Below are 69,688 nucleotides of genomic sequence, written 5' to 3' on the forward strand. Positions count from 1 at the left end.
CTGAATAAGCTGTTACACTTATATTCGTTCTATGATTTGTAATTAGATAGGTTCTTAAGTTACGAAAAATATCAATTGATTTTAACAACATTTGAATAATTAATATTTTGCACGCATGATGCAAATGTGTTGAAAGTAATTGAGTGAAAATTTTCTCAAATATTATCATTGCAGTCTAATTTTGCTATTATAAATGCGAAAGATATCCGTTGATCATAAGGTTAATAGCCAATAAAATCATGTTTCTTATGGAACATTTTTTTTCATTTATATATATATATATATATAAAGATTTATTTGAATAAAAATTATAAATAAAAGTTTATTTAAGTATAATAAAAAATGAATTTTTTTTAAAAGTTTGTAATCATTCAAGGGAATTTACTATTTTAGCAAGATAATTCTATAGACTATTTGGTATGATTGGACTTGAAGATCATTTTTCTTTTCTTTTTTTAAGATATATATATATATATATATATAAATCATAAACTAATATCCTATTTCTTCTTTTAAACATCTAAATGATCTAAAAGTTTTTCAATCTCATATAAATTTTCTACATTTTTCATTAAATAAAATTATCAATAATATCAAAATTAAAATTTTAAATTGATGCAATTTATGTAAGAAAAATAGTAATATAAAAACCTTAATAATAAAACTAAGGGTTTAATAATTCAAGGAATTTTTTAAATGTTCGCGTCACGCGATATAAAATGATAAATGATATTTAAACTAAATCAATCATTAGTTATAACAAAAAGTTTATTTTATTTTAAATAAGAATATAAGAACTTAATTAAGTATAACAAAAATATTAAAATTTTTTAAATATTATGAAAAAAAAAAAGTGAATGAATTTAATTTGAATTTTTTTTAAAAAGTCTGGTTGCCACTGATGAACAAATGTCCAACTATTAGCGTTTCCACTAATTAAAAGAAAAAAAAATCTAACTAAATAGTGATATTGAAATCATTTATTTTTTCGTTTTGATTATTATGTGGCCTCTACTGTCTTTGGTTCACCTTCTCTGTCTACGCTATTATTATCACTAAATTTTTGGCCATTAAATGATTTAACTTGCCCCTCATCTCTCCGTCACGCATCATTGACCATTCTCTCTAATTTATATGTCATCCTGAAACACACATGCATGAACCATGAAACCCACTTGGGAAAATATTCATGAATCCTCATGTCATTTTCATCTCATGTTAAATACCCATCAAACTACGCACCCCTTATCTCTATGCTCTTGTCAACATGTTAAACACATCATAATTTTCCAAAAAATAAATTTTATGAATATTAATATTCATGTTCTGCACACAATCTGAACTCTTCATATTTTCGCAGTGATCGATAAACATGCCAAAAAAAAAAAAAGTGGTAATAATTGAAGGAGGAGTGCCGTACCAACTCATTGTGAGTTAATAAAACCAATTTGAATGGACCATTTTTCAGCGTGATAAAGCATAGAAACCAACTGCCAAATTTAGCAAATGACGGTGGAATAATTAAACTTTGCAACAATTGTCACATTACTGTTTTACAATAATTAAAAAAAATTAATAAATAAGTGGTAGGAGTATAATTTCGAAAATAATATTACATGCAATAATGTGAAAAAACCAATAATAGAAAAGTTGGCAGTGTGAATCTAGTCAGTATTGATGGTGACAAAAGATAGACGGCAACAGGGTAACGTGCGTGGGATGCGCCTCCTCCAACCACCACCCTACACCTCTCTCCTTCAACTTATCAGATCAGATCAGAGCAGATCATCATCGTTTTCAACTTTGATTCATAAACCTACCTCTGATAGATAAGATGCTTTCACCCTTTTTATTTGCTTATTTATTTATTTCATTAATTTCTTATTACTTAATAATAATAATAATAATAATAATAAAGTCGACGTTTAAAATACGGCGGAAAGAAGAGAAAGACCTTTTTCGTACTTTTATTTAGTTGGGTGTTGCTTCCCAGTGTCCTTTTTACCACTTTAGGCTCTGCTCCTATCCTCGCACCTTTCTTTCTCGTGTCTTATAAATTAATCTTTTCCTGTTCTCTCTTTTATAAACAACAAATAAATTTATTCTTCTTTTATTGTATTGTACGATGCTTTTAGAGATTGTTTTTAAATAATTAATTCTAATACTAGTTTAGAAAAAAATGTTATAAATTAAAAGAAAAACGAAAAAAAAAGATATTTGATAGTATCAATATATATTTTTTAAATCATTTTTTGGGAGAATATAATATTTATTTTTAATTTTTTAAGAAAAAGAATAAAAGGGAAAAGAAACTGTTGAAACCGTGCGTTTGGTTGTGTGCAGGACGACGAAAGAAAAGCAAAAAAGAAAGAAAGGAGTGAGTGAGTGGGACTACTGCCAAACAGCGGCATCACAAACAACAGCGACATTTGCGCGCGTCCTACGTGCCAGCGTTTGCCTCACACCTGTCCCTTTCACTCCCCACCTCGTTGACTCCACTCCTTCTCGCGCGTCACCCCACGCTCCCATCTACCCTTTTCTTGGTTTCTGCTCTCCCTATATCTGTCGGGGTAGATGCCCCCATGTGGGTCCCACCCCTCCCTCCCTCCCTCCCTCCCTTTCGCCTTCGTTTCTTTGAACTCAAATTGCTAACATGCGCCCCCATCATCGGCCCCGTAGTTCACTTCGACAGGACAAAGTAAATAATCAATTATTTAAAAAGAAAAATAAAAATAAATAAATGCAGACTTATTGCACATTTCCATTTCCTCGCTTTTCCCCCTCGTTTCTCTTAAAATAAATTTAATAAGGTAAATATTTTTCACTCAAAAAGTTGAAATTGTATCTTCATTGTCTTGGAAAAAAAAAAAAAGAAGAAAACCCAAAGGTTAAAAAAATAAAGAGAAAGAATTCATCTAACTAATTACAAAATTTGAGTTTTCAACATTTCAGTTTTTTTTTTTGGGTGTGTATTTAAATTATTTTTGGGTAGTTAAGACATGTTAACATGAACACTAGCATTTTTGGTGGATTTACAGATCGGGCAAATGTGAAGGCTAGAGCCACAAGCAGTACACAAACACAGATGCCTGCATGGTAACAGCAACACACACGGTTCTTCCTTCCTACAATTCTTGCACAATCTGCTGCTTGTACCACTTTCCTCATTATTGTTATTATTATTATTATTACCATTATTATTATTATTATTATGATCATTCTTCACCAATTTCCTCTCCCCTCCTTCCACTGCTAACGTGCGCCTCTCCACTTCCCAACTGCTGCCGCAACTAGATTGCGCATCATCAACCTCCTCTGCCGCTGCCTCCTCTTTTCCTACGCCGCGGGTGCGCTCGTCCTTAAGCTGCGCCGCAAGGACTTGTTCTAGGTTGGTCCGTAGGGCGTTGGCCGTGGCCTCGTTGGTTTGAGCCAAGTCTCTCCAAATTTGGTTCTCTATGCAGAGTGACTTCACCCTCTCTTCAAGTGCCCAATTTAATTTCCCAATCTTCTCAATTTCTTCCTCTTTGGCTCTTAGTTTCTTCATTATTCCTCCTTCTATTGCCTCCATTATTTTCCTTGCTTGCCTCTTCCTCCTTTCCTCTATTTCCATCCTCACTTTCTCCATCTAAACCAAAAAAAACCCCAAAAATCCATCAATATTAATTTTTCAGGAAAAGATAATAAATTAAGAAAAAAAAAACCAAGTATAAATCAATGCAAATGAACTTGTCCCTTAGTGCCACTTTCTTTCTTACAAAATGCAGGTTTAAGAAGAAAAAAGTTCTCTCACAAAAAAATAGTTAAAACTTAAACTTTCAATTGAGATGGGATATTTGCAAAGATGGATTAAACTTTAAGTATAATGAATTTTAAGCAAAAGGGATTAAAATTTATTAAATTACAGCGATTAAAACTTGAAATCCCTTGAATTTCAGCTTAAATGGATCATAAATGAGATGAAACCCGATTACGTGTTCCAAATCCAATGAGTTTTCACGTTTCAAAAACAAGAAAAAAGAAAAGATTATATTAATAATAAGAGAGACTTACATGTTGGGAGATGAGGTGATCAATATCCAACTCTTGCTGCTCAATATGGAAGGAAATATCATGGCCAAGAAACGAGAGAGGAGAGCAAGAACTTTTGTTGTTGTGGGGTTGTTGTTGTTGTTGTTGTAGAGAAGGGAAAGAAAGGATTGGATTAATGGAATCTCTAGAACGCTTCCTCGGTAGAGGAAGATTGTTGTATGTCAAAGTACTCTCGGATTTGATCGCTGCAGGCTTCTGATGGATTGAATCAGTAACCACAGAGTTGTAGAAAGGAAGCAGTCCTTCCGTCGCCGCCGTCGTCGTTCCTGATAATGGTACCCCATATCCCATCTGGGTTTGAAAGATGTTCCCGTTTGCTTCAATGGGATTCATCATTTCCCTGAAAGAAAAAGAAACCGACGTATAAATCTTTGATTTTACAGTAGATGCGCGTTATCTCATTGTTTAAAGAATCAAGCTGATCAGAAGGGTACCTGTTTCCTAAGAATTGAGGACGGAAGAGATTAAGATGCCTTGCTTCAACAGCCATAGACTAAAGAAAAAGTTTGCGTCTGAGTTTGCTCTGCTTTTGGTTTCTTCTTGTTTTCGAAGGAGAGTTGTTTTGGCTTTTAAGAAGGATGGAATGAGAGAGAGAGAGAGAGAGAGAGGGGAGGAGGGGCATGCAATAGAGGTGGCAAGGCCGTATGGTGGGGTTTATTTAGGGATTGGTTCGGTTTAGAGAGAGAGTGAGAAACTTGAAAGAATAATAAATAAAAATCAAATAATTTCTTTCTTTATGTTTTTAGTTTTTTATTTTTTATTTGTGGGTGTTCAATTTGAGATAGATTTATATGGAGAAAAGTAAGCGTACGTGAAAGCAGATTTGTTTGTTGGTTTGGGTTCTCTTGTCTATTTTAGGATTCGTTTACCAAATTATCCTCTTCCCCTTCCCCTCCTACTTCACTCTAATCTAATCAATCCCGTTCCATTAAAAAGTAACACACACATCTAGAAATCTAGTCCGTAATTTAAGCATCTCTGTGGGGGTATTTCTGGGTTTTAACAATACCGGGTTTTTACCGTCTTCTTACTTAACTGCCTGTGATGACTGATGACAGATTTAATGAACTGACAGCCAGGGTATCTGCCACGTCTACATCTTCCACGTAAGCAGCTCTGGTGTTTTTCCACCTTTTACTGAAACAACGTCAAATGAAGTGGGGTCCACGAGTACACGTGTAAGACACGGTGAGAGAATATGACGACAAGCAGAGTTGCGGGACCCCACGTGGGGAGTACCAGCGTGGCAAGATTGTAACGAAAAAAAAAAGGGCAGAGGACTTTAGCTGGGCCTAGGCAGGTGTTGAGAAAGAGGGAGAGAGAGATTAGGGAAAGGTACGATGTACCCGGGAAGGGCTGGTCTTTTGGCTTTTTCTATTGATTTTGATTGCATCCATGCTGGTCTCATGGGAAACGTTTAGCCTCATTTTTTGGCATTTCCTTATGCCACGTGTCCAAATTTCCCTTCCCCTCCTATTGCTATTCACAAAATCAAGTTAAATATCTCCCACTTAAATGTTTTTCTTGTTTATCTCATCCTCCTCAATCGGTTATCTCTTAGGTGTTACGATTAAAATTATGTTTCAATCCCAATTTCAATGTTAAATTAAATAATTCATTAACACTATATCAAAACCATCAAATTAGATGTTTATTTAAACAGTTTTCACGTACTTAGGTTTTATAGGAATTTAAGATTTATGTAATTACGTAGATGATACTCTTAGCTACATTGCTTTAGAAGATGATAGAAAGGTTGACTTTTGTATTTATTATCAGCATATCAAAATTTTATCACTGTAAGACTTGTTTTTACATCTAGAGAGACACAGAGAGAGAGAAAGTGTTGGTCACTTATTGCAAGGTAAAATCAACTCTATATACCCACAGAAAAATTTTATCAGTTTGACTAAATTGATAATTAAGAAGTCTCAATATTAGCCAGATAGAGTTAAAGGTTTAATTGTGGGCGTATGGAATGTGGGCAAGTTCATAGCTAAGCTAGGCATGGGCAAACATATATATAATATAAACATAACCTAAGCTAATGTAGGGTTTTAGGGTTGTCCTTTATTTTATCCTTCACCTAATGAATTGGTGGGGGCATCAGCTAGACATTCAATGTAACTTACCACAAAAATGGAGACTATATATGTGAATTTGTTCGTTGGACATTTTAACGTTTAATGTAAACTATGTTTCTTATAATTGATGTATACTGTCGAACCACTGAGGTGCTATTAGTCTGCTAACGCGTGCTTAATGCTCAGTAATTGCCTTTACATCTTTAATTAATTGTGCTGATTTATGCCTGCGCAAGTCAAGCTTTGAGTTTATGCTACAAGGCCATTAGGGCTTTGAATAATTGAAAGGTAAACCATTCAATGAGAAATTCGGTAATTTGTAAATGCTTCTTCCTTTGATTCACGTCAGTTACGGGGCTTGATCAATTAGGTTAGCACCCATGAGTTCACACTTTTTATTTATTTCATAAATTTATCGCAATCGATGAATTTTACGAACAATTTTATATAATAATTTCTTGTTTGATGGAAAATAGTTTTTCAAAGATTTTGTGCTACGGATGAATAGAATTTCAATGGGTGATATATTGTATGTGTGGGATGGAAATTTCCAAAGGAGAAGGGCATGGAATTCTAGGTCCATTAAATTTGGCAAAGCAAATTATATTGACCGGGTCCGAATGTTGACGTGCCAATCAATCTTACCTAATCGGTGACCTTGAAAGAATGGATGCAACTCATATTCTCAAATACTGGATACCATATTCTTCAATACACCTCAAGACGTTTCACAACTCTTTTAGCAACCCTTGGCCGCTAAGGTTCAAAGTGGGACAACTGTTTAAGAAATCATCAACTTTGAAAAGGGATAGTTTGAAATTCGGAAAAGAGTTTAGGGTTTATTCAAAAGCTCAGGTTCGAATCCCTCTTCTTCAAAAACATTTAAGAAGAAAATTTATATTTAATTGTCACATCTTCTCTTCGAGACCTCTTTGATTTTATCATGGCAGAGCCGGATTTGAAGATCTAGATATTCCTTGACCGAAAACATGTCAATTTTTGAGTTTGTGGATTTAAGGCACAAGGACAAACACATAGCGATTATTTTATATGTCACATAGTAACAATTATGTACTAGTTGATGCTTCCAAGGGAAATCTCTATCTTGATTAAGAAACCAAATGTGAGCAGTATTTCTCTGACTGTTTCCCACTATAGTTTGAACATTTTTAAAAATCAAGTTACTCAAGCAAGAGTAGACAAATTAGCTTCATTTAAGGAGACAAAATGACAAATAGATCAGTCCTTTGATTAACAAACAAAAATCTTTTGATGTTGCTAATAATTAAGCTCAATGCCAACTAAGGTTTTCAGAAGTTGTACTTGGCCCTCGTTGCACCCATCGGACGTTTTGAGAGGAGATTATTTTATATTCGAATAAAGAAAATATAATATACTTTGATTTATCTTAAATGGGTTATTAAAGTTTTAATTATCATAAACCCGCATGGGGCTATAAGAAAGTGTGCCCTGTAAGGCAGGCCGTACAGACAAAGAAGGACCATAATGCATTAATATATGGGTGCCTCCAAGGCTCATATTTCCCTGTCATGCAACTGCTTGGAAAAGAAGTAGTAATAATGCAGAGAGTTAGGTTATTAGGGTGAAAATTGTTGTAAAATTTCATTTACCTAGAAAAGATAGATACCCCATAACAAGGAGAGAGTAGATGTAAAGCAGATTGATGGATTCTTTGTTCATTGCACTTTTCTTCATTTCTCTTTTTTCTTCATTTTTTTTTCTAAGCTCCATTATTGCCCACAGAAACCCAACCCTATCAACTATACTTTCATTCAACACAGCACCGAAATCACAAAAGAGACCACATATAAAGGCAAAGTAAATTATAAAAGGTGATCTTACTTTAATGTCAAAAAAAAAGAAGAAGAGATAATTGGATGGTTTATAATTGTTCTTGAATGCATGCTGTCATGGTAAGGACATAACAAATAGTTGAAAGAAAGGGAATATAAGAGAGAGAGAGAGAGAGAGAGAGATCATGTTTGTTTGTGCTTCCCCTCTTTTAAGGGCAACTAATTCTATATTACACCAATTGGCTTGGGTTTGTGGAGGTTTCCCTTTAACCTTTTTCTTACATTCAACTTGTTAAAGTTAATGGTTTTGTGCATTCTTCATGTGATATCCGACCTTTTGCTCTCTCACACAATGAGAATCTCAAGATCTAATTTCCCTTCTCCCCCTTTCTGTCTTTGGGAATCTCCTTCATCATCATCATCATCTCCATGAAGATGTATTATAAACAAAATCATAACTTTTGAACATGTATGGATTCCCCCCCCCCCCCCCCCCCTCTCTTCCGGTTCACTTAATGAATATGTGATAACTTATAACTCGTTTGTGAAATTTAAAAATTTTATCTCCACAATTCCAATTTTTTCTTTGTTAAACCTTATTCTTTTATCTCCTACCAAGTGTAGTGTTAATGAAATGTTTGATGTAGGGGGATGTGTTGGAGCTATCATTATTTCTTTAATTGGAAACATACCTTCCTTCTACTAAGGGGACATGCATAAGCTAAAGAGCAGTCAGCTTTAAATTAGAAAATGCCAGCAAATTTGACCGTTAGGTTTGGGAAGGAACTGCACATGTGGGGTCCCAAGAGTAGTGAAGCTACAAGGGGGTACTTGATTCTCTGTTTCTTCAGTGTAAGGGCACATTTATTCACTCCTCCAAATCTAATTATTGAACAAAATGGTGACCTTTCTTTGGGGTGGGCACACAACCCCTTAGGGCAAACGTGACTTCACTGTCAACTTTGCATGAATAATGCAAATGGGCAAAAAATAAATACCTCTGTTGGAAAATTTCAAGGGAAAATGGGCCTAAAAATGGCCAAGTGTTTTTGTACCTGCCTTTGCAATAGGTATATCAATGACACATTTCCCAATATATAGTACATTATTTATTAATTTTGTTTATTCATTTTTCTCTCCCTCTCCCTCTCTCTGATCTGATCTGATCTGATCTTTTCCATGTGCATATCTCCCACACTTGTCCCACTTTAAGACAAAGTAATATTTGACATTCATTTCCTAAATCTGTTCAGCGAAAGCATGGTGTGTTTGTGTGTGTGCGTTGGTGTGGGGATTGAAATGAATTGAATTGGATTAGGCCTGCATTTTTTTCAAGGACAATTCACTGTCAAAACAGTGATATGTTGTTGGGTTGCTTTCACCAATTTTGACATGTTTGTACACTCAAATATATATTGCCTATCTAATTGGTTTGCAGCTGCAACAACCCAAAGCATCTACATATATTGCAATAAACCACTGCCCATTTTGACATCACAGCTCACAGCTACATTGTTGTCTTTTCTCTATTTCTACCCTCTGATCCCTCTTCCTGTTGCATTTATTAGAAGAAATGTGGTGACAGTGTACTTTTATTTTCCTTTATTTATAAAACACAAAAAGATTTTTCTCTTCACTTTTCAGTATGTTACCCACTTACTAGAAAGAGAAAAAGATTTTGATGCAAAACTTACTTTTGGAAGGAGGGGATAGGGAAATAGGGTAAAAGGTTTGCATTTCTCCATTTCATTTTGAAAATAATAAAATCCATAAATGGAATTCAATCAAGTGTAAAAGTCCTTAAATTTGTTCATCCAATGATTAAAGTTGTTGATGGAAAAAGCTTAAATAATAATTTATTCTAATAAGGTTTTGGGGTTATGCAAGTTAAGAAGTGATTATGAAGGGTTGATTATATATATATATATATATATATATATATATATTTGGGAATGCCATTTAAGTAAATTATGATTACTTGATTTGTTGTTTTGCTATGATTGTAAAAAAATTATTATGAAGCAAATAAGTTATTGTACACATAAAAGAGGTTGATGTAGAATTCAGCATATGCCTGAGAAATTATAGTCCAAAAAAAAAAAAAAGAAAATTATAGTCCAAGTGTATTCCAAAGCCTAATTAATCCCACCTTGTAAGTAAAGAAACTTAATTTGGATTGCGGCCCACTCTATTTTTCGAGTTGGGCTTCATTTCTCTTGTTTGGACCCTAATCCCTTTTTAGGTTTTCATCTAACCACACAGTTGTAAAGCCCGTAAAATAGTATCAACAAGCAAATCAATAACATTTCATTTTTTTTATTTGATAAGGGGTTTCAAATTTAACTTTTTAAATAAGTATATGTATTTAACATTAAACTAAATATTTTGTGTAAGTGCATTTTATTATTTGAAGCTCGAAAATCAAGTATTTTTTATATTGCGAGTTATGATAACAACTTATTGAAATATTAAAGATTTTTTTTTACTTAATTTCAACCACTATTTCCATCTCATAAATACTTTTTGGATACTAATTCTGAAAAAACAGAAAATTAAGCAAGAAAGATTTGTTCTTTTCATTTTCACCACTTCTCCTTCAAGAATTTCATTGCAAAATCCTTTTTGAAAGATTTTTTGTTCATCTAAAAGGCATTTATAATTAGTCGATTTAGTAAAATTTTGGTCAAATATCCATGCAAAGGTACAATTAGGATACTTTAAAAATCTCTAGACAAATCTATTGTAGGGAAATTTTATTCGATTAAAACTTGAAATTTTATCTTAAAAATTTTAGGTTCGAATCTAGAGATGATTGGACAAAATAAAATTTATATGATAGAAGAGAATTGCTTCTTCTTCTTTGAATAGTTCAAAATCAATCCTTGCTTAAATTTTGCTGAAAAAAGCTAAAAAAGATTAATTATTGATAATTAATGCGATTGAAGGAGGCCGGCATTCGAAAATTTTGAGATAAATTTGAGAGCTAGAACAACAAAAAAAATGGAGATTCAATTACAGATTGTAGGCACCTAATGAAGCAAAGCATGTAACTTGTTTTTACATGGATGGTCGTTATTGATTCAGTCCTGATCATGCAGCTCCATCCATTAGGTCATTGTTTATGAATTTTCTTTTCTTGTTTTGTACGCGTTTTGGGTTTGGTTGACTCTCTTGTAAGCCCTGTCCAACAAGCTAGCTCTTCCATACAAGTACCTATCAAATCCAGCCCCTCCTCAATTTCCTAATTCTTCACTCTCTTAAGCAAATTGACTTGAACCAACACACAGTTAGATCTCAACAACATCCTCTTCGGCTCTAGTCATGGCACACTATGATCAACAACAAGCTCCTGGTAAGTTTTTCTTTGAAGAATGATTGATGTATACATGTACTTTGCTAGCTAGCTGTAAACTGATCATGGTAATCGAGATTTTTGACAGTAAGATTGATTTTGTTTGTGGTTAAAAGTTTCACAGTTGCACAATCAAACGTAGTTTCATGTCGTAGGTAAATTAAAGTAGTCTTTAATGGTGATTTGGAATGGCTAATTAAATTAAATCGGTGTTTTTGATAGCATATCCTCGACCAAGCGAGGTATATCAACCACCTCAACAATGCTATCCAGCAGAAAAGGCGGTGGAAATGCATGCTAATGCTCCGCCACCACCTGTTGGTTATCCCACTATGGGAGGAGCTGAGTACCCCCGACATGCTCCTCCTGTCCACACGCAAAGCAAAGGTGATGACTTTTGGAAAGGATGGTGAGTGGAGGTTATAATTTGGTCTCTCTTATCTCTCTACACGTTTGTATTATTCATTGTCGGGTGTGTTTCATTTTCTTCATTGATTATATATAGTTCCCAACACTTCGTTTCCTTGAATCCCATGCAGTTTTGCTGCCTTATGTTGCTGCTGTGTGTTGGATATGTGCTTTTGCTAATCAAGCCCACCCTAGATGCATGCCTAAATCTTGATAAGGCACCAAGTTTTATTTTCTCTCTTGATTTCCCATCTAGGCTACATTAATCATGCTTATAATTTCTCTACTTAATGGAGTTATTTTTGTACTATTTTTGATGTCTTATAAGGAATAAAAATATTAAGATCTTATGTACTCATTCAATCAAATACTATGCGATGTTAGATTTAACGTTAGTAATTCAAATATTAAAGACAATTTTAATGTCTCTTTTATTCGGTCTAGATGTTATTAATTTTTCCAACTTTTCGACATTCGTCATTTGATATATAATGGATAAAACGTAAGAAGCAAGAGGGATGAAATTTGAGTATATTGCGTTAGTGGATGCATTAAAATCCAACTTGAATAATTGTGTACCACAGAAGGAAAAATTAAGGTAAAGCTAGCTGGTCAAGATTTACAAAACCTTGTATTGCGAGGCAGAATAGACTATGCTCCACAAAACTTTGGCACATTAATTAACGGATTACCTAAGAGCTAATCAATTATCATTTAACTGGTTTTGAGTCATTAAGATATTAGTTTAAGAAAGCCTTCAATTGTGATTTAATTAGAAAATATTAAATAACAAATTTCCTGATCAAGAGACTTCATCTTTGAGAATAATCGAATATTTGCAAACCAGAGAGAAGGAAGGTTCGTATTTTTATTCCTCAAAGAAAAGTTGATACAAGAATCCTAGTTATTTGTAGAGAGCTGGTTGTATTAGGTATAAAATAACAGAAATTGGAGGGGATAAAATTGGGGAAGAAAAAATCTCTGCGAGTACTGTTTGTCTGTTATCACCTATTTACAGCAGTAGAATTCCATCTACCTATTTACAGCAGTGAAAGCAGTAAGTAAAGCAATAAATATAAATACCATATTTAACTAAGATAATAATCTTGTATCTAATTCTCCCCTTCAAGGTGAGTATTATGGATGTTCATAATACTAATCTTACTTAGGAAATGCTTGAAAGGTCTCAGTTGTAGTGCTTTTGTGAATAAATCAGTCAAATGCATTTTAGTAGACACATAGCAGGAAGCTATGAGACCTTTTGTACCTTTTCTCTGATGAAATGGTAGTTCATTTCTATATGCTTTTTAGTTTGTTAGTGGAATATAGGATTCCTACATATATGAAGAGCTGGTTATCACAGAACAACTTTACTGCACTAAGATGCTTAATATTAAAATCTTTCAGCAGAAATATCAACCACATAACCTCACAACACGTTGCTGCCATTGCTCGATACATAGCTTCAGTTGACCTTTTGCCACAACACTTTGTTTCTTTGCCTTTCAGCTTATAAGTGACTCACCAAGCAGCACCCATAACTCGTGACAGACCTTCTAGTATCAAGGCAACCAACCCAATCATTGCTATTGTGAGCTTGCAAATTTAAATCAGATTCAATTGATAACAAGATGCCCTGTCCTGGTACTCCTTTAAGATACTTTAAAGCTCTGAAGCCTAGTTTTTGGTTAGCCTCACTAGGCTTGTCCATGTACTGTGAAAGAACATGGACAACATAAGAAATGTCAGGCCTAGTTAATGTGAGGTACAATAATTTCCCTCTCAACTGTCTATACACTGTGCTATCAAGCAAGTGATCCTTTTTCTCAGTCTTAGAAATTTTATGTTTATAATCAATGGGTGTTGAGACCGGTTTTGCACCCAAGAGGCCAAATTCTTCTAGGATATCTAATGTGCATTTTCTCTGGCATAATAAGATACCACTGTCAAGCTCGAGCCACCTCAAGTCCAAGAAAGTATTTGAGTTTTCCTAAGTCTTTCAATTTGAATTTGGAACTTGAGTAATTCTTTACCTCATTTCTAAGTTGCATAGAGGTGCTATCAATCACTATGTCATCAACATAAACTATTAATGCAGTAAAACCTCCATTATTTGTACTCTTAGTGAATAAAGAGTAAACTGCCCTCAATTGTTGAAAACCATTTGTCAGCAAACAACAAGTGAACTTCGTGTTTCACTATCTTAATGCCTGTTTAAGTACATGGAGAGATTTACGTAATTTTCACACCAAGTGAAAATTAGATGAAAATTCTCCCTGAACTTGGTATCTCTATGGTAACTCCATAAAAACAGTCTCATTCAAGTCACCATTCAAAAAAGCATTGTTGATATCAAATTGGGGAAGATACCACCTTTTAATAGTAGTTAAAGCCAAAAAACAATCTAATTGTTGTATGCGTAGCTACTGGGCTAAACGTCTCTTGGTAATCAAAACTAGCCTTTTGATTAGAATTGTTAGCTTCCAACCTTGCTTTATATCTCACTATCAGAATTAAGCTTAACTTTGTAGACCCATTTGTATCCAATTGCATGAGAGTTAGCAGGTAAAGGCATAACTATCCAAGTCCCATTAACTCCTGGGGCATCTAACTCACATTGCATAGCCTGCCTGATGGTAATAGGTTGGTTCTTATATGTGAGATAAGGATAAGCTGAATGCTTTATGGTTAGCAGGTAAAGGCATAACTATCTAAGTCCCATTAGCTTCTACGTATGGGCGAACCCATATTCATGAGAGTGGTGTATTATATTATCTTTTTAGAGTTTTATATATTTAATAATATTATGAACCCACTAATTTTTTTGCAATTTTGTAAGAAGTGGAATCAAAAGGTAGATTTTATTAAAAAACTTATATATTAATAATATTTAAACATTCTTTTTAAAAAATAATATTTAAATATTTTCAATAAGTAGATTTATCAAAAAATAATTTATATATTAAAATTTTAAATTCTACATGGAAAGATAAAAAAATTTCTTTTTATAATTTAAGATTCTATATTAATATTTAAGATTTGTGCTTAATTGAATCTATCTGATATCCTAAACTTGTATTAGGTTGATTAAAAAGGACAAAGGCCGGTTTATATAACTGAGTTTGGGTTCGAGAGTATAATTACATACAAAAAAAATTAACATCTCATGAAGGCCATTCGAAAAATAGTACCAACTAATTATTTGTTATTATATTTTAGTCTTAAATCTTGATTTTATTTTTATTTTCCTTAACCATTATTTATTGTTTCATCACTTTATTTTTCTTTTCTTTTCCTCTCATTTTCATGGAAAATTCGTACTAAAGGAGCAAAAAGAAAATAAAGAAGCCGAACTGGATTTTAAGAAAATGGTAGATTCAACAGTCATCAATGGCGAGGCGGAGATTCAGATGGCGAAAAACTTGTACGACGCTGATGAAGTCAAACTAACCGAACTGGCAAGCAAAATCGAAGCCCTTAAGAGCTAGGAGTTGGAACAGAGCAACGAGAAGAAAGAAGCGAAGGAAAAGACGAAGAAACTGAGACTAGAAATGGATCAACTACATAACAAAGAAGAAGAAATGAGAGGAGAAATGGGATGGGTGGTAGGAGGAGAAGGTGTTCCAAGAATCGATGGCGGCGAGAGCGATTGAGCTTGAAGCCGAGGCTTGAACAATCAACATGATGTGATCACTTGGACGAGTGAAGTACAAGAGGCGAACAAGGAGGAGTCTGAGTTAGAAAGAGGACTAGAAAAGAAAAGGATTGTTGATTGAGAGAAAGAGAAAGGCGAGAGTGAGAAGAAAGAGAGGGAATTGGAGAGGAGAATAGGGGCTTTACAAGTGAGAATCGAAGAGGAAATGAGGGAAAAGATGGATGAGTTTAAGAAGCAAGTTGAGGTGGCGAAAACGAGGGGTGAATTGAAGTTGATTGATTGTGGATCTTCTATTGTAGTTCGTTGCTGTATTCTCTTGTTTGGACCCTGAACTTTTCTTAGGTTTTCGTCTAACCACAATGTTGTAAAGCCCGTACAAGAGTATCGACAAACAAATCAATAACATTTCATTTTTTTTATTTGATAAGGGGTTTCGAATTTAATTTTTTAAATAAGTATATGTATTTACCATTAAACCAAATATATTGTGTAAGAGCATTTTATTATTTGAAGTTCGAAAATCAAGTATTTGTTATATTGCGAGTTATGATAACAACTTATTGAAATATTAAAGATTTTTTTTACTTAATTTCAACCACTATTTCCATCTCATAAATGCTTTTTGGATACTAATTCTAAAAAAACAGAAAATTAAGCAAGAAAGATTTGTTCTTTTCTTTTTCACCACTTCTCCTTCAAGAATTTCATTGTAAAATCCTTTTTGCAAGATTTTTTGTTCATCTAAAAGGCATTTATAATTAGTCGATTTAGTAAAATTTTGCTCAAATATCCATGCAAAGGTACAATTAAGATGCTATAAAAATCTCTAGATAAATCTATTGTAGGAAAATTTTATTCGATTAAAACTTCAAATTTTATCTTAAAAATTTTAGGTTTGAATCTTGAGATGATCGAAGAAAATAAAATTTACGTGACAGAAGAGAATTGCTTCTTCTTCAAATAGTTCAAAATTAATCCTTACCTAAATTTTGTCAAAAAAAGTTAAAAAAGATTAATTATTGATAAGTAATGTGATTGGAGGCCGGCATTTGAAAAATTTGAGATAAATTTGAGAGCTAGAACAAAAATAAATAAAAAAGATTCAATTACAGATCGTAGGCACCTAATGAAGAAAAGCATGTAACTTGTTTTTACATGGATGGTCGTTATTGATTCAGTCCTGATCATGCAGCTCCATCCATTAGGTCATTGTTGATGAATTTTCTTTTCTTGTTTTGTACGCGTTTTGGGTTTGGTTGACTCTCTTGTAAGCCCCGTCCAACAAGCTAGCTCTTCCATACAAGTACCTATCAAATCCAGCCCCTCCTCAATTTCCTAATTCTTCACTCTCTTAAGCAAATTGACTTGAACCTACACACAGTTAGATCTCAACAACATCCTCTTCGGCTCTAGTCATGGCACACTACGATCAACAACAAGCTCCTGGTAAGAATGATTGATGTATACATGTACTTTGCTAGCTAGCTGTAAACTGATCATGGTAATTGAGATTTTTGGCAGTAAGATTGATTTTGTTTGTGGTTAAAAGTTTCACAGTTGCACAATCAAACGTAGTTTCATGTCATAGGTAAATTAAAGTAGTCTTTAATGGTGATTTGGAATGGCTAATTAAATTAAATTGGTGTTTTTGATAGCATATCCTCGACCAAGCGAGGTATATCAACCACCTCAACAATGCTATCCAGCAGAAAAGGCGGTGGAAATGCATGCCAATGCTCCGCCACCACCTGTTGGTTATCCCACAATGGGCGGAGCTGAGTACCCCCGACATGCTCCTCCTGTCCAAACGCAAAGCAAAGGTGATGACTTTTGGAAAGGATGGTGAGTGGAGGTTATAATTTGGTCTCTCTTATCTCTCTACACGTTTGTATTATTCATTGTCGGGTGTGTTTCATTTTCTTTCATTGATTATATATAGGTCCCAACACTTTGTTCCTTGAATCCCTTGCAGTTTTGCTGCCTTATGTTGCTGCTGTGTGTTGGATATGTGCTTTTGCTAATCAAGCCCACCCTAGATGCATGCCTAAATAAGGCACCAAGTTTTCTTTTCTCTCTTGATTTCCCATCTAGGTCTACTTAATGGAGTTATTTTTGTACTATTTTTGATGTCTTACAAGGAATAAAAATATTAAGACCTTATGTAGTCATTGAATCAAATACTATGTGATGGTAGATTTAACGTTCGTAATACAAATATCAAAGACAATTTTAATGTCTCTTTTATTTGTTCTAGTTGTTATTAATTTTTCCAACTTTTCGACATTCGATCATTTGATATATAATTAATGGATACAAGAAAAGAAGCAAGAGGGATGAAATTTGAGTATATTGCATTAGTAGATGCATTGAAATCCAACTTGAATAATTGTGTACCACAGAAAGAAAAATCAAGGTAAAGCTAGCCGATAATCTTCGTCAAGATTTACAAAACCTTGTATTGCGAGGCAGAATAGACTATGCTCCACAAAACTTTGGCACATTAGTTAACGGATTACCTAAGAGCTAATCAATTATCATTTAACTGGTTTTGAGTCATTAAGATAATAATCTTATATCTAATTTTCCCCTTCAAGGTGAGTATTATGGATGTTCATAATACTAATCTTACTTAGGAAATGCTTGAAAGGTCTCAGTTGTAGTGCTTTTGTGAATAAATCAGTCAAATGCATTTTAGTAGACACATAGCAGGAAGCTATGAGACCTTTTGTACCTTTTTCTCTGATGAAATGGTAATTCATTTCTATATGCTTATTAGTTTGTTAATGGAATATAGGATTCCTACATATATGAAGAGCTGGTTATCACAGAACAACTTTACTGCACTAAGATGCTCAATATGAACATCTTTCAGCAGAAATATCAGCCACATAACCTCACAACACGTTGCTGCCATTGCTCGATTCTTAGCTTCAGTTGACCTTTTGCCACAACACTTTGTTTCTTTGCCTTTCAGCTTATAAGTGACTCACCAAGCAGCACCCATAACTCGTGACAGACCTTCTAGTATCAAGGCAACCAACCCAATCATTGCTATTGTAACCTTGCAAATTTAAATCAGATTCAATTGATAACAAGATGCCCTGTCCTGGTACTCCTTTAAGATACTTTAAAACTCTGAAGCCTACTTTTAGATTAGCCTCACTAGGCTTGTCCATGTAGTGTGCAAGAACATGGACAACATAAGAAATGTCAGGCCTAGTTAATGTGAGGTACAATAATTTCCCTATCAACTGTCTATACACTGCATGTGCTATCATGCAAGTGATCTTTTGTCTCAGTCTTAGAATTTTATGTTTATAATCAATGGGTGTTGAGACCGGTTTTGCACCCAAAAGGCCAAATTCTTGTAGGATATCTAATGTGCATTTTCTATGGCGTAATAAGATACCACTGTCAAGCTCGAGCCACCTCAAGGCCAGGAAAGTATTTGAGTTTTCCTAAGTCTTTCAATTTGAATTTGGAGCTTGAGTAATTCTTTTCCTCATTTCTAAGTTGCATAGAAGTGCTACCAATCACTATGTCATCAACATAAACTATTAATGCAATAAAACCTCCATTTTTTGTACTCTTAGTGAATAAAGAGTAAACTGCCCTCAATTGTTGAAAACCATTTGTCAGCAAACAACTAGTGAACTTTGAGTTTCATTATCTTGATGCCTGTTTAAGTACATAGTGAGATTTATGTAATTTTCACACCAAGTGAACACTAGATGAAAATTCTTCCTGAACTTGTTATCTCTATGGTAACTCCATAGAAACAGTCTCATTCAAGTCACCATTCAAAAAAGCATTGTTAATATCAAGTTGGGTGAGATACCACCTTTTAATAGTAGTTAAAGCCAAAAAACAATCTATTTGTTGTATGCATAGCTACTGGGCTAAACGTCTCCTGGTAATCAAAACTAGCCTTTTGATTATAATTGTTAGCTTCCAACCTTGCTTTATATCTCACTATCAGAATTAAGCTTAACTTTGTAGACCCATTTGTATTCAATTGCATGAGAATTAGCAGGTAAACGCATAGCTATCCAAGTCCCGTCAGCTTTTGGGGCATCTAACTCACATTGCATAGCCTGCTTGATGTAATAGGTTGGTTCTTGTATGTGAGATAAGGATAAGCTGAATGCTTTATGGTTAGCAGGTAAAGGCATAATTATCTAAGTCCCATTAGCTTCTACGCATGGGCGAACCCATATTCATGAGAGTGGTGTCAAATGACACCACTCAATTAAAAAAAATATTTATTTATTATATTATCTATTTAGAGTTTTATATATTTAATAATATTATGTACTCACTAATTTTTTTACAATTTTGTAAGAAGTGGAATCAAAAGGTAGATTTTATTAAAAAAATTATATATTAATAATATTTAAATATTTTTTTTAAAAATAATATTTAAATATTTTTTAAAAAATAATATTTAAATATTTTTTTAAAAATAATATTTAAATATTATCAACAAGTAAATTTATCAAAAAATAATTTATATATCAATATTTAAATTCTTCATGAAAAGATAAAAAAATTTCCTTTTATAATTTAAAATTCTATATTAATATTTAAGATTTGCGCCTAATCGAATCTATCTGAGATCCTAAACTTGTATTAGGTTGATTAAAAAGAACAAAAGCCAATCCACGTAACTGAGTTTGGGTTCGAGAGTATAATTGCATACGAAAAAAATTAACATATCATGAAATCCGTTCAAAAAATAGTACCAACTAATTATTTGTTATTATATTTTAGTCTTAAATCTTGATTTTATTTTTATTTTCTTTAACCATTATTTATTGTTTCATCACTTTATTTTTCTTTTCTTTTCCTCTTATTTTCATGGAAAATTCGTACTAAAGGAGCAAAAAGAAAATAAAGAAGCCGAACTGGGTATTAAGAAAATGGTAGATTCAACGGTCATCAATGGCGAGGCGGAGATTCAGAGGGCGAAAAACTTGTACGACGCTGATGAAGTCAAACTAACCAAACTGGCAAGCAAAATCGAAGCTCTTAAGAGCTAGGAGTTGGAACAGAGCAACGAGAAGAAAGAAGCGAAGGAAAAGACGAAGAAACTGAGACTAGAAATGGATCAACTACATAACAAGGAAGAAGAAATAAGAGGATAAATGGGATGAGTGGTAGGAGGAGAAGGTGTTCCAAGAATCGATGGTGGCGAGAGCGATTGAGCTTGAAGCCGAGGCTTGAACAATCAACATGATGTGATAACTTGGATGAGTGAAGTACAAGAGGCGAATAAGCAGGCTTCAACTACGATGGAATTTTATTTGCAGGGGAAGTGGCTTCGGGAATATGGATAAATTTATTTGAGACTAGTGATTCTTCGAGGGGGATTATTTTAAAGGGAATTTAGCTTTGTATAGTCATATTTTCTCTATGAGCAAAATGTATAGTCTTTGGCCCTGTGACTCTGTGTTTTGCTTGCTTAGTATTACAAACTCAAGATCTTTTGTTCTGATCCAGCAAAAGTATTGGAGAAATATGCCCATTCATGTTTGCTGTTGGCAGGAGAGGATTTGTGTATTTTTTTTTTTTTTATACTTTGAGAGAAGGAGATTCGAGTTTTGCTAATTAACGAGTCAAATATTCAAACATATAAAATCGAAAAAGATGTTAGAGAAAGTCCCATCATTGGATTAATAAATTGTCTCAAAAGGAGGAACCATCCACCTTAATAAATTTATAGCATAGGATGACATAAGAAGGGACCATTATAAAGGCTTTAACATGTTTAACAGATTGTTGGCAAGGAGAAATTTCAGCAATACCAAAACAAATTATTTAATTTATTACAATTTGGCTTTGATTTAATCAAGGGTGTTCAAATCTTTTTTGCGCATAGTAAACACTTCAAGTTGGATAGCCCAATATAATGACATGGATTTATCTTTTCTTTTCCAGACAAGGAACAAGTAAAATAAGACCAAAAAAATGGCTAGGAAAAAGTAATTAGAAAAATAAAAATCTCTAAAATCTAGTCAATTTCATAGAGCAAATCTCTATGAAGCAACTTTGGATAAATTAAGTCAGATATATAGCCTACTAAAATTACTATTAGACATTATATTCATCATGTCATGACTAATCTTCACTCCCTGACTTTGGTTTCTCCTCAGAATAATTCTTGACTTGTTTATCATCTCCTCTGGCTGATTCCTCGTCTTCTTCTTCTTCTTCTTCTTCAACCTGCCAATGAATGCAAAGAAATCAACCATGAAATTGAATTATATATGCATAACAAATGTCCCATTATATTTAGATTTATTTTTTATCCATGCATACATATATATACTTTATATAACTTCAACCTTTTTTTTTCTCAGCAAATATAACTTCAACTTATTATATACATACTCCGAAAAAAAAAAAAACGTTGGAAATTTATATAGAAAATTAGAGATAAATGCCCTTAAGCTATCAAAATCACGTCAACATAATTTCAAATTTTTTTATGGCTTCTTGTAGAAATACATAAACTAAAAAATTTTAAATAAATAAAAACAAACATATATAACTAAAATCTAAGCACAAGTTGACTATGGACAAGATAAAAACTAGGGCGAAAAATTACAAATTCAAAAAGAAATTAAGAAGTATATATTGACATAAATATACTTATACCTCATCATAAACAAGTGAGTCCACAGTAACTTGGTTCCAATTGACACTAGCCATATTTCCCTCCTGCTCCTGGCCAAGAGCATCATTCTTGGAGTTGATACTCTCATTTGCAACTTCCTTTCCCTCGCATGGCTCATCTGTTTTTTTCATGCGATTGTAATTATCAGCCTTTGGGGTACCCATGCAAGAGCAACCCCCAAAACTCTTAAGAGCACCTAACATTTTGCTTGTAAACCCCATGGTTGATGTAGTTCTCAAAACCCTATAAAATACTTGCTTTGTTGAAGAAGACGGCAACATGGTCTTGGTTTATACGAAAGTAGGGAATTTATAGAGGTGGATTCTAGGGTTTTCTTTTTCCCCCTACTCATTATTACTTAGTTGATTGGTGAAGAGTTATTTATGGAAATGGTGTTCTTAATTGTAAAGTATAGCTTCATAAATGTCGATTCAAAGCAAAATAAATAATATGGAATGATTACAGACTGTAAAATTTGATTGCATACCGATTTTCTGGTCCATCAAATCCGATTCATTATTATTATTATTATTAAGATATGAAATTTTGACTTTTTTTTTTATCGCAATTACATATATGAGTAAAAAAGATAGATTCTATTTAAACAACTTTTAATATATATGACCAAATGCATTTATTAGAAAAAATCAAAATTAATTAAAAAAAACAAAATAAAATTATATCACAGACGAGACTGGAATCTGAAATCTTAAATTAAGTTTATATTTCAACAAATCATTTTCTTATTATTGACAAGAAGCTAAAAGAGATTATATGAGCATTTATACATTTATAATAGTTCGATCTCTTTGATCGTACATCTCATACTTTCAATGGTGGTCTTACAAATAAAATACAAGTGTCTGTAAAGAAGAATGTCTTTTTATTACCTTTAAAAAAAAAAAATGTCTTTCTATTTCAAGTTTTAATTGTTTCAATCATTGATCACTTGACATAGGCAATTACTTAGTTACTGAATCAAATCAATTAATATTTTACATATTAATTTGTAGATTACCTCATGAATTATTAAATCTCATCCTTTCATTTGTATAAACACTTAGCACTATACGGATCAGTGTTGGAACTTTGGGTATTTTAATAAAAACATAAAATGCCTTATTTGGGTTCTATGTGTGGACTAAAATTATCCCCAAGTTTGACAAGGTCAAAACAGTTGTTGGAAGATAATTAAGCCTAATTAATATGGGCATTTACCCCTTTCGAAAGGTTACAATACAATCATGTACATACATATATATATGCATGGCACATAGAAAAAGTATAAAATTTGTAGCTTATCAAATTCAAATTAAAGACTATCTTATATGTGAAATTTGAAAATGTCTAAAATTAAAAAATGTATAAAAATTACGCAAATGATCAAATCTTTCTAAATTACTGCTATAAATTTTATTTTATTTTTCTAATTTTACCATAATTGGTTTGAACATATGTTTTTCAATATTTTCAAAACCATACATATCCCTATTGTCTCCATTAATTTAATTATAATCTCTTATCATTAAACTCTTTCTAAAGTAAATCGTTATTTGTTTTCATTTCATTTTCATAAATCTTTGGGCTCATTTTAAGATCAATTTTAGTGTTTTGGTAGCTAGCTAGCTAGCTAGCTGGAACCTTAATTAATTTCAATTCATGTACTAAAGCTTCACGACGTGATTCTTAATTTAAATGTTGAACTATTTTTTAATGTTTAAGCTATATTTATTTTTAGAATCAAACATTTTTTTATTTTTTTCCTAATTTTTTAATTTCAACTAAATTTTTTTGTTTATTTTAAACTCAAAATGAGACATATTTTTCATTTAAAAAATAATCTCCATCTTTTTTTGAAATTCTAGAAATCAATCAAACAAGTATACAAGACTTTCTTTTTTTGAAAGAGAGATTTGCTATATATATATATAAAAAAGGTTAAAAAGCCTCAAATAGAAAGAAACAGAGGAGACAGAGCTCCACCTCACAGGAAATAAACAAAATTGTCCAAAAACACAAACCAAAGGGCAAAACAATTGCCAAAAGGAAAAAACAACACAAAGGGAAACCCAAAAGAAAAGAAAGAAAAAAAATCCAATCACCAACGGCGCAATCATTGAACAATCAACAAAAAGCCATATCAACCAAACTCAAGATCTTGAGGTTCCAGCACAAGCAGAGTCCACAATCTCAAAGCAGAAATCTCAGAATCACTAATCACAATGCAAATAAATCCCAGCAATGGCATCAAGATAAAGACCAAAGAGACGAGGTCCGCAGCAAATCTTGCAGCCAGGCACAACCATCAATCAGAGTAGAAGCTGCCAAAAATAACGGAAGACCAACACCTATGGAAACCAAAAGAACCAGCATCAACAGAAGTGGTGGAACAAAGAAACTAATCGAACCAGAAAAGGCAACCCCAGTAGAAACAAAGCAAGAAGAACACAATCACCATCAAAGAGATCACAGCAAAAATACACGGGTAACAGTCAGAAATTCAGAACTGAGCAATAAAATCAGCAATGAAAGAATTAAGACATAACCATAAACAGATCACCAGTCCTGCCCACTCCTTCTTTAGCGAGCATATCGGCAATATTATTCCCAGATCTTGGATAACGAACAATATTCCATTTCCCAACTTTAGTTTTAAACTTAATCAATCTGCTGAATAATATACTTGAACCTCCATGGAGTTTCTTTGGGAAACTTGGTCCATCGGACTGCATTAGTGGACTCACTTTCAATAATTAACTCAAAATTGTTAACTCAATTGGAGGCAGTAAATAAAAGAAAAGCTTCACTAACAGCTTTAATCCCAGCCAGTAGATTTTGAGAATTGAATTTTAATTCCACCATAAGCATCCCTAAGGACCCCCTCCTATTCCAGTTTTGTCCGGACAACCTCTAGCCGCCCCATCGGCATTGAATTTCAGCTGACCCTACTCAGGTGGTGAATGACTTATTGCTATAAAACCAAACATGGGAAACCTGAATAAATCCAGAACTGAAAGTTGCTGTTCTTCCCATTTTGCTTTAATCCATCAAGCAATTCTAGTATTGACCATATCGATGAGTTGAGTTCTGTCCCATTGTTTGCCATTGAATACCATGTCGTTTCTAAACAGCCACAAAGACCACAAAATACCAAAGAATGCCATTCTCCAAGTTATGAAAAGCTCCTTATTGTGATTCACCCCAATCCACGCACAGAAGAAATCCTACGCATTTCCTTTTGAAAACCCCCCACCCTTGCAACTATGTAACCCATATATTCCAACTCTTGTTGCATGTGAAAAACAAATGGTTAATGGTTTCTTAATTTTTACAGCAAAACAAGCAGTAAGCAGAGGTTGAAGCGATCATACATGTCTTCACAAATTCTGCCCTAACAGCCAGTTTGCCTTTTAAAACTAACCAACAAAGCATCTCAACTTTCAGAGGAGCTAAGCCCTCCCAAACTGCATTCCAATTAGCATTATCAGCATTGTTCCCGGCCACACACGCCCTATAAAAATTCTTAACAGAGTAGACGCCATTTGTGGACCCTTTCCAAATGAATTTGTCTTTTTCACTGTTATCAACCAATATATCGTTGATTTTTGTATTGAGAGTTTCCCATTGTTTTGTTTCCCAGTCGAAAAGCCTTTTCTTGAGTTTGATTTCCCATAACCATTTGTTATTCAACCACTTCCCGAATTCAGAGACAGTACCTGACTTGTTGATTGAAAGAGCATAAATTCGTGGAAAGGTGATTTTGAGTGGCACCTCCTCCATCCAGCCATCATGCCAGAAACAGATATTAAGACCGTTTCCAAAAAAAAAAAAAAAAAACCATACCCACAGAAACTGAGTTAAAAAAACAGTTACTTGGGGAAAGGGGCCAGTGATGTTTTGCCAAGTGTTTGAAACTCTCTTATTTTCACTCACACATGGGATAAGCTCAGTAGGATTGTAACCGTTTTCTTCAGCTATAATACTCCTCCACCAAGCGTCTGACTAGATACGAAATGCCAAATCCATTTATTAAGTAACGCCCTGTTTTTTATCCCGAGATCAGAGATGCCAAGACCACCACATTCCTTAAGTTTACAGACATTCTCTCAATTAACTAAGTGCATTTTCCGTTTCCCATTAGTTCCACCCCAAGGTATACAAGACTTAATTATCTTAATTTTACATTAAGAAAAATTTGCAGGCTTTGTTTTTCCTTGGGGCTGCTTTTGCTGCTTGGCGATCTCTTTCTTTGGTGGCTGTTGTTGCATTTGGAGGCATTCTGATGAAAGGGACTTCTGTGAGCTCATTACAATGACGAGTGACGGGGGACAAATATGTTTGTTGTCCAATCTTTGTGGTTCTTTTGAGGTTTTCGTTTTCTTTGTTGATCTGTCTGGACTTGGTTCTGTCTTTAGGACAATTTTGCGGTCAAATGCTGCTGGCTAAGTTTTTTGCTTTTCTGGAGTTGCTCAAAGCATGTTTTTGGCTTGATTTCTAATGCTTTGAATGGCCAATCTTTACTATTGTATTTTCTACTTTGAATCATTTAGTGTCGATACATGTGACAGTACTTTTCGGCTAATTTCTTAGGTGTTTTTAAATGCAGGATTAGGATTTTGTGGAGATGCTTGCTGCCAATCTTCTGTTGTGCAGTGTTGAGAGTGTTTTGATGATTTCCCATGCCAGATCTTTTATGTCAGATAAAGTTTTCTGCCAATCAAGTTAAAAACTCGTATGACATACTGGTAATTAATGATGAATAAAATTAGGTTTTTTTTAAAAAAAAAAAAAACTCGAATTAATCAAATTAAAGTATACAAGTCTAAAAGATTGATAGGCAATGATAGTTTCCAAATATTAATATCCAATTAAATACACAACAATAATGTTCTTTCAAGGAATTCAAAAAATTAATTAATTAATTGCATCACCGCTCCTTCAAATATAAAAAGCATGCAGAGAGGCTAAAGACTTTTGATTTGTATAGGAAGTTGTTCTTCCCTGCTCTTTCTAGTTTAATGAAATGAATCTATTCTCTCCTTTTCAAAAAAAAAAAAAAAAATGAATGACTGCTTCGTTTGTGAGGAGCATTGGGAAGGTTATGAAATTAAGTAATAAGTAACCTTCCTTTTTTAATGGAAATAAACCGTGCCTTATGAAAAAAAAAAGTCTCTATGTTAAAAGGGTTGCAAGAGTCTGCTGGTGATCATGAACGCCAAGGGGTCCATTCCAAAATCTAAAATCTAAAATTAAGAGATAAATATTAATGTATAAATTCTAAAATCTAACAATTTTAGGATTTAGATGAATTTGAGAAATAATAGATAGGATCGGAGAAGGCATTGTTTATTTGATCCTATATTCTTTTTTTTTTGGTATTTTTTATACTTTTTCAATTGTAAAAAAATAACCTTAATTTTAATTTTACAAAAAATTAATCTCAAACAAAATTGGTGTCTACAACTTCATATTTCTAGGCTGTGGAAAGCATCTCAAGTGATGCTGTTAAAGCGGCAAATCATCCATATTTAGTACCATGCAGCTTAAAAAGATGGGTCTTACCGCTTGAAAGATTGAAAGTCCAAATGGGGAGATGGGAGATCAAGCATGCATGTATTGAGAGAAACAAAATAAGAAGCGACAAGCTCGCAAAGGAGGCTGAGCGGAGACAACATGAGCTTCTGAATGTCTATACAAATAATTCTCTTCTGGTGCAGGGGACGCTACTGGCTGCTGATCCACCACTGATAGCTATGGAAGTGGGAGTCCTGCTGCCGCTGCAGGTAAAACCCGAGAAGGAGTTTTTAGGTGGAATCAGGTATTGTGAAAGTTTTGTTTACTCTGTTTAGAGGCATGGAATGCTGTTGCTGCATGTTTAAAAATTGTATGCCGCGGAAGGGCTACTTTTACATTACACTTGTGTACAGAAATCTTTGGTTTTGTTGAAGTATAGTGTCAATGGCCGAGTCAGGGATCCTTTTGTAAAGATGCAGTGTGTATAAGGGGATATTTTGCTTCTTATGGTTTGCCTGCTGTGATTTCGAGAGGGCATGCCCAGATTTCTCGTATGGATATTTTTCAAAAATAGATTGAAGAACACTTACAACTCCATAAGATAAGAAGTTGTTTTTCCCTTCATCCAAAAAAAAAAAAAAAAACAAGTTTGAATTATTTTTGTTCATTATCAGGAAAAAAAAAAGCGAAAACCCCACGAAACTTCGAAACTTTCCCACTAAACCAGCTGACTATTATGCGCCATGGAGGGCACCCTTCCACCTCTTCTTTCTCCTTCTCCATCACCCGCCCTAAACTCCACCATCACCGCCGGTAGCGACCACCCAATGCTCGTTTATGTTTTCTTATTCCTTTTTCTGCCATGCGCTGGCGCGAGCGCGGTTTTTATTGTTTACATCTGTCTTTTATGGTGCGTTATGAATTTTCGGACTGGTAATTCGGGGTTGTCATCGGTTAAGCAGGCGGCTAAGAAAGGGTTATCTGTTTCGGAGCTTGAGAAGCTGCCCAACGTAACAGGGAAAGAGCTTGTCTTGGGGACTGAGTGTGCGGTCTGTCTCGATGAGATTGAGGCTGAGCAGCCTGCTAGAATGGTCCCCGGCTGTAATCACGGGTTTCATCTGCAATGCGCTGATACTTGGCTTTCTAAGCATTCGGTTTGTCCAGTTTGTAGGGCCAAGCTTGAGCCTCATCAGCTCTTCGATGCTTCTGATGAGAATCCCTGCTAAGCATTAACAGTATAAAGTTCAGTTTTTGGTGTTTGTATTTAAGAGCTTTCCTAGGAAGAGATCGAAGACAGATGTTCATCTCAGTTATTTCACTTTCATGCTTGTATTGGGATTCTTTCTTTTTCTTCTTTTGGTACTATTTTGTCAGTTAATTTTTTTTTTCAAAAAAAAAAAATATCCACAAAAGAAGTTGTTTGTGTCGAATTAGAATATTGGCCTTTATATATAACAACAAACATATAAAAGAATAAAGGAGACCGAACCTAATCAAATTGTTACCTTCCTTTGCGCAGCCTGACCTAAACCCAAAACCCTAAATTCTACTGAGAAACATCTAACAATCCCCCAATTCCTCCTCCTTGGGTAATTAAACAACCACCACATCAGGCTCAGTTTTGATATCGCCTACTAAATTCCCCTTTCGGTCGCAATAAAAAAGAAGAAAACGGGTTCAAGGAGAAAGAAAACAACCGGGGCATCTTCTTCCAGCTCCCCCGGGGCTTGCTACGATGCCGGATTGGCAGCTGAAACGCCAGAGGGTCGACGAAGCGTGCGGAGCTGCTCCTCAAACGTGAGTCGTAAAAGAAAGTTGCATGAAATTCATTCTCCGGAATCTGGTCCAACGAAGAAGCAGAAAGGCAAAGAGAAAGTAATCGATGAATCCTACCCTAAAGCTGCTAGTGGTTCTTCTAAAGGTCTTGGGTTATGTAAAATTTGCATGGAAGAAAAACCAACTTCAATGATGCTTAGGAGGAATCGATGCGACCACTCTTTCTGCTTTGATTGTACTCGCCAGCATATCGCGACGAAGATGAAGGAAAATATAATAAAGATTCAGTGTCCAGTGTGGAATTGTGGAACTTTGATAACTCCTAAACAATGCAAATCCATCCTGCCAGGGGAAGTGATTTCTAGATGGAAAGATGCCTTGCATTGCTCTCGAACCCCTCCAGTTCTGGAATTTGATTGTCCTTCCGAGGATTGCCCATTTAGGTTAACAGATGATGGGAAGGCTATTGATGTGATAGAATTTCAGTGCCCTGAATGCCTTGTAAAAATCTGTGCTGAGTGTAAAGGTTTCAGCCATGAAGATTTGGATTGTGATGAATATAAGGAATTGGTAAACTGTGAGATAGAGGAAGAAGAATATTATTATTTAGCACTGCTGAAGCTTTCTAAGAAGGAAAATTGGAAGAGATGTCCAAATTGCAACAACTTTGCTGGAAAGACGACAGAGGGATCTAACAAAGTAGAATGCGGGTGAGTTGCTTTTAATTTCTTTCCTATTTCTTTAGTGTGCACAATGCTATTAATTCTTTACCTTTAGATGTTAGAATAATTTTCAGTGATGTCTAGAGATATTATATGATGAAAATTCCAGAACAAGGGTGTACAAGACTTGATTAATCATGATTTTAGAAACGCATAATTGTTGCTGTTGTAAATTTTTCCTACCAACAAATCTGCTGCCCAACACAAGAAACTAACCTGGCTTTTAGACCTCTAAATCAAACCAGGCATGTTTTGGTGGTATCAGAAGAATTCATGCTTCATATATTGTTCAGTATTCATACTCAACAACAATTCCCCATAACAAGGGGAGTGAGATCAGATTGTAGCTGTCTATTTTACTTTTCTAATGTATTGGAAGGGAAAAGATTGAAAATAACAATGAAGTTTCTAAAGCTGTAACTATTGAACCGAAGCTTATAGTCGGCCAATTGAAATCTTCTGTTCTACAGTTGAAGTTTCTAAGCTGAAATCTTCTATCCTATATATACAACTTGGCTGACCATAAGCTTAATTAGCCTAACAGAAGTGTGGTTATAAGCTAAGCTTTCAAAGCTTTTTATAATATGAAGACTTGAAAGGAAGTTTGCATGGTCATATTATAGATGCATTTCAATGATTCTCCTTAGTTTGTTCACTGCTAAACTGTAAACTAAGCATTAGAATAGAAAAGTGTTGTTATTGTACTTTCCATGTTTATTTTGCTGTTTATTGAGTCAACAATCAGCTCTTTCTTTGTCTCATCTTAACCAATTGGAACATTTCTTTTTTCTTTACTGTTGTTGTGTAGGTGTACTTACAAGTTCTGCTATGACTGCGAATCAGAATGGAGCCGAGGACACTCCTGTTTTGACCCTTCCAGGCTTGTGGGATAACAGCAACAGCAGAGCTAGTTCAATCCTCTTCAGCTGTCTTCAGAAACTCATTAACTAATTATAATCTGACACTACAATTCTTTAACCTATCTCAGCTGGAAAAGTACTGTAATTTCATATATTGAGTTAAGTATGCATAAGAAATATTTTGGAAATGGGCACTCCCATGTTTTAGGGATACTTGCTTTATATATTTTGGGTGAGATTCCATTCATATTCATTCGCAAATGCATGTAAATGATTGCAATAGTTATATCAAATAATATTTGTCTATATATAAAATTACTTGTATATATACATAGAGAATAATTTAATATTTTAGTGTCAACTAATTTATTTATTTTTATTCTTTGTTGTATGTTAACTCGATTTGTCAAAAATAACCAATACATCTTTGGTTGAGTATTCATTAAATAAGTCGAAACCGTCCTATATTGCCTTTTTGAGTTTATTTTTCATTCTTTTTATTTCTAAATTTTTTAATTAATTTGACACATGCATATATTGTTTATAATAATTGAATTCCATGATAAAATGGATTATCATTATTGTTTAAAATTATAACGAAAGAAAACAATTATTACTTTTTTTTAAAAAAAAACATATATCGTATATTAGTTTATGATAATTGATAAGATTACATTAATGTGGATTCAAATTTACTATCATAAGTTACCAGACTGCAAACTCACTACGGTATTACAATTTTCACTCAATGTATTAGTTGTTTGGTTTGGATGAAAAGAACAATATTTCAGTCCTTTTACTATTCATGATGGGTTGGAGTATGTAGGATTTAATTAGTGGTTATCTAATTATTTGTCATTGAGTTAATTAATTATAATAAAAATCAATTATCTAAGATAAAAAATAGTGTAAAATCCTTATAATTATTAGAGAGCAGAAACTAATTCTTATATTATATTTAATTTGTACCTGTCGCCTAAGGCAATTATCCTACATGTGTATAACAAGCCTTTATCTTAACAAATAAAGATTACTTAAATAGTAGACACCATATATTTAATTAAATGTACTTGAAAAAAAAAAGAAAAATAATTATAAGGAGTCTTATATTACATCTAAAACTAAAATAATTCGAAGTTGAAATCCATTCAAATCTAAAATAATTTGAATTTATTAAGGTGACATTTGATTGACAGCCATATATTTAAATTCTCCTTTTCTTAAATCTTCGCTCTTGCTATCAAAAAGCTGGGTCGTGTTGCTAAATTTGGTAATTGCATGGGAAGCGAATGGTGATGGCATATAGAACTTACGTACGACATTTTCAGATGGAAAAATGCTCAATGGCAGAAATTCAAGGAACTTCTTGGAGGCCAAATTCTGGGAAAAGGTTTCCATGACAACTTACTATGGAGAAGTAGCTCTAGTGGCAAATATACTTCGAAATCTTTTTGTAGAGAAGTTTTGCAAGCTCACTCCCCACGTCCTGGTCATTGGCCAAAAATTTGGATGAGTCTTGCCCTTACAAAATTAAAGTCTTTTGTTTGCAGCTCCTTCAAGGTGGTGTAACAGTTAAGGATAGTCTTGCTAGCAAAGGAATAATAAGTGACACTATTACCACTTGTGTTATCTACAAAAAAGAAAGAGAGACCATCAGTCATCTTTTCTTCCAATGTTAAAAAACTTGGCTCCTTTGGTATTGGTGGGCTTTGCTTTAGAACGCTAATTGGGTTTCCCATTGTGACCCTGAAATGTGCTTCTTTTCATGGCTCGACTTCGGTAACCAGCTGGAAAACAAATTGATATGGGTCACAGCTTTGTACACTATCATATAGATAGTTTGGATCTCAAGAAATGAAACAGTCTTCAAAGGTAAATATTTATTTGCCGAGCAAGTCTTCGATCTCATTAAAGTTAGAATTGCGTGGTGGTGCAACGCCAAATGACCTGAACTTAATCTTTATACCAAAAGGGAAGCGCGATAAGGATTGTAACTATGACTTTGTCAGATTCAGATATGAATCGGAAATGAGGAAGGTTGTTAGATACAGGTCGGGTATTAGTGTGGATGGGAGGAGGTTTAATGTGAAAGAGGCAGATCCAACAGGAGGAAAAAGCTATCACGGCACTTAACGATCCAAAGAAAACAACAAAGAAGAGGGAAGAAACAAGGTGATTAGCATGTACAGAGAGGTGCTAGTAGGTTCTCAGAGCTACAAAAAGGAAGATAACCAGGTGGCACCAAACCAGTATCTACCTCAAAAATAAGGGGTGAAAATGAGAATGAGGGACAAATTAATATTAAGATTTCAATAGCAAAGGATGAGATAGAATGGCTTCAAAGGAGCGCTATTGGTAAGTTGAGAAAGGTAATGGCTTGTAAATCAATCCAGAGCGCCATGCCCTTGGAAGGTGTTACTGTGAAAGTTAAACCAGCTGGCAGTCTTCATGCCTTTGTTACCTTTGGGGAGAAAGAAACAATGGAAACTCTACTACAATCTTATAGCGAGATTTTTGATTTGTGGTTTGACTCCATAGCACCTTATAATGTCAAAGAGGAAACCAAGAATTATACAATGTAGGTGAAGGTTAAAGAGGTCCCTATCCATCTATGAAATGTCAAGTTCTTTGAGGCGTTAGGTAATAGGTGGGGTAGGTTTCTAAAAGTTGATCGTGCCACAACTGACAAAGAGAGGTTTGACTATGCAATTTTATTGGTGGAAGGAGAAAGTATAGGGAAAATCTCATATTTCCCTGAAATTCAAGTAAATAAGAAGAAGGTGACTTTAAGAACTTCTATAATTGAAATAGAAAAAGTTGAAATTGAAAGGCAAATAATAGGTATGAAAAAAGGTAAAGAGGTGGTAAAGGATTCACTGAGCCCATCGGAGAACCGTTCATGGTGGTGGAAGGAAGACAAAACAGATTGCCAGAACAACTAATTAAAAAATTGGGTGTAACGATCCCACCTTGGTCGCTACCGGCGTTCGAGACTTCCGAGAGATTTTCGCTAAGTCCCGAACAAGCCTCATTTAAGACTTCCACTAGATTCATTAAATACATATAATCACGTGCATAAGCGAATATTAATAATTAAACTACTGTCTACTCCATTCAAAATAATAACAATTCACGTTAATGAGTTAACAACATTTTTCAACATCTAGCAATTTCGTTCCGACACAACCCTAAAAGCGGAGTGACTCGGAGCAGGGTTAGGAGATGCCTTTACCTACTCTACGGTGGTCCGTACGCACTGATGACTACACGTTAAACTGATCTCTATTTGCAAAAAGAGAAAATAAGAAGGGTGTGAGTCTCAAACTCAGTGAACATCATCGACCCCATGAGCAGGCGAGGAGGGGAAATAAACATGAAGGTGGAATGTTTATAAATTCAAGAGTAAGCGTAGAAAATACATTCCATAAAACTAAGAGATTTTTTTTTTTATACCTTGCAATTCTTAAAAATAATAATTCACAAGTATACATATATGAAAACAGTTGTATATAAGGTATTAGAAAATTTTCAACCTCGACATCCAGTCAACATTTAAATTCAATGACAAGTGAAAAATAAAGAGTCTCAAATATAAACAGGCGAAATAATTGATCACCAATGAATATGTAAATTTCACTTGCCATTAAATAAAAATTTTCAAATGCTAATGCCATGCATAGTGAAATAAAAATCCATAAGGGAACATCATCTTCGGGTAAGATTAATATAGCCCTTAGGCTTACTTTTCGACATCATCATCTACTCATGGGAACTACCCACGCCACCAAATGAATCGGAGCTTCAGGTCCTCTTTTTTACCTACTCGTGGGAACTACCCACGCCACCATACATAAATCGGGGCTTCAAGTCCCCTTTTACCTACTCGTGGGAACTACCCAAGCCACTATACATAAATCGGGACTTCAGGTCCCCCTTTACCTACTCGTGGAACTACGCATGCCACCATACGTAAATCAGAGCTTCAAGTCCCCCTTTTTAAATCAAATATCAATAATCGACAATTACAACTTTGTGCACAAAGATCATACTTGACCTGGTATGGTAACAAGTCCTACCCAACATATCTTAATCGCGTTCAAATGAAAAATCATTGCCATTTAATGCATTTGCAAAACATAATAGTTTGTAAACAATATAATCACAAATCAATGTTGTGTATATTTTATCTCAAAGCATGGCATATTTACCAAATCAGCATGCTAAGTCAAATAGATAATTTATCATCAAATTCCATGAATTAATACAAAAGGCCATTGGCCTAAATATCACACAAACTTGCAAGGTATGATTTTGAAGTGAAAAGCCAGTCAAAGGTTTGTTTCTCCGTATTTAAAAGCATGTAGATATATATATTTATATATGTTAAAAAAAACGAATTTAAAATCCTTATCACAAACACAAACAACCTAAGGCTTTCTACCAACTCATGCTGTCCACAATTTCGTCAACTATCAAGTGTAACATATATAATATGTTATAGGAATATAGTTTTAAAATTTAGTACCCACTCACCTCACAATAGCGGGATGCTACTTCACTATTGTTTCACGCGTATATTTAGCTATTCTCTCTTCCTTTTTATTTTTTTTTCTCATTCTCCCCTTACTGTCGATCTTCCTTTCAATCGGCACTTCTCTTTCTCTTTTTCTTTCTCTTCTTCCTTTTTCCTTTTTCTTCTTCCTCTTTCTCCTCTGGCACCGTCGCTGCTTTTTCTCTCTTTCTTCTTTTTTTTTCTTTCTTCTTCTTTCCCTCTCATTCTTCTCCTCGATGTCGCTACTCCCTCTATCTTTTTTCTTCTTTTTCTCTTTCTTTTTCTTCTCTCCGAGACGCCGCTCCCCCTCTCTCTTTTTCTTTCTTTCTCTTTTCTCTCCCTCGAGTCCCCACTCTCTTTCTTTTCTTTCTTTTTTTTTCTTTCTTCTTCTCTTTCTTCTTTCTCTTGACCGACCCCCCATCTTTTCTTCTCTCTTTCTTGTCTTTTCTCCTTTTTCCTTCTTCCAATGCCGACTTAACTTTTCTTCTTCTTTTTTTCTCTCTCATTTCTTCTTTTTTCTTTTCTCTTCTCTTTTATCTTTTTCCTTTTCTTTTTCTCTTCACATGCCGGCCCTTACCTACTTATTTAAATGAGAGGGGTGTTACATTGGGGACACGTGGACGTCAGATTCGATAACGTGAAGGGAAGTCCCAAGTGTCAGAGGTAGAGACAAGACAAAACCTTTCTATCACCAAGATTGTAGATTCATAATAAAGGGACAGCTGATATGTATGAGAATGACAAAAGAAATTCAAATTGGGGAATGGCTCAAGAAAATTGTGCAGGGTCAAAAGAAAGAGCGGAACAAAAGGAATTTGAAATGGAAAAGAATCATAAAGGGGATGAGGGTTGGGTTAAAACAAAAAGAAAAGAAGTTAAGACCCAAAGAAAAGCCCAAAAAAAAGAGGTTGAAAATCATCAAAACAATAACAGGTTGAGTTTGAAAGGGCTTAATCTCAAGCAAGAAATAGATCAAGGCTCTAAAAAGGGTAATGAGATTAATTGGGTTAAGTGTGGAATGGAGGTGAGTGAAGTTAAAAAGTCTAAATTACATGAAGACAAAGAGGTAGGAGAAGACCATGAAGGGAGAACTTGTAATACCCCGTACTTTTATCACAGGGTGCGGTTCAGACCCATAGAGGGTGCCCGAAGGTGTGACGGAGTGATGGAACATGGGAGAGTATCGCTGAGAGATGAACCGCCCCTAGGGTGTGCTAGTCAAGAAGAAGCTGTTGGCAGGGATGCAGAACACAGGCCCCTGGGTGAGCCAGCCCTCACAGCCCCAGACAGATAGCCCGCACAGCCCAAACAGACAGTCTGTGCGTGACCCAGTCCAGCCTGCTTGCTCAGTGCCCAAGCAGCCCGCCTATGCGAGGCCCAACACTCTAGCCTACCTATTGTAGCACCTAGCCAGCCTGAACTGCCCAACAGTGCCCAAATTTTGGAGTTTCCCGCCAAAAGCCATCCCATCAGCTGCTTTGACTTTTAAGGGGAATTTTGGGAAATTTTGGAGGGAAACACACTATATATAGGCTTTGTAAATTGTTGTATAGCATATTTGAGAATCAATACACTCTCATTCACTCAAAAACTCTCTAACTCTCTCTTCCACTATTCTCCCCTTAATATTCTGCTTGTGTGCTTGCTAGCCTAGGCCATTTCCTACTTGCTGGTGTGAGTGTGCACTGTCCAGAGTGCTGGTGAGGGTGCTGTGTGCTTGCCAACCGAATAACCTGTGCTGGGGGGCGTGTTATTTGTGCTGGGTGCGTGCTGCTTGTGCTGTGTGCGGGTGAGGGGTGAGCACTAGAGGCCGAAAGCCTTATGTGTAAGGGTTGGTAAGTTGCATTGCATCCTTGCATTATTGTGTTGCCTCTTGGTCCTTGTGGCCTTGAGAAATCAACTGTTAGGCATATTAGGCTGACTTGGATTCGGAGGCCAAGCTAAGGGCGAGCCCAAGGCCGCACGGTTGGGGCGTCTGCAAAACCCCCACATGACACTTTGATATGGTGACTAATAAAGCTTATTGGATGCCAATTGAGGTTAATTATAATGTTTAGAAATGATGAAAAATAAAAAGAATAGTTTGGGATAAAACATTCTGCACACGAGAAAATAATAATAAAATAATGATATTTTTATCGAAAAAAAATTTGCAAGATAAAAAGTGATTTGAAAGTCAATTGAGTCATAATAAGATATTTTTGGTACCAAGGTGACAAGAGGAGACAAGAAGAAATTTTTAGAATAAAATAATATTAAAATATTAATATTTTATTCAGTATCAAAATTTTTCATTAAGGAGTATATGGTCAATCTAAGTAGAGGAAAAGAAGAATGAGAGGATTTTTGGGGAAAAATGACTTTAACAGGGTCGCGTGTCTTTACTAAGTAAAGATAGCGCGAGCAAATAAATATTTTAAATATTATGGAGACACCGTGTTGGAGTACAAACTTCATACTTTGTTTGCGCATGTGTAGGAGAAGATAATAGAAGGAAATTAGAGTAAAATGAGTGTTGGGAGGACTAAATTAAAATGGAAGGAAACAAAAAAGGGTAAAACGGTAATTTTATGAGAAGTTTGGTTAAAACTTCCAAATGAAGCTTTGACTCTGATTTTTTTAGGCCAAGACCAACCTTATCCTTTCCCCCAGCAGATTTTTCTTCTTCTTCATCCATGCTCCACACCATTCTTGCAGCTTCCATGCCATTTTCTCTTTATCCACCATGAAATCAAGTTTTCTTCACTTTCCTTTCCGTGTTTTCTTTTCCTTTCTTCTCCAAACTTCTTTAGCATTAAATTTACAGCCTTTAACCCTAATTTCCAGCACACCAAAACCCTAGGAGGAGAAGAAAGAAAAAGAGAGAAAGGAAGAAAAAGCTTGGTTTTGGTGATTCAAGCAAGGAATGATAAGAATTCTTGTTTTTGGCTTGAGTAGTCTTTGAAAATGAGTTAGTGACTTAGAGAAATATCTTGTCGCGGCAAAGATTGGCTTGATTGGAGAAAAATTGGTAACATGTAAGCCAATAAACCCATGGGTACATGAAAGACTCAAAGTGAAAAAGAAAAACGGTAAGCTTAACACTATGTTTTTAAGCCAACAGTTAGTTGAATATTGTGAGGAATTATGGTTGTTGAAAGGATTTATTTGCCTAAGCTAGTTGAAAATTATTAAGATTGTATGGCATGTTGTTTGAAAGAAATGAAAAAGGAATATTGTGGATGGAGGATTGAGAAACAAAGTATTGAAAGTTAGATAGATAACAATGCATGTAAACTAGGAAATAATCGAGTGAGAGTGAGAATGATTGTTGCTGCCATATATGTAGATTATGTGTGGGAATATAAGATGGATTTGGGTGAAAATTATTTAGAAAGGTTGAAGTAGACACGTGACATCATAATTAAGTTGTCGGTAATATAATTTAAGGAATTACGTAAGCAATGGATATAAGTAATTTTAGTAAAAATGTATTAAGATGTGAGTTAATTGAAGATGGTTTCATGATAGGATGAAAAATATAAATTTGAGTAAGGATTAATTGATTGAAGTGCTGCTCATATACGTATATAATTAAATATGTTGAATTCATATTATTGTTAAGAAGTGCAAAGATAAGGTTAGAGTACCGTGGTGGAGTGCCAAAGTACATAACGAGCGATCGGCCAGTGAAAATAGTTAGAGACACCTCCGAACAAATAGCAACTTAATATCTCGTTGTTGCCAGGTGAGTGAACTTGCATTAAAATGTTTTGGGATATACACGTTTATGTGTGATTGAATTCTCTAAAACGTTTTATTGGTTTTTCTTCAACAACTTGCACGAGAACAAGCGTTTATGAAATGTTTTTATGTTATGAAATGGATAGTGTGATGAATTCATATGTTTATGTGTAATGTGGATGTATATGTATATATATACTATGTCATAAATGGTACCATTGTGTGACAAATGCAACCGTGCATGTGCGGGGTGAGGTGTATTTGCCGGTGATGACAGTGGTGAGGGAGATGGATGGTGACACTGCCCGTGTGCATGATGTGGGGAGATGTACACGATGGCATTATTTTGTGCACGATGTGGGGGGATGCACACGATGACTCCGGCTATGTGCACGATGTGGGGGGATGCACATGAGCTAGGTGAGATGGGATGTCCGGTTATGTTCACGATGTGGGGGGATGCATAGGAGCTGGATGAGATGTGGTGATATATTAGTTGATATATGCTTAAGTATATGTATATACAATAGAAAGATTATGATTATAATATGTGATTATATGGCATGATGAATCTTGAAAATTTCTCATTTGCTTGTGAATTGATTTTATTGCAGCAAGAAACATTCTGTTTATACTGCCTTGCTTGGATGATTGTTGAAAATTTCCTCTCTTTCCAATTTCATGCTGAATATGGTTCCTTCATCATTAAATGATTTAATAATCAGGGGTTAAATTGAAGGATTTTAATAAGAACTTGAACTAAGTTGTATTGTTTTCAAACTTAAGTGCATCATGATTTCTAAGCTTCCTTAACATTGATTGTTCCCTTCCTATGTTCACTCACTAAGTTTGTATTCACATTTTTAAAATTTATGTTTTAGGTTTCCTAAGTTAAAGGTGATTGGATCTTAGGACGAGGTGCTTCTCCCTATACATTGCTCGATAGGTTTAACGTAACACTAAATGTTAGCAACAATGCCCAGAGTCACTTCGCTGACAGTCAAGTTCTAATTACTTGTATATGACTATTTGTTATGAAATGCTGAGATTCACTTGTCAAATTATATGTATGTATATAATGGTTGATGATGCCATTATGAATACATAACTGGGTTTTATGAGTTGTTTTCAAAGGAATTGTAATTGAGCATTATGAATTTCGAATTCTAAAGGAATATGGATTAACGTATAAGATCATGTAAATAGGCTTACTTGGGCTTGGTGGGCTGAGCCTATTGGTCCCCTGCGTCTGTCATGGCCCAGAAATTAGGTTGTGACAGAACTGATTTTAGCCCAAAAGATATGGAAGACTGTAGATTGATCAAACAGAGGGAAGCAGCTCTCACAAAGAATCAAAAGCAAAAAAAAAAAAAGGTAGTCAAGTAAAAGCGTTAGAGGCCATTTTAGAGGGGAACGATTCAAGAAGGAAGTGCAAAAGCCTAGATGACAATATAACAATGGGTGAATTGGTAAACTTGGTGAAAAGAAAGAGAAAGAAAGTAGGAAAAGGTAAGAAAGATCGAACCAGAAAAAAAAGTTCTTTGGAAAAGAAATATTGTGTAACTATGAGATATGGGTTAGAGATTAGGAAGAAAAGTAGAATAAAGAAGGTCACTAAGGCAATGTTAGAAAGTCATCTGAGAGAGCTAGAAGAAGGAAGGTAAGTTTTAGTAACAAATTCAAACATCGAACGTCAAAATGGAACGAACTGGAGTAAGGCAATAGCCTCTTGGGAGGTAGGCAATTGAGTAGGATTTGAATTTAGTGTTGATCAAAATGAAATTGTCAGAGCCCTAAGCATTATGAGTGCAGTGAATGAAGACTAGTAAGTACTCAAGTACGATATAGGTGAGAATAGTGGGCATTTATTGGCATGATAATAGTATCTTGGAATATCAAGAGAATGGGTAGGGGTGAAAAAAAAATGCAGTGAAGAGTATGATTAAAGAATACAAACCTAATATGATCTTTATACAAAAGACTAAAATGCAAACAGTTGAAAGGAATTTATATGAGAAGTTATGGGTTAGAGGTAAGGTTGTTGGGCATGCAATAATGACTTAGGGATTATCTAGGGGATTAATCACTATTTGGCAAGAAGAGTTCTTTGTTGTTGATAACATCATTGAGAATAAGAATTTCATTCTATTGAAAGGCATATTGGGAAAGACTCAGAAGAAATGCGGGTTTAGAAATATATATAATCCTAATGATAAAAGGGAAAGAAGATTATTTGTGGAAGAGGTTAAAGTACGAAATGGAAAAATTTGAAAAAAAATGGTATTTAGGGGGAGACTTTAATATAGTTAGAAACGAGGAAGAGAGTATGGGGAGTGGTAACATTGATAGAACAGCCACAAGCTTTAATGCCTTTATTAATGATTTAGGGTTAATTGATCTTCCACTAATAGGAGGAAAATATAAATGGAGCAACTATAAAGAGCAGACGACATTCAGCCGATTGGACAGATTTTTTAATCGATGAAAACACGGTACTAGAGAATTGAGGTTTGCTGTAAAAATGCATTCCAGTGTTTCTGTTAAATCATGTGTTTGTTTTACTAGGTTTGGATGGGGAAGATTAGGGCACTGAGCCCTTTAAATTTTTTAACGTATGGACAACAGAAAAAAAACTTTCACTTAACAGTCAAGAAATATTGGGAATCTCAACGAGGGAGAGGAACACAAGTAAAAGGGGTGTCGCAGAGGCTAAGGGAATTGAAACCTGTGTTGAAAAATGGCAAAGGGACACATTGGGTAATACAGATGAGGTAATTAAAAGACTAGAAGAGGAGCTTGAAAGGTTGCATGAAGAGTGGCAACAAATTGAGAACACAGAAGAAGTTAAAATGAAAATAGTGAAAAAAATAGCTGATTTGTGGAAAGCTTATAGATTGCAAGAAAAGGAATGGTATCAAAAATTTCGTGTTAAGTGGATTGTGGAAAGGGATAAAAACACCAGGTACTTTCATACCATGGAATCGGTCAGAAAGAAATGTAACTTTATGGGGAGGATTGAAATTGAAGGGAAGATTTATGAAAATTCAGAGAAAATTAAGAAGGGTGTTGCTAATCACTTTAAAAATTTCTACAACCAACAATGTGTGATGGGTTTGAAGTACTTGCATTGTGTATTTCACAAGCTTAGGGAATAATCCAACGTCAAATAGAGAGAGAGAGTTCACAGAGGAAGAAGTATGGGAGACTATTCGAAGTTGTGACGAAAACAAAACCTTAAGGCACAACGGATTCAACTTAATTTTTTTTAAAAGTCAATGGGAGGTAATTAAGGAAGACATTATGGTGTATATGGAGAAGTTTTATAGGACAGGAAAATTGAAAGAAGGGATTAATAATTCTTTCATAATGATCATTCCTAAGAAATCTAATCCCACTTTATTGAATGAGTTCAAGCCAATAAGCCTAGTTGGAATCATTTACAAGATTATTACTAAGATGCTTGCTAACCGGTTGAGGGTTGTTATTGGAGAAGTTATAGGAATTAATCAATTTGCATTCACCAAAGGTAGGCAAATTCTTGATTGCTCCTTCACTGCTAATGAAGTAATTGACTTGTTGAAAAAAGAGGAGATAGGTGGGCTTTTGTTTAAAGTTGACTTTGAAAAAGCTTACGATAATGTTAATTGAGAGTTTCTTGACTTAATTATGGAAAAGATGGGCTTCAAAGGAAACTGGAGAAAATGTATGAGAGAGAGTATTTCAATTGCTCAAGTATCAGTTCTTGTTAATGGAGTGCGAACGAAACCATTCCTTATGAAAAAGGGTTTTAAGCAAGGTTGCCCATTATTGTCATTTCTCTTTAACATTGTGGCAGAAACATTTAACAAAGTCATGCACAAAGTAGAGGAAGAGGGTATTGTTGAAGACATCAAAATTGGCAATAATGGGATGTCAATATCTCACCTTCAATTCATAGATGACACCATGGTGCTTTATCAACCAGGATTGAGCAACTTGGTTAATGTGAAAAGATTGTTGAAGTGTTTTCAATTATCTTCGAATTTAAAAATCAATTTTATGAAAAGTAACCTCATTGAAATTGGGGTGGAAGCAGACAATGTGACTACATGGGCTGAAAGTATAGAGAGCAAAGTCGGATTGTTGCCAAATGTGTATATGGGACTGCCACTTGATGCAAGTAACAGATCAATTCATACTTAGAGGCCGATTATAAAGAAGTTTAAAGAACGATTGGTGGGTTGGAAGTCAAAGATGCTCTCCATGGGTGGAAGGGTTACAGTCTTTCAATCGGTGCTTGAAAGTCTCTCGATTTTCTACATGTCACTTTTTCAAACTCTTCAAGAAGTTAAAAATGAACTCGAAAAAATCCAAAGGAGATTTCTTTATAGTGGAACAGAAGAAAAAAGAAGAATGCATTTGCTGGAATGGGGGAAGGTAAGCAATTATAAGGAGAATGGGGGATTAAGGATTATTGATATTGGGCTTATAAATAGAGCTTTGTTGACAAAATGGCTATAGAGATATGGAAGAGAAAAAACAAATTTTTGGAAGGAGTTCATCATTGAAAAAAGTGGCGAGGATCCTAATAGCATTTTGCCATCTGTGGAGAGAAATAGAAGAACATCCACCACTTGGTGTAACATCACAGCCCTTCTTTCCCCTACTAATCTTTTTTTCTCGCAAGTGTCAAACAATTTAAGCATGCTTGTGCTTGTGAGTAATGGCAGTAACATTTACTTATAGTCTGAAGAATGGGTGAATGAAATTATTTTAAAAGATAAGTTTCCTCTAGTGTTTGCGTTGGCAACTAATAAAAAAGGAAAAGTCAAGGATTATGGCAGCTTGCAAAATGGTGAATGAAGATGGGAAATACAGCTGCAAATAAGGCTATTCGGTTAGGATGAGGAGCAATGGAGGCTTTTTATGACAGTTTTGAATGATTACCAACTATGTGAGGGTCTCTCAAATACATTAGTGTGGGAAGGGACTATTTCGAGGGTGTACTCTGTCAAAGATTTCTGTAAGCAAAACCTTGAATGAGAGAATGACCAAAAAACAATGTGGTTGAGCATCTGATCTAATCTCGCTCCATTTAAAATTGAAGTTTTCGTGTGGTAGCTGTTGCAAGGCAAAGTAGCAACTAAAGATGAATTACTGAGGCGTGGTCTAATGAACAACACAACTGCTCTTTACCTTTTGTGCACTCAGGTACAAGAATCAATAAATCATCTTTTTATTAACTATATTGAAACTTGGAGCAATTAGACACGATGGTTCAGGGATTAAGGTATTGTGTGGGTGATGCCAAATGACATGGAAACACTTTTTTGTTCTTGGAATATGGTCGTGGTAAAGGAAGGTGAAGTCAAAGTATGGAAGATGGCTTTCTATGCTCTAGTGTGGTCACTTTGGCTATGAAGAAACGATGTTGTCTTTAATGGAAAATTTTGGGATGCTAATCAAATGTATATATTGGTTAAACTACGGATTGTTACATGAGCCAATGCTAAGTGGCCAAATGAGTATGGTGCAGTCTTGGGTTCTTTTAGTGCTCCAAATCTAGGAGTACTTTTAGTAAAACAAAAGAAAAATAGACTTGAGGTACAATGGGATACACCAATTGAAGAAGCAATGAAGTTCAATGTGGATGGGGCTACAAATGGGTGCCCGGGAGAAGCGAGGATAGGGGGAATCTTAAAGAATTCAATTAGAGAATTTAAAATGGTATTTTCCAAATCCATAGGAGTGCGTGATTCAAATCTGGTAGAGATGCTTGTTGTTAGAAAGGCTTTTTTGAGATTTGCATCATCACAATGGGCTGAAACACACATACTAATTGTGGAAAATGATTCCTCTAATGTTGTAAAATGGGTTAAGACATCGGATTTAACACTATGGAGGTTAAGAAAGTGAGTTCTTCATATTGAAACTCTAAAAAAAAGAATGAAAAAATGGGAAGTCAAACACACATTGAGGGAGGCAAACCAACAAGTTGATATTCTTGCAAAATCTAGTATAGGGAGAGAAATAAAGTTGTTCACAGTTTGGGGAGATGAGCATAAGGGTTCTATCATAATTGAAGTAGTAGTTAAATTACCTATTGATTCCTATTGCAACCTCTCCTTTTTTTTTTTTTTTGAAGGGATATTTTTGTGTTTGCCCATTTCTGGGAATAGTCTTGGAGAGTGAAAGTTCACATTGTATTTCCTGAGTTCTGTTCCCTTTTTGTCTATAGGGGTTGGTTTTGTGTGGGGAATGGGTTTGTGTAGGGGTTTTGCTAGCTTATGTTCAGGGGTTTGTTCTTGTGTGATTTTGTTATGGCATACCTCAATGTTCTTTTGTAAAGGGTATGCCTTGCAAAATCTCTTTGCTGGAGAACTAAGGTCCTTTCAGACTTTTAATATAAATGAACTTTCAAAAAAAATGGGAAAAACCTTAAGTCAGTTTTCTTAAGCTCAATACTGATGATGCCTCCCAAGGAAATCTTGGTGCAGTTGGAATCGATGGTATCTTGAGGAACGTCAATGGTGACTCTTTCTCATTTTCTCCAAATCTATTGGACATGCTAACTCTAATATTGCGAAAGTTCTTATTGCCAGAAAAGTTGTTCTTCTTTTTGTAGCCTCTAAATGGTCCCGATCACACCATCTCATCCTCGAATGCGATTTTACAAATGTAGTTGCCTGGATTCAATGTCCTAACGAGGTTCCATGGAAACTTCGACATCACTATCCTAATCATCAAAACACTTGAGAAAACTCTATCTTGGCAGGTACGACATGTGCCAAGGTTGACTAATGATGCTACTAACTAGCTTGCTAAAAGAGGTGTGCAACGAACATAGGAATTCCTATGGATTAACCTCGATGCAGTAAGTGGTAATGAAATGCTAATGCTCACTAATGGGGAGCCGCAAGTGTAGTCTGCAAATTGCTTTGATGTTTTGATGATCTACTGTGATATTGAAACCCATCCTTTTTTTGAATTCTTTTGTTTTGTTGACCCTAAGTGAACATCATGTGCACGAGATGAGCTAACCTAGTTGTTTTGTATAGGGTTCATTTTGCTTGCTTTTGTTTGATCAACCTTTCTTGATACATTGTCAAGTGGTTGATGACCACAGCCCTTGTGTTTTTAAATGTTGTCATGTTACGGTGCTTGATTTTGTACAGGGACTCACACCCTTGTTCAACTTATGAATATAATTATACTTACTTGCCTTTCAAAAAAAGAAAAAAGAAAAACATTTTTTTACGAAAATGTGGTGATTTGTAAAATCAATTAACTTACTTCCTAATAAAATAAAAATAATTTTTACACAAAAAATTAAACTCTTTCAATCTTTTTTGTAAATCAACTCAAATGATATTAGATCTTTTTTCCTTTTTTTTTTCTTTGGTTATGTATATAATTTTTGTTTCAGCAGCAAATTTATTATTATTTGATAAATTACATTAATTTTTCCATTCAAAGATTTTTTTTCATCTAATTAAAAGATTAAAAGTTAATTTGCCAACAATAAATATATACCATTATTAACTTATTATAAGAAATATAATATTAATGTTTTCACAAATTATTATGTTCATAGAGAATATTAAAATTAATAAATAATTGACTTTTAAAACATGATTATCTTTTTTATTTTTTTACTAAAATGACGTTTGATTTTAATATGTCTAATCCCAATAATTAATGATACTAAATAAAATAATACTAACTATGGTGATCTTATAATACCAATAATAGGATTATTGTCATAATATGGTGATCTTAATATTGAAAGAAAACCACATTTTACCTAAACAAACTCGAAATCACCTAATCTACTGAATTATTGCTTTTTTAAACTCAATTAAGAAAACATACTAAATACAATATAATATAATATAATATAATATAATATAGAGAAAAAAGAGATCTATTTACTATAATTTTATGTATAATTAATATTTTAACAATCAACCATTACATTTAACAACTTATTCATTCTATCATGCACACAAATTTTTAAATCATTTTAATATACACATCGATCAACATATTATTTTTTCAATAAATATTTAACAAATGAAATTATATATATATATATATATATCAAACAAATAATAATACATTTTCAATTAACTTAAGTTTATAATGCATGATTCTACGTGTATAAAGTATGAAATCTAATAGTTGAATCAATAAAAAATAAATAGTATAAAATGATATGAATTAATGTAAAACTTAATTAGTTTTACACTTATATGAATAAATATTTTCTTTTATATAATATATATATATACCCTTTTATATCTTTAGATACAATTTATATTTAATTTACAGCTAGGATTCGACTCCATACTTAAACATGAAAATAATTAAAAAATTAAAAATATAACGTAGCGAAATAATAAATTAGCATTTAATTAGAGAAACAGACGAATCTTACAGAATCAATTTTTGTATTTTTTGTGTAATTTTCAAATTAATAATAAACATTCATAAGTTTAAAAGTTACATACCTTGCTCTGGATATTGTAATCAAGAGCTAATTTAATAAAAAAAAACGTTTGTAATGAAGTAAGAATCCCTGAAAAGAGAATAAAATGGTTTAAAATCCTACAACCAAAATCTTTGCTTTTTCACTTTTAGGATTTGTCAAATCTTCAGCCATTCAAGTGTTTGGCGTATAACAGTAATCCACACAGTGACTAAATAATACTTTCTCAAAGGTAGGATTTTACTTATACTAGCAAGTTTTGTTTCTAAAACAAAAAAATCAAAAATTCTTACCGAATCTTATTTTTTCAGACAATGAAAACTATTTTTCTTTTCTTATTTTATGAAATGGCTGAGAAGTGGCTAGAGGCTTAAAGTTTTAATTTGCTAACATGACATATTTATATAACCAAACTAAGTTGTAACTTTAGATATAACAGTTTTATTTTAATTCAATTAAGTCCTTGTGAACTTAATTAATTTCTCACTTTATTTTGATCTGTTCTAATTAAATTCAACTTAATTAATTATTCTTATTTAATCTCAATCATGTCACTTAATGTATGTGACCCATTAGGCCTCTAACATATTGGTAATAAATATAAATCATAATCAAGTATTAATTTGAGAATTGATTTATATTTATAGATCATGAACTGTATCTAGCAATACATCATGACCACCCCAAATGTTAGAAAGTCAATTAAAGAATTTGACAAAGCCCTTCAGTGATAACCTCTCAATGCAATACGGTCCTTTGATCGAATATCTCGAATATGTCATAAAGCATGGCTTAGTGTCTACTTATAACATTATATATTAGTTCTCATAATTCATGACCAATCTTATGAATTTAAGAAACTAACTTTCCTCAAATTCATCATGTTTTGGCTAAAGACTTTATACAAGTTAATCAAGAATTGAGAATAAGTGAGATACATCCCCTCATATCACTTGGGGTAATGAATCTTCTCTTGACCACTCATTCATCTTCGCATGCTTCATGGCATACCCAAAAACACCCTGTTTAGGCATCTGGTCACCTCCAAACTCGTAAAATCGAAATCAAAGTATATCATTCCCCATACAAGATGACCTAGTGCCTCAAGTTCAAGGATTAGTTACACGACTATCACATGAGAATATATTCCATAGACACTTTAGTAAAATACCAAATGGAGTCCTCATAGTGGGTCATGTTTAGTGAATTTATTCTTTAACAAGCACCTACATGTTATCCTTAAGTATCCCATATGCTTCAATTTATGAGATCGATTGCTTACTTCCCAAGTAAGTGGGCTTAACATGTGCTAATCTTTAAGCAGTGTCAATGCCCTGTTTTGACATTACAATGACTAGGAACAATTTTAGGAATATGACTTTAATGTATAGTGATCTCATAATTGTAACATATTCAGTGAACTTGTTCTTTACCAAGCACCTATATGTTATCTTCAAGTATCCCATATACTTCAATCTATGAGATCGATTGCTTACTTTCCAAGTAAATAAGCTTAATATGTACCTATCTTTGAGTATTGTCAATGCCTTGTCTTGACAATACAATGACTATGAACAATTTTAGAAACATGACTTTGATGTATAGTAATCTCATAATTATAACAACTTTGCAATTCTCTTACAAGGTTTTTATGATGCATGAGTTTCATCCAATTAATACTTAATAACTCCTTATTATTGTACTAACATGAAGAAAAACCTCTATCACATATAGTTATGCGATTAAGTATGTATTAAAATGACAATCTATATTTCTTAATTAATTCAATTGGCTCAAAGGCATATACCAACAATCTAATAATTTGATTTCATGTTTTATTGAAATTTAAAATTTAATTGAAAATATCTTACTATTTATTAAAACATATAAAAATTTCAATCCTTAAAAAATATATGTAATGTCAAATATCTTACGTGCACACTTGAAATTGACCCGCTTAAAGAGTATCTTTACAATTCCCTCTCACTCTTATCAGAAACGGAGAAGCACGAAAATGGCAGTGTCAACAGCGACTCTATCCATCGGCGGCAATATGCTCTCTGGCCAGCTCCGGCGGTGGGAACCTCACGAATCGAAGCTCTTTCAAAAACCAAGAAAGAATTTTCGATGGTTTTGCCTTAATGAGCTCCATTTGCTAAGCTACAGAACCAAAACCTTGAATTTCAACCCAAGAGGAGGGTTGCTGCCTCCATTTCATGCTTATGGCAAAGAAGCTGACGATTCCTTTCTCTCGGTATCATCCTCTTTCTCCTTTTGTTTACTTTTGACTAATAGTGTAAAAATCATAGTACTGAAAAGTAAGCATGTCGCAAGCTTATGTCACAGTTTTAAAGCTTCTATCTTGGAAATTTAAGTTTTAAATTTTGTATATTTCAAGTGAATTTTGAGGATATGAGGAGATTTGACTGTGTATTGGCGATTTCTCCTAGTTGTATACTAAAGCAAGAAGTTAAGCTTTCTTTTTTGCTACTTGCTTTTTGCTTTTAGAAGTAAAAAAAGCAAAACGTTTGGATACAATAATCTTGTCACTCATTAATTGAGTTGCTGCTAATGGCTTATATCTTGTGGACATGTTTATGTAATCCTAAGGTGATATCTCTTCTGTATAGGCAGACATCCTGAAACCAAGTTCTTTTGTTTCCTCAAATGCTGCGTCTTAACATACTGATAACTTTTGCAGAATGCAAATGAAGACACTGATGAGATTCTCGATGATTTGCTGAAAAAGTATGGAAAAGTAGTACTCAGGAAGAATGACCAAAAGTCTCCAAGCGCTGAGCTTGATGATGATGCTGAAAGCTTATCATGTAAGTTCATCTGACAGTTAGCTAGAAGCACGGTACTTACAAGCAGTAGAAATCTATATGATGTTAACACCTTCAACTACTATTTTAGGCTTTATTTTATGATTAGATTGATATCAACTTAGTCCTCAAAGATGATAAATTCCATGCTTGACGGTCATGTCCCCTTGTGAATAATTGCCTTTATACTTGTATATTGTAGTCATTGTAAAATGAGGATTGCTCTGCCTCCACTGCCTTGCCTATAGTTATATGTTTTGACTTTGTTTTTGTATATCTTGTGTCTACAGCCTGTCTTTGTAACTAATAAAGATGGTTCCATCAAAATTCCTCATTTCTTGACCCACCTGCCCTTTAAATTAAAGGCCCTATAATCTTTTAGCCTTAGGTATAGGTTGAGAGGGAGATTTTACTGCTGTCAACTTTATCATGGCTTATCACTTGTGATAAAGGGCCACTGTAATGCCTTTTAGTTTTGACATTGACTCACCAAGTCTGGCTTTATCTGATGTCTGGTATGCCTTAAATATGGAAGCCTTTAAGTTTCCCCTGTGGCTATGACTGCCAACTATTTTGCATTGGATAAATCCAAAGGGAAGCATGATTTTCTTCCTTTAGTTTCAGTTTTAGGTTGCTTGTAAATTATTGGGAAATTAAGAAGGAAATTATGTGATCCTCTGAAGGTTTATATAAAGAAATTGCTTTACACAATTCATTATGCAGGCCCTGATACTGTCTCAAATAGCTAAAATCTGCTTGTACCTTGACATGCATGATTCTCTTGTGCATCCAGATCAGTGCAATTCTTGCAAGTGCCTTAGCCGTGCATCTCGTATACCATATTGCTATTATGCGCTCAAGCTTCCACTTAGTTGTATGGAGTTAATGCTCCTCACTCATCTGTCACCTGCAAACTAAAGGCTGCAAAATAAAGGACCCTCTTGAAATTTCCCTTCTCCCAAATGAGTTTTCTTCTTTTGAAGAAATTCAGATACGACAGCAGGCTTGGGAAAGAAAACATTTACTTGTAAAAATGCCACACTTGCCATATTACTTATGAAGAATCTTCACATGATTCTGTTTGGTCCTACATTTAAGGCATTAACATGTTATTAGCAGTAAATGGTGATTCAGACATAAACTTTTGTTTAGGTATTAAGTTTTTTGGTAATCAAGGTATTAACATGTGCAAAATCTTTACAAACAACTTACAAGAAGGTAAAATAAAACCATACACCCTCTGTAGCATAAACTTAAGTGGCTTTGGTTTAAGCTTGCATCAGCTCATGGATTCCTGCTATATCTGTAGTTGCTGTGGCAATGGCCAAGGTAGCAAGTGACGTGAAGGCTGCAGATATAAGGGTCCTCTTTGTGAAGCCTCTTGTGTATTGGACTCGGTTTTTCATCATTGCCACGGCATTTTCTCGCCCTCAGATTGATGCTATTGGGTATGCACTTCAACTTTGACATGTTTTTTTGTCCCTTTGTGGAAATTGTTTATAGTATGCATTGCAGCAGTTCTTGAGCTTATTGCTTTTCTTCCAAGTTGCAATGTAGATCTAAAATAAGAGATTTGGCTGAGAAGAAGTATGGAAAAATTCCATCTGGAGATACAAAACCAAACTCATGGACACTTTTAGACTTTGGTTAGTAATCAATTGTGACAATCCATTGGCGCATGTATTTTTATTGTAAATTGGCATATGACTATGAACAGAAGGCAAATTGCAAGTTAGAGATGAAATGTCATGCCAATTCAATCAAGCCAATATCGTAATTGTTGACATTTGAAATGTTTCTTCCTGTCTCGATTCCAGGTGATGTGGTTATTCACATATTCCTTCCTCAACAACGAGCTTTTTACAATTTGGAAGAGTTTTATGGTAATGCAACACTAATTGAGCTGCCTTCTGAAAACCAACAACCATTTCACAGTTGAAAGTGACTAATTCTGAAGGAACCAAAAGCACTGGCAGACAGAACACCATGGTTGGAGGTGTTTATCTCCTCCAGGTTCAGTTAGCACCACATGCTCATCACCTCAATCCTTGCAGGGAGGCTGGATCAGGAACTGCAGGGGGCGCAGTTTCATCACTGGTATGTATCTTTCACTAATCACATGGAGCAGTTGGCATCAGCACTATTATATGTTTTGCTTGTATTTTTCCGGATGATGCCCTTAATTATTTCCTTAATAGGGCTTGTAGATGTTACAGCAGCAAGCAGTTATGCCGTCAGGCTTGATCAGTTCTAACTCGGATTCTCATTACTTTCTTTTTGTCTTGTGGTGCATAACTCTACGTGTGAGTTATAGTCCAGAGGTTAAATTTTGAATTATTGTTGGAATCATTAGGCTCCCAAGGCACATCCATCTTAAGTTTCCATTGATGAATGTCAAACGAGCATTTTCAGATCTTTGGAGATGTTAGGAAGGAGGAACTGGCGCCTTTCTTCAATGTAAAATCCCATCCATATATAGCGTGATATTGCTATACTGGCCATTTACAATCAAACAAATCTTTATATGCCAACCAAAATCCATGCATTGAATATTTGTGGTTTTTTCTCCAAGCGGGAGCTTCCAAGTAGACAGCAATTGGAGAAAGTAAAAAGACTAATGAAGTTTCATTTGTTATAACCAAGCACTTTGCTCCATGCACCAAACAATATCAGAGATGAATATGCAAAAGCTGCTTCATCCCCCAACAACTGTATCACAAACTGACCGGTTGAGATAATTAATTCCACATTTATAAAAATGATTCAAGATGTATTGAAAAGCAATCAAGTGGACCTGAATCTTTAACCAGTGCCAAGTCCTTAATCTCCATTCACATGAAGTGGTGCATGGAAAACCCCCAAGCAGTGTCCACAAAGTTCAAAGTGCCAAGCTCTTCACATATACAATTATCTGCCGAGCAATCAGATGCACTTTCAAAACTGGCGGATGTCACATAAAAGAGGATAATTTAAGTACATTCCTAGCAGAGAAAGAAACTTGTCCTAGTGCAGGGTAGAAGTGGGAATTACAAGATTATGATTTATATGGGTGGAAAAGAGACTCCACAACCAACTGATTGGGGCAGCATTGCAGGCACAAGAGTATACCATAGGCCTTTTTTAAATAATTTTTGAAAAAAAAAAAGGGATATTCCTTGACCAAAATGCTAAGTCACCGGTTCCATTCTCTCCTAAATTCTAGCAACCAATACTTTAGTTATATGATTAACGCTTTCCATGACTGAAGCAGATTTCCATCTCTAACAATTGCACGAACTCCCATTATTGTGCAGAAATAAATCAGCAACCTTCCTGCAAGTCATCAAACTGGGATGATCCCTGTTATTCCTCCATTTCTTCTCTATAAAATGATACCTGGAACTTGGAGAGAACTTAAAACATCAAAATGAAATGACCAAGAAAGAACCTTAAGGCCAAAGAGTGAATATTCCTAAAACTGCCTATTTACAGACAATGTATTGATTCGTTTACAGACATGCACAGTGACGTTGTCTTGTTTGGTAATTGAACAGTGAAATCCAGTTCAGTTCATGAAGGACTGGGATTTCGGCAAAACAACTCATGTTCATGATGATGGTAGCATTAGAATTCCAAGTGATTTTCGCAGACAATGTTCATTCGTTTGCAGACATGTGCAGTAACATATGCCTTCTGTGAGAATTGGCCAGTGAATTACAAATCAATTCAGGAACATACAGGATTTCAGTAGAGCAGCTTATGACCTGGACTGAGGGTAGGATAATGAGGACAAAAACCACCAAGTTGAGATCTTGTAAACCAATCGGTAACAAGCCAATTGAGGATAATTGCACATAGGAAACTGCATAGTGATTCCTGCAGACAAAATGTAAAATTCACTCTGTTAATAGCATTCAGAAGTCATAGGACCAGTGAGGGGAAAAGCAGAAGAGAATCAATAAAGTTCACTATGTTTTTAAGACGCGAAAAAAACTAATGGGGAAAAGGTGCTAGAAAATATTTGAAGAAACAATTATTTGATTGGTAATCTCCATGTAATGGGGTTTGACATTAACGAAAAAGAAACCAATGATTACTAGAGCATTTTACTATACAAATTATGCTTGCAACACATTGCATCATCATGCACTATGAGTTATGACAAAAATCCCCAGAACAAAATCAGCCAACAATGCCACTACTTCAATGATATTTGTGTTCAAATAAAAACGAATGAATAAAAAGATTGCCATAAGAAGGGGTCAAGGAAAAAAACAGTACTTCAAATTAATTGGGGAATCAATGTAACCCAGTTAAGTGCAACATCCAATGCTCTTAACTCTTGATAGCTCTGTGCTAAATAAATTCATAGTCAGTGCAAACAATTTTGCATTCATCAGTTCATTCAAAATACTCTGGATAATCCAGCAAATTTTTCAGTGTTAAGTGTTGAGTGTGTGATTACTGGTAAGAAAAAGAAACTAAATTGCATTTGATCAATGCTTGTACAAGAAAGAAAATGAACAAGAGATTTACAGTTACAGTTTGCTGACTGTTGACTGGCCTGTCCAGGTTCCGTCAGGCTTAATTCCATATCATGAGTTGCCGTCCAACCAGGTTCATATGCTTCAAGAAAACCAATCTTTGCCTTATTAGGTAGATCATGGGGATGAACAAATGGCACTCCATGCGGCCACCCAATCTCCATTCTAATATTGGCACAAGGGCTATCTAGTGCATGAATGTGACTCTCACACTCTTTTAGGTTACAAAACCTTAGTTTGATGCCCTTCTTATCTGCAATTTCCTGAACTCGTTCCTTAAGCACTCTTTGGGCCTCAAGCCGTAACCTTTTGGAAGGAGGCAGAGGTTTGCATCTTGTATTATTCTTCCTCCTTCTCATCAAGGGCTTCATAGATCCTGTACCAGCATTTCATTGATCCAAGGACCTGCTGTTAAGAACTTCTCAATAAAGCTACTTGGACAGAGAAATAACAAGGATAATCCCCATCAAGATGATTCAACAAACCAAACAGAAGAAAATCATTGTTTAGATTAAAAAGTTGATATCCCTTTCTTTCTTTTGTTTTTTTTTTTTTATCACTTTGGAGTAAAAATGTTAATTCAACAATAATCCCAACCCAGGTTGGTCCAACTAACATGGAACTAGCTAAAGACAATCTTATCACTAACATTCCACACATTTCTTGACATAATTAATATTGCTCTACACTTGAAGAACAAGTCAGACAATGTTGAAAATATTTTTCCTACCATGCATTTCAAATTTTCAAGTATTGAGAAGCAAAAGCTTCAGTGAAAACAAATGGCCTGCCTCCTAATGACAAAAGCCTATGATACAAGTCATAAACACATTTAAAAACTAAGCAGCTTAAGCATTTTGATCCAATCTTAAGATATCTGTAATACCACCTGCTAACTAACAAATACATAACAGTCTGCCCAAATGAGTTGGAGAGGGAAAAAAGGATCAAAAGGAAATTTCACAATTAAAATCTGATGAGAAGAAAAAACAAGCAGAATCATTCAGGATGGCAACAACTTAATACTGCAAGTTCACCAAACTAATTGTTCAATGAGAATCAACTGCTTAAGCAGGAGCTCAAAACCACCGACTATATTTTTTCCTGTCATTTATTTATTTCCTGGGGGCAAAACAAATATAAGAAAATGCCACATGTGTAGTTAAAAAATACTGCTTACCATCTTGGGCTGTGGGGAAATTGAAACTCTGGAATGTGTTTCTATTAAAGAGATGATCTGTTGGGTGAGATCTTTGCATGAAGTCATCCACTGGTACTGGAAGCTGGAACTGAGCTTCAACTCCATGACCAGCTGCTCTCATCTCTGAGCAACTGAGACTGGTCATAGATTTGGGCATGAGTTTGAAAGCCAAAGAGCATCGCCCATACAGGTTACCCGGCATATTATTAATCTCTGTCCTATGCAGTGCAGGATTGACATAACCTGCTGTTGCTTGATAAAGTGCAAGTCCAGGATAAACAACGGCTTCTTGAGGACCCAGGTCCCCATCTACAAGAATCCACCGACCATGAAAATCTCTTACATGCAAACCAGCCTTATCTGACTTTACAACAGATATTAAGCATTTATCAACCTGGTGCTCATGGTCAGGGTACATGATCAATTGGCCATCATCCTGTGCTGTCAGATTGTGGTGTTGCGCCCCCTGAAAAGAAGGCCTTGCATGACAGCAAACGGATAATACAGAAGAAGATATTTCCCGGCTTCTCAAGGGTATGTTATCAAGTATTTCAGTAAATGGAGAGCTGCGCAAGTTCAAGTAATAGCTGATGGCATCCAGTATATCTCGAGCTGCCTTACCAAGCAAGGCAAATATGTCAGGCAACCCACCTGGAGGAAACTCCATTCCATTGCTTGGCTCTGTAGGAGTTAAGCCTGGTCTGTAATCATAAGTTTCCTGCCATAGTTGGGGATCAGCATAGTAACCAGACGTTTTACACCACTCACGAGAATCATTAGCGTGAATCATGTCTGCAGATGGGTATGCCGCCCTTTGTTGGAAGTAAAGGCGAGCAGAATCTAAACCAGATCTTAAAAGAGCTCCATCACTAGCTGGAAACTGAATGATGGCAGCACAATATTGAGCAAATGACTGTGACAAAGTAGAAACTGATAGCTTGTATGAGTCTGAAGGAAGGCCTTCAGAGGGTATGAGATCAGTAAGCTTTACACGACCCAGAGATGGCAGGCCATTGCCTGCCATTAAAATCTTTCAATGTCCCAGCTACCTAAGTTTTAACTAATAGTTATGATCTGTCGACAGCACAAATTAAAAGTGGCATCAGTCCAAGTCCCTAATGCATTAAGCATCATCTGCCCTGCACGAAATAAAAAAAAAAAAAATTTTAACAGCTATAACACTAAACCTTTAGACTATAAAGAAATTTAGGGCATCACTGAAAACAAGAACATGAAAAGTTATTTCAGATGGTTGGCAATTGGCAACAGTAAGCGATTGAAAACATCAACTATTGATATGAAAGATGCACAAATGAAGGAGACCAAATATAAAAATCAAAGGATGCATACCATGTTATTCCCGATTACATAAGAAAAAACTTCACAGGTTAAAATTCCTAAAGAAGTGTTGTAGCAACTATCTTCGAGAGTGAACAGGCACACTGATTTGACAAAGCACAAATAACAAGTTCCAAAACTAGATGAAACTCAGTTTTAGTTCCTACCAGTAAGTCAAAGAAACAAAAACAGTCAAGGTATCCTCAGGTGGACGACAGTAAAATTTTCTTTATTTCACAGACTGCAAAATATGAAATAAAGAACAGAAAATTACTTTCACTAATTTGAAAATTCGAAGTAGATTATAATTGGAAACTAAATTAAGATAGATTTACGCTATTGCAACTACCGTTATCCAAGCTGGTTTTCATACAATTGTAGGATGAATTTCATAATGAATTTAGGAACCCATTTTTTAGAACCTATTTATATATAGTGAAACTATGATCATACTTGGAATCAATCAGGCAATCTATTATACCAAAAATCATGAACAATTAGCAATTCAATAAGAAATAACAGGACACACACACACATACTAAAAAAAAGTAAACTTGCATTAAATTTTGAATTGTTTATAATTAGAAAACCAAACCCAGTTCAAGAAATCAAAAGAATTAACATGAAGAAATAGACATCGACCCATAAAAAGAAAAGAAACAAATTTAACTTGCCTTTGATCGAGCGACACGGCTTGCGAGGCAGTGAACTGAAAGCCGAAAAGGTTAAAGATGTGACAGCGAGCAACAAGAGAGGGAAAAGGAAGAGGGAATTTCGTGGGGAGAAAAGCGCAATTTTATTATTATCCTTGGGCATTGGGCTAAGCCTCATTTGGGTTTGGGCTTTGGAGAGATAGCTCAGACCGAGTCTATAAGTCCAGACTTTTATTATTACAAATAATAAAAGAATTTTAGTTAAATTATGTAATTACTTCCTATAATTTATCAAAAAGCGATAAATTTAATCTCTATATAATAATTTATAAAAATTAAATCTTTATATTTTTAAAATTGATAATGTTAATCCAATATGTTAAAATTTTTTTGTTATTTATATTGATATGGCATTTGACGGTGTTGATGTAATATTTTCTTGTTAATACAACATTGAATCTAATGACATAGCAATGATGAAATGACATTTCACAAATAATACAATAATAGTGCTGATATGATGTTACTAAGCACTGACATGAAATTTATAAGCGCAGACATGAAATTAGTGGTTTTAAACAACATTGAAAAGAAACATATTAAAAATGCAAATAGATTTATGGGATTTAAGAAAAAAAAAAACAATGTGACAGAGAAGAATTGAATTATGTGCTCCATAATTTAAAACAACGAAATAGAATGTTGTGAAATAAATAGAAAATACCATTTCATCATATTCAACGTCACATTAGTTAAAAAATGTTCATATCAATATAAATTAATAAAAAAAATTTAATAATATTAACAAATAGGCTAACATTATCAATGTTAAAAAATATAGAGACTTTAGTTTTTATAAATTATTATATAAAGACCAAATCCATTAATTTGATAAATTACAGAAGCTAAAATATTGTTATATAAATATTATATGTCATGTGGACCTATGATTAAATGAGAAAATCAAGCATTTTTTTCTATTTCTGTCTATTTTATTTTACAAGACGAACTTGGAGCTTTTTAAATAATTCTAGAGATGGTAATCAAATTATTCGAGTTAATTTTAAATTTTCTGTTCAAGTTACAAGCCTTTGAGGTTTTTATAAGATCAATTTAAATTTAAATTAACATTTTTAAGTTTTGGGTTTTTCACATGTTAAGTACACATATATTTATAAAAATACTATTAAGTGAGAATAAACAAACTAAATTTAGATTAAGAGTATTTTGATAATTTTATTAAGAAAAATTAACATCCTAAACCCCTTAGAGAAATAAAAGTTACCTGTTAATTGGAACAAAAAGGTCCATGGACGGTTCTTGAGAAAAACAAAATCAAACGATATCGTACGAGAAAAATTAAAATAATATTAATATTTTAAAAATATACCTAAAAATACAAACAAATTGATATCATGTAGATAAATCATTTTCGATTATTATTTTATTATAACTCAATTAATTTTGATTGGATCTTAAAGATTATAACCTAAACCCCATCCCCATATAGACAATATTCAAGTGCTTAGCAAAGGGAAACATTGCTTTTAGAAGCAATGATAGTAAGAAATTGGTTTACAATGTTTTCAAGAACATTGCCTGTGTTTTTGTATGTATGTATGTATGTATGTATGTATGTATATAAGATAGGGATCATTTGACTGCTAATATTAGAATATACATATATATATATATACATATGTACGTATGTATATAAGCCAGACCCAATATGTATATGTATATATGTATATATGTAGATATATATATGTATATATGTATATATATAGTTTATCTGAAAGCCTTCCAATTTCAAACCTTTAAAAAAGGAAAACAAAAAATAAACATAAAACTTTCACAAGCAAGAAAAGGATTCTGCACTATATTAAATACTGAGGTCAACTTGACCTAGTAAAGTTGACAAAGTAAACAAATAAATATTGCAGTCTTCACTCACTTGATTAAAGCTGCAATACCAACTACAAGGGCAGGTCAGTGATTCCCGGCTGAAGCTACTAAACAGTTTCACTTGGGTTCTTCTGTGCTAGTTGAAGCCTCTGACCTCCTCCGCTTCGCTTCATTGTCACCCAAATGCAATGAAACACAAAAATCTTCATCACACCCATTCCTTAATGACGCAAGATTTTCAGAAACAGCCTTATCTGAGAAGTTTTTATGCAAGGGAGATCGTCCAATGAAGCTTGGAATAAACTGATGCTCTACACTAGGACCAGCGTTGACACCATCTTCCAAATGAAACTCGGATTTTATTGTTGATGGATTCGCTTCTGGGCTGTTGCAATCTACTTCTAAAGGGATATTCTGAATCTGAAAACCCAATGGCTCAAATTTGTTTTCACTTTTGTCCTTTAGAAGAACTCCATCCGGAGGTGAAGAGTCCCCAACCGTGGAGGCAAAAGTGGCCGCTGAGGCAGCTCTTTGTTCTTGCACTGCCACTATAAATGAAAAGTGATGAAGGTAACATTATTAACAAGTTTTCAAGTCTCAAAGTCAGTTTGTATGATGCATGCCTATCCATGAATGCCTTCTAAGAATATGTCCTTGAGCTAAAGGACTTGCACCATTTTTATGATCATGAAAATAACACAGTTAAACGATCAACCATGGCATCAACGAGGCACTTTTTTATAATTGTTCTCCATACCAAGGCACCATTTGAAAATTGAGAAGGACTATGAAGAAGAAATAAGATATGAAATACAGAATAATGGAAAACTAAAAAAAATACTTGTGGAAGGAACAAACCTTTAAGCCCTTCCTCCGTTATGATGATATCAAGCTGAAGGAGGTTGAGTAGGCGCCCAAGATCAACCCCACTAGTCCAGTTTTCTGGTGGCTGTCCAACTTTTAGCTTAAGTCGGCCCCGGTTGGCAGTTCCACCCCATATGATTCCTATTGGTCTTGACTTCTCCCCATTTTCACCCTTCATTATGATGAGGCTTCCACTATCCCCTTCAAGGTCAAAACTCTGCTGATTCTCACCCACAACAAGAAAATCAGTTAAGAAGCATATGCCTTTCTCATCATTGTATTCAAGGGCATAGGCTAATACAGTTCCTGAGGTTAAGCCAGAACTCCGTCCAACCTTCATAACTTGCTTACCAATAATGCTACCAATTGAAGACTGCAAATCAATAACCTTGACATCACTGATCTCTCCAACACCTTTAACAGATGTAGTAACAGTGGACATGTCAAAATCATCAGTGAAAGGGATAAATGCACCATCTGCTCTGACAAATGTCTCTGCAGGTGAATGAAATTGTTAGGGGCATGTGCAAGACTGGGAAGGAAAAAGGTTACCACATGATTGAAAGTTTGTTTAAGTCGTGAACAATGATGAAAATTTAGAAAAACATATTGCGCAAATATTAGAAGAAACACAAAGCAAATACGATAAGGAAGGAATAGCAACAAATAGCAGACCTTGATGCTGGTATCCAACCCAATTGTGCAATGATAATCCCCCAACCTCCCCTCCCCTATTTCAAATTTGAGACCTACAAGTTGAAAGTTTTAAGTTTTAACCAATGATGTCTCCTAGGGGACAGGAGCAAGTGACGTATCAATATCATCCTGCTGATACACTATCCCAAGTAAAAAGGGGGAGCTCCTCAACTATCTAATTAATTTAAGGACTGAACAAAAGGAATTCGGAGGAGATCCAATTAAACAATGGTCCAATCAAGCCATAACTACATATCATTTTCCACATAGTGCATAGCATTGACAAGAAACAAAAGAAATAAGATGTTGAGATAAACAGGTTATGTACGTTCAAATAAAAGCAAGGTCAAAAAGAAACCCATGTTACTTTTAAATCAAGCACAATATTAATACAACATGGAGAAGAAAGCACAAAACAAAACATTTCTGCCTCAGAACCCATCAAAATGGTGTGATTGTGACCTGACTAAACATTAAGCAAACATTGGTTATTGAACATACAAACCAAAAAAAAAAAAAAGAAAAGATAAATTTCCCTAAAAATGGAGATAGCTACAACATATTAAACCATTCAGTGGATTAGCCATGAGCAGGACTTTTGTAAGTCCAAGGATCAGATAGAAATTCCTATAGTTTACACTACACCATTTTGACATGGATTCAGGCTAAGCAGGACATGAAGATTTTAATGAAACAACTCTATTGGGTAGGTTTAACAGACATATCTAAAGAGGAACAGCAATGGAATAATTCCTAAAGCTTCATTAAGATAATAATAAAAATAGTTCAATAGCTAGACCATGTTGCAGCACAAGCTTCAACATCAAATCCAAAAGTGAATTAATCAAATCCTAGTTATCATAAAATTATTACCTGGGTTTGTTCCAGCAAAAATGCCATACCAAAGATCATCTGTGATAAATGAAGTAGCTCTCTCCACGGCACCAAGATATACACCAGGACCCAGTGTTGGAGGCAGAGGATGAAACATTTTTTGATTTGGGTAATCTAAGTCAACTGCAACATGACGATTTGTAAGAAACCCAACCTGCCGGCTGCCAGTTTGACTTTTCACAATAGCACCAAGAGTTCCATAAGTTTCCTGGTTTGCTACCTAAGAACAAAAAGGGGTAATGGTGTACATGAAAATTTATCCAAGACATAAAAGAAAAAGACCTACTAATTGAAAATGAGAGGGCAGAGATTTACGGAAGAATTAACACAGAAAGAGAAAGAATATCCACTAAACAAGAAAAGGAGGAAAACGGATGTAAAATGTCCAATAATCATATACATATTTGTCAGCTCAGATTTTCATTAAGGTAGCTCTCTTTAGTTGACTAATGATGAACACAAGAACATACCATCCAAATATATAAATCAACATGTGATTCAAACAGAGAACACTAGTTCAAACTTTCATCATACAAAAAAAGTTTAGACAAAATCAAGTATCGTTGAATGATATGATGCTGCCAGAAAAGATAAGAAAAGAAAGAAATCTCCTTATTACCGTATGAACCGACCTCAACTAAGTCTTCATTAAAAACAATTTAAGACAGACTAGATGACTCCTTTTACTCTATTTCAAGATATAAGGCAATAATGTCTAAAAGGATTGTTAGGTATCAAACTTTTTTGAACTACCATTTCGTGATTTGTGCTTGAATGCAATCCATGGTGCACATGAAGAACCAACCTAGCTAGTGAGAATTATTTTGGAAAGGATAAAATAATGATGAGATGATATATAAAAGGGAAAACACCTACCCTGTGAACTACTCTCTCCCTCCTTCCCAACCCCATGCATCTCCCCAACAACACCACAACCCCACCACCCCCCCCCCCCCCCACCCCCAGGCTTCTCTCTCTCTCTCTCTCACACTTCTCCCCACCCTCCCTGTTCTCTAGCACTGCTTGAGAGAGGGCTTTTGGACAGCAACTGTAGGCCCCCAAGTTGGATTTTGCCACTTCTCTGTTTGTCATTATCACACAATTCTTCAAGGACAAGATTCAGGCATATTTTAGGCATTTAAGATAGCCAAGGCATTGAAAAACCCAGTAAAGAACGTGGACCACTTGGTTATATGGTCTTGACAGAAAGTTGTAGGGTACACACATTTGTTTGCATTAAAAAATTGGGCTGACAATGAGAAGTAAACAAATGTTACTGAAGTGCTTGTGAAGAATCTGTGATAAAATGATTGAATATCACTCTTGTTTCAGATTCTTAGATGCCTAAAACAACTCATTAGATTTGAACTACCAGTTCGTTAAAGTCATTTCAAGTCCATGAAGCACACTTGCACAATCACTAGAAATAAGAAAATGCAGTTTACTATGCATTTTATTCACTGATTTTACTACAATAATAGGACTGAACTGCAACCTCCAGCTTGCTTTGGATGATCAGAGCTCCCAAACATGCTTGTACACCCAAAAAAAAGATCTATCAACTACCATACATTAAATACAAAATATTACAAGGCAACTCGAGAATACCTGAGAACCTGAGCCAATATGCGGATCACCCCCACGCAAATCATCCACAATCTCTGTGTACAGCTGCTCCTTGGGTGTTGGCTCAGGTGCACCAAAATATGAGAACTCTACAACATCCACATCACACCATACACCTCCTGGTCCCTGATTAAAGGATTTAATACTTGTTTTAGCTACACATTGAACCCGGTTCCAACTTAAGGGGTTGAAACAAGATAAAACCACTATGTAATCAGAATGGAAAATGTAAAAGAAAAAAAGGAACAGAGGAAAGGGACAGGATAAGAAGTAAAATTGTATAACCTCTAGGGCCGTAGGTAGACACTGGATGGGGCTAAGCCATTGCTTGTCAACCTTCCTGGAGACAAAAACAAGGATAGCTGGTATTTCAGTCAGTACACCTTTTTTAATACGAAACCCAATTGCTGTCCCAAGACTGTAGCATCTCAAAATCTTGCTATGAAATGCTCTTATGGTCATTAGCTCAAGCAACGTTGTTGCTTGTTGCCCTTCTGGCAACCGACCAAGAGTTTCAGGCAGCACTCCTTTCTGTAGATTAGCAAAATAGTTTGCCCTCTCTTCAGCAGCATCATTTAATCTGCTGGAGGGTGGCCATAAAAAGTAAGGAGCGTTGCTCTCATTGTGCATTCCAGCTGAAGCAAAAGGCTGAAGTGTTGATGGACTAAATGAAGGAAGATGAGGATGACAGCAGCAATTTCTTTCAAAATCCAAAGCTGATTCCTCTGATGGTGTTGAACCAGAGCAACGGCCCCTCATATTAAGTCTGGACCGCTCCATCTTTCGGAGTAGCTAAGCAGATAATGCAGTGAAATGCCTGAAAACCAATACAAGGGACAATGATTCAAGATACACATGCATCTAGCCAGCCAGTTTGACAATCGTTTACAAACAAAAATTCTTTAAGAAAGCAAAGAGCTGAAGAAGGAATAGATAAAGTTAAATGCATTTGTGTGCATATCCCAGAGTGGCCAAAATACAGAATTATCTTTTTTAACCTCAAAGCCTCACAAGAACATATAAACTACCCATCTCAAACAAAAAAAGCCAAAACCAGCTCTTTCCTTAAAGAAGGCAATATAGATAAAAGCAAAGCGCATAGTTCAACAAATTCAATAACCAGAGAGAGTGAGAGAAAGGGATTAAACAACTGTTTATGATTATTGCCCAAATTACGAAAGATCAGCTAGTAACTCTGCATTACTTAAATCTATTCCACATGATTCCACTTCAAAAATTAGCACATTTATTGCCCACAAATCAGTTATAGCACACGTTTCAAGTTATAAGCACATGTCTCAACATGTAGAGAAAACATTTCAACATTCATTTTATAAAACTCTAAAGTCATTCCACATTCCAGTTCAGCATCTTCATTCTAACTTTTTGCTTACAAAGTTTAACATTTGTTAACAAGTCAAAACTTAGAAGTATATATGTTACTATACCTATATAAAAAAAACTCCCTTTTTCGTGTGCTGGGGGCAAAAAAGCACAATGCCAGAAAATTTTCTTCAAGAAACAAGGAAAAGGAAAATTGGATTTGACTTGGAAAGGCCAAAGTAAATTTAAAAAACTAAATGATTCAAAAATTTAAAAGCATTGCGAAAAAGTAGAGGAAGTGAAATGTTCATGTTAAACAAAAGAAAGCTGATTAAAGTTAATCACTGAAATATCTACACCAGTCTCAGATATAAAGCAATATGAAATTGGAAGTTCAAAAAAAAAAAAGGAAAAACCCAGTAGTGAAGTAAAGATAAAATAAATGGTACAGCAAATTTGAACAATTGGTTCAAGTACTAAAAGCACATGTTACAGTTATACACTCCATTATACCTCTCTTTATATTCTTTTTTCTTTATTTGACAAATTCAATCATGATTACGCTTCTTCTTTCATTTCAATAATAATGAAAAAGCTTAACTCTTCACACTGGGTAGCCCCCTCTTCCCCCCAAATAAATAAAAAAAGTATCACACAACCAGAGAAACAGAGAAAATGAACAGTTAAACAGGAGCTGAAAACAATCTGAATTTCAACTTTCAAAGCCACCCCAGAAACTAAAAAACCACTTAATTCAAAATAACTAATATAACCCAATTCATGTATTTTTTTTATAATATATATATTCTTTTATATAAAAAAAAAGTTAGATGAAATCAAAGAAAAGAAGAGAAACTCACCTGAGAAAGAAAAAAAAAAGAAGAGGAAATGAGATGGTGGGTCCAATTTGCAGAGAGTTCCTAAAGACAGGCTGAAAGAGACTTAACTTTTCATGTCTGCTGATGGGTATGCTGCCCTTTGTTGGAAGTAAAGGCGAGCAGAATCTAAACCAGATCTTACAAAAGGTCCATCACTAGCTGGAAACTGAATGATGGCAACAGAATATTGAGCAAATGACTGTGACAAAGTAAAAACTGATAGCTTGTACGAGTCTGAAGGAAGGCATTCAGAGAGTATGAGATCAGTAAGCTTTACACGACCCAGAGATGGCAGGCCATTGCCTGCCATTAAATTCTTTCAATGTACCAGCTATCTAAGTTTTAACTAATAGTTATGATCGGTCGACAGTAGAAATTAAAAGTGGCAACAGTCGAAGTCATTAAGGCATTAAGTGTAATCTGCCCTGCATGGAAAAAAAATAAAAAAGAAGAATTTAACAGTCATAACAATAAACTTTTAGACTATAAAGAAATTGTGGGCATCACTGAAAAGAAAAACATGAAAGTTATTTCAGATGGTTTGCAATTGGCAACAGTAAGCGATTGAAAACATAGACTATAGATAAGAAAGATGCACCAATAAAGAGGACCAAATATAAAAAGTTTCAATCAAAGAAAGCATACCATGTTATTCCCGATTACATAAGAAAAACTTTCACAGATTAAAATTCCTAAAGGAGTGTCGTAGCAACTATCTTCGAAAGTGAACAGGCACACTGATATGGAAAAAGCACAAATAACAAGTTCCAAAACCAGAAGAAACTCAGTTCTTGACTCAGCTTCAGCTCCTACTAGTAAGTCAAAGAAACAAAAACAGTGAAGGTATCCTCCGGGGGAAGAGAGTAAAATTTTCTTTATTTCACAGACTGCAAAATATCAAATAAAGAAGAGAAAATTACTCGTTCATTTTGAAATTTCGAGGCAGATTATAATTAAATTAAGATAGATTTACGCTATTTGGAACTACCGTTATCCAAGCTGGTGTTCATACACTTGTAGGATGAATTACATAATGAATTTAGGAACCCATTTTCTAGAACCTATTTGTATATAGCAAAACTATGATCAAACTTGAAATAAATAAAGCAATCTATTCTATCAAAAATCATGAAAATTTTGCAATTTGCTAAGAAAAAACAGCACATACCAAAAAACAAAAAAAAAAAAAAAAAAGAAGTAAACTTGCTTTAAATTTTGAATTGTTTATATTTAGAAAAACAAACCCAGTTCATAAAATCCAAAAAACTTAACATAAAGAAATACACAACCGACCCATAAAATGAAACAAATTCAACTTGCCTTTGATCGAGCGAAACGCCTTGCGAGGCAGTCAACTGAAAGCTGAAAAGGGTAGAGATGTGACAGTAGGCAACAAGAGAGGGAAAGGACGAGGGAATTTCGTGGGAAGAAAAGAGCAAGTCTATTATGATTCATGGGCCTTGGCTTTGGGAACACTCGGGCTAAGCCACATTTAGGATTGGGCTTTAGAGATATAGCTCAGGCCTAGTCTACAATAATAAAAAATAATTTTATTTGGTCATAAAAAATAAAAGTATATGGATCTGTTATCTATTTACATTTTTCATACAATTTATAAATAACGGAGAATATTAAATTCCTTTACTTATTTCAGAATTTAAAAAAAGAAAAATATTACTTTACTGAAGTCCTCTTCATTTTCCAGTATTACAACTTCCACAAGGGCCAATTCAATTGATTTCCATTTAAATTTAATCTGTTTATCAGCAAAAGTTTAATCACTGAATGCCAATGGAACCACTAGTGTGAAAAAGACCGATATTAAGAGATAAGTCATAAAATTGTTCAGACAAGACAAATTTAATACGGCAGAACAGATGGCCGCCCAAATACAAGTATTGTCAGGAGCCACTAAGTAGAAAGTAGATCACGACTGAAACTAAAGTATTTTCGCGCAAGTCAATACAACTCTGATATTACATCATCATTCACAACCAATACAACTGGGGGAACCAAGATCTACGGCTTACGAGGGGGTGAACTACTACTGCTGCTATTGCTGCTGCTTCTTCCTCTCAATGGCCTGCACATAAAAAAACCAGAGTGTTATCAGCAACAAGTCCCATCTGTTTTCCTGACTACTACTTAATGTGTTCTGTGTTCATCAAAACTTCCCAAATCTTTACTCATCGGATTAAACTCAAAGTCACAACTTGTTTCTTCATGGCTAGCACCCCAACAACATCATTCTTGGTTAGCATTCTTAAATCAATGTTTATATACAGACACACATGCACACGTGCTAGCAAAGCCTACTTTCCATGCATAAACAGCATAACAAATAAATGAACCAATAAAATTAAAATTTTCATTAAAAGTACAAATTATTTACCAAAACAGATGAATAAAATAAAATAAACAAATTACCTTCTAGGACTGCGACTCCTTGAGATCCTCCTTGCTACCTGTCATAATTGACAAAAAACACATATGCCAGATATTAAATAACTAGTAAATAAGGTTCTCCCTTGAAACAAAAACAATAAATGCTAACCTTCCGGGGACTGGGTGATCTGGAATAGGATGATGACCTCCCACGTCTCACTGCAGGCCCTCGGCCTCTGTTTTAAAGATAACATACAAAAGTAAGATCCCAAGATGTGGAAACATGAGATTACAAACAATACTGAATTTCATTATTCATTAACAGGTACTCTTCGTCATCAACCAAGTTCTAGCTTAATAATTAAAGAAAAAAAAAAAGACGGGCCCAAAAAGTGGGAGAATATTACTACTATTACAAACACTTCTGACCCCAAATGTATCATATTTTTTGTAAATTCTCATAGTCCAATCAACATCAATGGATTGGGGCATGGAAGGCAGTCAAAGGCACCAGCAAAAGCTCAAATTCACTCATTCAATGTGGTCAATCAAATTACTAGTAATTTCAGCACATACAAATAAATTTAATAAAATTCTTTCTTCATTGTCACTTTTCTTGAGGATATTTGACATATTGGCAGGAAAAATGGAAAGAGATAATGAAATTGAAGACAGAATATTTAAAGCAACTGCACCATAAGAAAGGGTTACAGTACTAAGGTATTACCTCCGAGGTGAGATTGACCTTGAACGAGAACGAGCAGGTCTACGAATTGGAGAACGACTCCGTCTACGGCTGAAAGGAGACCTTCTTGGAGGACTACGGGCTCGTCTAAGAGGTGAACTGTAATAAAACATAATAGTATAAGACCCAGATTACATGAA

At 34.6% G+C, this 69,688-nt stretch overlaps 8 protein-coding genes and 1 pseudogene across 18 annotated transcripts in view; 5 read left to right on the forward strand and 4 right to left on the reverse strand.

Annotated features, from left to right (window-relative positions):
- Positions 1-2,785: 2,785 nt before the first annotated feature.
- On the reverse strand, positions 2,786-4,780 carry BRG3 (SBP (S-ribonuclease binding protein) family protein). Its single transcript, XM_018124066.2, has 3 exons — positions 4,524-4,780; positions 4,051-4,429; positions 2,786-3,625 (listed from the first exon to the last, which is right to left on the reverse strand). The coding sequence occupies exons 1-3, from the start codon at positions 4,577-4,579 to the stop codon at positions 2,993-2,995; spliced, it is 1,068 nt and encodes a 355-aa protein (XP_017979555.2). The 5' UTR covers positions 4,580-4,780; the 3' UTR covers positions 2,786-2,992.
- A 6,344-nt stretch (positions 4,781-11,124) lies between these two features.
- Positions 11,125-15,821, forward strand: LOC18594577 (protein CYSTEINE-RICH TRANSMEMBRANE MODULE 9-like). 2 transcript variants are annotated; one of them, XM_088807853.1, is made up of 3 exons: positions 11,125-11,339; positions 11,562-11,748; positions 15,074-15,821. In XM_088807853.1, exons 1-3 carry the CDS (start codon positions 11,309-11,311, stop codon positions 15,120-15,122), a joined length of 267 nt encoding a protein of 88 aa, XP_088663979.1. In that variant the 5' UTR covers positions 11,125-11,308; the 3' UTR covers positions 15,123-15,821. The 2 variants fall into 2 exon arrangements, with proteins under 2 accessions (XP_088663979.1, XP_017980072.1); XM_018124583.2 differs by lacking the exon at positions 15,074-15,821 and adding an exon at positions 11,879-12,173 and having other exon boundaries at positions 11,164-11,339.
- An 854-nt stretch (positions 15,822-16,675) lies between these two features.
- LOC108662861 (protein CYSTEINE-RICH TRANSMEMBRANE MODULE 9-like) lies at positions 16,676-17,646 on the forward strand. 2 transcript variants are annotated; one of them, XM_088808420.1, is made up of 3 exons: positions 16,676-16,848; positions 17,058-17,244; positions 17,342-17,646. In XM_088808420.1, exons 1-3 carry the CDS (start codon positions 16,818-16,820, stop codon positions 17,361-17,363), a joined length of 240 nt encoding a protein of 79 aa, XP_088664546.1. In that variant the 5' UTR covers positions 16,676-16,817; the 3' UTR covers positions 17,364-17,646. The 2 variants fall into 2 exon arrangements, with proteins under 2 accessions (XP_088664546.1, XP_017980073.1); XM_018124584.2 differs by having other exon boundaries at positions 16,693-16,848; positions 17,375-17,646.
- A 10,664-nt stretch (positions 17,647-28,310) lies between these two features.
- LOC18594582 (E3 ubiquitin-protein ligase ATL23 pseudogene) lies at positions 28,311-28,818 on the forward strand (annotated as a pseudogene).
- Positions 28,819-29,327: 509 nt separating this feature from the next.
- Positions 29,328-30,983, forward strand: LOC18594583 (E3 ubiquitin-protein ligase RSL1-like). The gene is made up of 3 exons (XM_018124346.1): positions 29,328-29,389; positions 29,569-30,078; positions 30,899-30,983. The coding sequence occupies exons 1-3, from the start codon at positions 29,328-29,330 to the stop codon at positions 30,981-30,983; spliced, it is 657 nt and encodes a 218-aa protein (XP_017979835.1).
- An 18,644-nt stretch (positions 30,984-49,627) lies between these two features.
- On the forward strand, positions 49,628-52,866 carry LOC18594584 (Lojap-related protein). Of its 2 annotated transcripts, XR_001928869.2 has the most exons (6): positions 49,628-49,946; positions 50,394-50,520; positions 51,827-51,965; positions 52,075-52,163; positions 52,335-52,614; positions 52,716-52,866. XR_001928869.2 is itself a non-coding variant. In XM_007022190.3 (5 exons), exons 1-5 carry the CDS (start codon positions 49,707-49,709, stop codon positions 52,454-52,456), a joined length of 717 nt encoding a protein of 238 aa, XP_007022252.3. In that variant the 5' UTR covers positions 49,628-49,706; the 3' UTR covers positions 52,457-52,866. The 2 variants fall into 2 exon arrangements, 1 of the variants encoding a protein (XP_007022252.3); XM_007022190.3 differs by having other exon boundaries at positions 52,335-52,866.
- Positions 52,867-53,318: 452 nt separating this feature from the next.
- Positions 53,319-58,379, reverse strand: LOC18594585 (2-oxoglutarate (2OG) and Fe(II)-dependent oxygenase superfamily protein). 4 transcript variants are annotated; one of them, XM_088808145.1, is made up of 4 exons: positions 58,254-58,379; positions 56,221-57,315; positions 55,033-55,416; positions 53,319-54,372 (listed from the first exon to the last, which is right to left on the reverse strand). In XM_088808145.1, coding segments are annotated over exons 2-4 (1,431 nt in total). In that variant the 5' UTR covers positions 57,266-57,315; positions 58,254-58,379; the 3' UTR covers positions 53,319-54,370. The 4 variants fall into 4 exon arrangements, with proteins under 4 accessions (XP_088664271.1, XP_007022256.3, XP_088664273.1 ...); XM_007022194.3 differs by having other exon boundaries at positions 56,221-57,380; positions 58,254-58,359; XM_088808147.1 differs by lacking the exon at positions 53,319-54,372 and having other exon boundaries at positions 55,212-55,445; positions 56,221-57,380; positions 58,254-58,359.
- Positions 58,380-60,082: 1,703 nt separating this feature from the next.
- Positions 60,083-67,871, reverse strand: LOC18594586 (Trypsin family protein). Of its 5 annotated transcripts, none has more exons than XM_018125166.2 (8): positions 67,739-67,807; positions 67,064-67,305; positions 66,401-66,838; positions 64,503-65,034; positions 64,200-64,343; positions 62,571-62,811; positions 60,996-61,496; positions 60,083-60,685 (listed from the first exon to the last, which is right to left on the reverse strand). In XM_018125166.2, exons 4-8 carry the CDS (start codon positions 64,995-64,997, stop codon positions 60,255-60,257), a joined length of 1,812 nt encoding a protein of 603 aa, XP_017980655.2. In that variant the 5' UTR covers positions 64,998-65,034; positions 66,401-66,838; positions 67,064-67,305; positions 67,739-67,807; the 3' UTR covers positions 60,083-60,254. The 5 variants fall into 5 exon arrangements, with proteins under 5 accessions (XP_017980655.2, XP_017980654.2, XP_088664444.1 ...); XM_018125165.2 differs by having other exon boundaries at positions 66,401-66,843; XM_088808318.1 differs by lacking the exon at positions 67,064-67,305 and having other exon boundaries at positions 66,401-66,843; positions 67,739-67,871.
- A 351-nt stretch (positions 67,872-68,222) lies between these two features.
- LOC18594587 (uncharacterized) overlaps positions 68,223-69,688 on the reverse strand; it is a 7,798-nt gene continuing 6,332 nt past the window's right edge. The window contains exons 9-12 of the mRNA XM_018125171.2: positions 69,531-69,647; positions 68,973-69,039; positions 68,846-68,883; positions 68,223-68,501 (exon numbers count right to left, since the gene is read on the reverse strand). Of these exons, the coding sequence (XP_017980660.1) occupies positions 68,438-68,501; positions 68,846-68,883; positions 68,973-69,039; positions 69,531-69,647 (286 nt within the window). The 3' untranslated portion in view covers positions 68,223-68,437. The remainder of the gene's footprint in view (positions 68,502-68,845; positions 68,884-68,972; positions 69,040-69,530; positions 69,648-69,688) is intronic.

The sequence above is a fragment of the Theobroma cacao genome, chromosome 7 (assembly GCF_053813885.1).
Source record: "Theobroma cacao isolate CCN51 chromosome 7, ASM5381388v1, whole genome shotgun sequence".
Classification (NCBI taxonomy): Eukaryota; Viridiplantae; Streptophyta; class Magnoliopsida; order Malvales; family Malvaceae; genus Theobroma; species Theobroma cacao.

Excerpts from the sequence above, each read along its gene's own strand:
- LOC18594584 (XM_007022190.3), top strand. The coding sequence starts at position 49,707 with ATGGCAGTGTCAACAGCGACTCTATCCATCGGCGGCAATATGCTCTCT. Across the intron at positions 49,947-50,393 it reads CTGACGATTCCTTTCTCTCG|AATGCAAATGAAGACACTGA; the intron begins GTATCATCCTCT and ends TAACTTTTGCAG. Across the intron at positions 52,164-52,334 it reads ATGGACACTTTTAGACTTTG|GTGATGTGGTTATTCACATA; the intron begins GTTAGTAATCAA and ends TCTCGATTCCAG.
- BRG3 (XM_018124066.2), bottom strand. The coding sequence starts at position 4,579 with ATGGCTGTTGAAGCAAGGCATCTTAATCTCTTCCGTCCTCAATTCTTA. Across the intron at positions 4,430-4,523 it reads CCTCAATTCTTAGGAAACAG|GGAAATGATGAATCCCATTG; the intron begins GTACCCTTCTGA and ends TTTTTCTTTCAG. Across the intron at positions 3,626-4,050 it reads ATCACCTCATCTCCCAACAT|ATGGAGAAAGTGAGGATGGA; the intron begins GTAAGTCTCTCT and ends TTTTTGGTTTAG.
- LOC18594577 (XM_088807853.1), top strand. The coding sequence starts at position 11,309 with ATGGCACACTATGATCAACAACAAGCTCCTG. Across the intron at positions 11,340-11,561 it reads TGATCAACAACAAGCTCCTG|CATATCCTCGACCAAGCGAG; the intron begins GTAAGTTTTTCT and ends TGTTTTTGATAG. Across the intron at positions 11,749-15,073 it reads GATGACTTTTGGAAAGGATG|GAGCAAAAAGAAAATAAAGA; the intron begins GTGAGTGGAGGT and ends TTCGTACTAAAG.
- LOC18594583 (XM_018124346.1), top strand. The coding sequence starts at position 29,328 with ATGCCGGATTGGCAGCTGAAACGCCAGAGGGTCGACGAAGCGTGCGGA. Across the intron at positions 29,390-29,568 it reads TGCGGAGCTGCTCCTCAAAC|GAGGAATCGATGCGACCACT; the intron begins GTGAGTCGTAAA and ends AATGATGCTTAG. Across the intron at positions 30,079-30,898 it reads TCTAACAAAGTAGAATGCGG|GTGTACTTACAAGTTCTGCT; the intron begins GTGAGTTGCTTT and ends GTTGTTGTGTAG.
- LOC108662861 (XM_018124584.2), top strand. The coding sequence starts at position 16,818 with ATGGCACACTACGATCAACAACAAGCTCCTG. Across the intron at positions 16,849-17,057 it reads CGATCAACAACAAGCTCCTG|CATATCCTCGACCAAGCGAG; the intron begins GTAAGAATGATT and ends TGTTTTTGATAG. Across the intron at positions 17,245-17,374 it reads GATGACTTTTGGAAAGGATG|TTTTGCTGCCTTATGTTGCT; the intron begins GTGAGTGGAGGT and ends AATCCCTTGCAG.
- LOC18594585 (XM_088808145.1), bottom strand. The coding sequence starts at position 57,265 with ATGGCAGGCAATGGCCTGCCATCTCTGGGTCGTGTAAAGCTTACTGAT. Across the intron at positions 55,417-56,220 it reads TTTCCCCACAGCCCAAGATG|GATCTATGAAGCCCTTGATG; the intron begins GTAAGCAGTATT and ends ATGCTGGTACAG.
- LOC18594586 (XM_088808318.1), bottom strand. The coding sequence starts at position 64,997 with ATGGAGCGGTCCAGACTTAATATGAGGGGCCGTTGCTCTGGTTCAACA. Across the intron at positions 64,344-64,502 it reads GTCTACCTACGGCCCTAGAG|GGACCAGGAGGTGTATGGTG; the intron begins GTTATACAATTT and ends TCCTTTAATCAG. Across the intron at positions 62,812-64,199 it reads ATATTGGCTCAGGTTCTCAG|GTAGCAAACCAGGAAACTTA; the intron begins GTATTCTCGAGT and ends TTTTGTTCTTAG.